This window comes from Strongylocentrotus purpuratus, unplaced genomic scaffold, assembly GCF_000002235.5.
Source record: "Strongylocentrotus purpuratus isolate Spur 01 unplaced genomic scaffold, Spur_5.0 spur5_scaffold_18, whole genome shotgun sequence".
NCBI classification, from domain to species: domain Eukaryota; kingdom Metazoa; phylum Echinodermata; class Echinoidea; order Camarodonta; family Strongylocentrotidae; genus Strongylocentrotus; species Strongylocentrotus purpuratus.
Window position 1 is genome coordinate 14425527 of NW_022145603.1, and position 72089 is coordinate 14497615.

Below are 72089 nucleotides of genomic sequence, written 5' to 3' on the forward strand. Positions count from 1 at the left end.
CCAAATGAGATATGAAATCATACCTCCGACTCATACTCTATCTAAATATGAAAAAAAAATTGGCAATCCCTATTCATCCCAATGGACTTTTCATAGGCATGTTTTTGCCCATATATGCAATGTATTACAAAAATCGCGCGTACGGACGGTTATCTTGAACGGACGCTCATTCCGTTTTTAATAGTGATAAAGAGCTAAACATGGTATCAAATTTTCCGGAAAAATATGAGGAATATTCGGTCAAGAGCTTTTGCGGAGAAATTATTTTTCGTTCGGCCGTGACGAACGAAAACGTGCAAAAATGCGTGTTTTGCGTGATTTTTTATGAAATGCTTAAAATGGCCTGAAACGTATGCAAAAAAAATTTAAGACGATTTTGAGCAATTTAAAATTTTACGCGCGCATTGACGCGCGCGCCTACGCGTACGCGCATTTTTGCGCGCATTTATTGACCTCATATTGATCCGACGGATATTGATCTTAATCTTGATAAATATGAATGTAAAATTACTTTCCGTTATGAAGATATGATCATAAGTTGATTTTTACAAAATGGCGCCTGGATGACGTCACGATGACTTTGAGTCTTTGAAAAGTCACGCAGTTCTAAGTTAGACTAAGATCTATCATCAGTGAAAGATTCATAACAATGGCTTTATTGAGTCTTGAGATATCCTGCGAACAAATTCGAGGAAGAATAAAATAAAAAAAAAAATAAATAAAAATCTTGACGAAATCAAAAGGTGATACGTTGACTTCGTTACGTATCACCTAATGATACGTATACTTGTACGCATCACCTAATGATTCCTTCAAAATTTGCAATTTCAACTTTCGATTGAAAATTTCGATATGATCCCAACATCTGATCGAAAAACAAAGTACACCGTTTTTATAGCCCATGGTCTCAGCTATAACATACCCCAATTTGGGAGAAAACAGAGCACACATAAGATAGATAGTGCTCATAGATGAATGCCATGTAGATTCATGATGTGAACGAAATTCACCTTCCATAGACATAACACGCAAATGACGAAAATTCTGACATGTGGCCTTTAATTGAATTTTGTACTATGATGACCTCATTAAAATGAAACTTAGTGAAAAGTGATCTTGTAGAGAATTGCCTTATCTACAACATATCGACATTTCAAAGAGAATCGATGAATATTGAGAGAAATACACTACATTTTCCATAAATACAATGACGTCATAATATGCAATTTTGTATTTTTGACTTCCAAGGCCATTATGATGCCGTCAAGATGTACTTAATGGCCAAATGAGATATGAAATCATACCTCCGACTCATACTCTATCTAAATATGAAAAAAAAATTGGCAATCCTATTCATCCCAATGGACTTTCATAGGCATGTTTTGCCCATATATGCAATGTATTACAAAAATCGCGCGTACGGACGGTTATCTTGAACGGACGCTCATTCCGTTTTTAATAGTGATAAAGAGCTAAACATGGTATCAAATTTTCCGGAAAAATATGAGGAATATTCGGTCAAGAGCTTTTGCGGAGAAATTATTTTTCGTTCGGCCGTGACGAACGAAAACGTGCAAAAATGCGTGTTTTGCGTGATTTTTTATGAAATGCTTAAAATGGCCTGAAACGTATGCAAAAAAAATTTAAGACGATTTTGAGCAATTTAAAATTTTACGCGCGCATTGACGCGCGCGCCTACGCGTACGCGCATTTTGCGCGCATTTATTGACCTCATATTGATCCGACGGATATTGATCTTAATCTTGATAAATATGAATGTAAAATTACTTTCCGTTATGAAGATATGATCATAAGTTGATTTTTACAAAATGGCGCCTGGATGACGTCACGATGACTTTGAGTCTTTGAAAAGTCACGCAGTTCTAAGTTAGACTAAGATCTATCATCAGTGAAAGATTCATAACAATGGCTTTATTGAGTCTTGAGATATCCTGCGAACAAATTCGAGGAAGAATAATAATAAAAAAAAAAATAATAAAAAATCTTGACGAAATCAAAAGGTGATACGTTGACTTCGTTACGTATCACCTAATGATACGTATACTTTGTACGCATCACCTAATGATTCCTTCAAAATTTGCAATTTCAACTTTCGATTGAAAATTTCGATATGATCCCAACATCTGATCGAAAAACAAAGTACACCGTTTTTATAGCCCATGGTCTCAGCTATAACATACCCCAATTTGGGAGAAAACAGAGCACACATAAGATAGATAGTGCTCATAGATGAATGCCATGTAGATTCATGATGTGAACGAAATTCACCTTCCATAGACATAACACGCAAATGACGAAAATTCTGACATGTGGCCTTTAATTGAATTTTGTACTATGATGACCTCATTAAAATGAAACTTAGTGAAAAGTGATCTTGTAGAGAATTGCCTTATCTACAACATATCGACATTTCAAAGAGAATCGATGAATATTGAGAGAAATACACTACATTTTCCATAAATACAATGACGTCATAATATGCAATTTTGTATTTTTGACTTCCAAGGCCATTATGATGCCGTCAAGATGTACTTAATGGCCAAATGAGATATGAAATCATACCTCCGACTCATACTCTATCTAAATATGAAAAAAAATTGGCAATCCCTATTCATCCCAATGGACTTTTCATAGGCATGTTTTTGCCCATATATGCAATGTATTACAAAAATCGCGCGTACGGACGGTTATCTTGAACGGACGCTCATTCCGTTTTTAATAGTGATAAAGAGCTAAACATGGTATCAAATTTTCCGGAAAAATATGAGGAATATTCGGTCAAGAGCTTTTGCGGAGAAATTATTTTTCGTTCGGCCGTGACGAACGAAAACGTGCAAAAATGCGTGTTTTGCGTGATTTTTTATGAAATGCTTAAAATGGCCTGAAACGTATGCAAAAAAAAATTTAAGACGATTTTGAGCAATTTAAAATTTTACGCGCGCATTGACGCGCGCGCCTACGCGTACGCGCATTTTTGCGCGCATTTATTGACCTCATATTGATCCGACGGATATTGATCTTAATCTTGATAAATATGAATGTAAAATTACTTTCCGTTATGAAGATATGATCATAAGTTGATTTTTACAAAATGGCGCCTGGATGACGTCACGATGACTTTGAGTCTTTGAAAAGTCACGCAGTTCTAAGTTAGACTAAGATCTATCATCAGTGAAAGATTCATAACAATGGCTTTATTGAGTCTTGAGATATCCTGCGAACAAATTCGAGGAAGAATAATAAATAAAAAAAAAATAAATAAAAATCTTGACGAAATCAAAAGGTGATACGTTGACTTCGTTACGTATCACCTAATGATACGTATACTTTGTACGCATCACCTAATGATTCCTTCAAAATTTGCAATTTCAACTTTCGATTGAAAATTTCGATATGATCCCAACATCTGATCGAAAAACAAAGTACACCGTTTTTATAGCCCATGGTCTCAGCTATAACATACCCCAATTTGGGAGAAAACAGAGCACACATAAGATAGATAGTGCTCATAGATGAATGCCATGCAGATTCATGATGTGAACGAAATTCACCTTCCATAGACATAACACGCAAATGACGAAAATTCTGACATGTGGCCTTTAATTGAATTTTGTACTATGATGACCTCATTAAAATGAAACTTAGTGAAAAGTGATCTTGTAGAGAATTGCCTTATCTACAACATATCGACATTTCAAAGAGAATCGATGAATATTGAGAGAAATACACTACATTTTCCATAAATACAATGACGTCATAATATGCAATTTTGTATTTTTGACTTCCAAGGCCATTATGATGCCGTCAAGATGTACTTAATGGCCAAATGAGATATGAAATCATACCTCCGACTCATACTCTATCTAAATATGAAAAAAAAATTGGCAATCCCTATTCATCCCAATGGACTTTTCATAGGCATGTTTTTGCCCATATATGCAATGTATTACAAAAATCGCGCGTACGGACGGTTATCTTGAACGGACGCTCATTCCGTTTTTAATAGTGATAAAGAGCTAAACATGGTATCAAATTTTCCGGAAAAATATGAGGAATATTCGGTCAAGAGCTTTTGCGGAGAAATTATTTTTCGTTCGGCCGTGACGAACGAAAACGTGCAAAAATGCGTGTTTTGCGTGATTTTTTATGAAATGCTTAAAAGCCTGAAACGTATGCAAAAAAAATTAAGACGATTTTGAGCAATTTAAAATTTTACGCGCGCATTGACGCGCGCGCCTACGCGTACGCGCATTTTTGCGCGCATTTATTGACCTCATATTGATCCGACGGATATTGATCTTAATCTTGATAAATATGAATGTAAAATTACTTTCCGTTATGAAGATATGATCATAAGTTGATTTTTACAAAATGGCGCCTGGATGACGTCACGATGACTTTGAGTCTTTGAAAAGTCACGCAGTTCTAAGTTAGACTAAGATCTATCATCAGTGAAAGATTCATAACAATGGCTTTATTGAGTCTTGAGATATCCTGCGAACAAATTCGAGGAAGAATAATAAATAAAAAAAAAATAAATAAAAATCTTGACGAAATCAAAAGGTGATACGTTGACTTCGTTACGTATCACCTAATGATACGTATACTTTGTACGCATCACCTAATGATTCCTTCAAAATTTGCAATTTCAACTTTCGATTGAAAATTTCGATATGATCCCAACATCTGATCGAAAAACAAAGTACACCGTTTTTATAGCCCATGGTCTCAGCTATAACATACCCCAATTTGGGAGAAAACAGAGCACACATAAGATAGATAGTGCTCATAGATGAATGCCATGCAGATTCATGATGTGAACGAAATTCACCTTCCATAGACATAACACGCAAATGACGAAAATTCTGACATGTGGCCTTTAATTGAATTTTGTACTATGATGACCTCATTAAAATGAAACTTAGTGAAAAGTGATCTTGTAGAGAATTGCCTTATCTACAACATATCGACATTTCAAAGAGAATCGATGAATATTGAGAGAAATACACTACATTTTCCATAAATACAATGACGTCATAATATGCAATTTTGTATTTTTGACTTCCAAGGCCATTATGATGCCGTCAAGATGTACTTAATGGCCAAATGAGATATGAAATCATACCTCCGACTCATACTCTATCTAAATATGAAAAAAAAATTGGCAATCCCTATTCATCCCAATGGACTTTTCATAGGCATGTTTTTGCCCATATATGCAATGTATTACAAAAATCGCGCGTACGGACGGTTATCTTGAACGGACGCTCATTCCGTTTTTAATAGTGATAAAGAGCTAAACATGGTATCAAATTTTCCGGAAAAATATGAGGAATATTCGGTCAAGAGCTTTTGCGGAGAAATTATTTTTCGTTCGGCCGTGACGAACGAAAACGTGCAAAAATGCGTGTTTTGCGTGATTTTTTATGAAATGCTTAAAATGGCCTGAAACGTATGCAAAAAAAATTTAAGACGATTTTGAGCAATTTAAAATTTTACGCGCGCATTGACGCGCGCGCCTACGCGTACGCGCATTTTTGCGCGCATTTATTGACCTCATATTGATCCGACGGATATTGATCTTAATCTTGATAAATATGAATGTAAAATTACTTTCCGTTATGAAGATATGATCATAAGTTGATTTTTACAAAATGGCGCCTGGATGACGTCACGATGACTTTGAGTCTTTGAAAAGTCACGCAGTTCTAAGTTAGACTAAGATCTATCATCAGTGAAAGATTCATAACAATGGCTTTATTGAGTCTTGAGATATCCTGCGAACAAATTCGAGGAAGAATAATAAATAAAAAAAAAAATAAAAAAAATCTTGACGAAATCAAAAGGTGATACGTTGACTTCGTTACGTATCACCTAATGATACGTATACTTTGTACGCATCACCTAATGATTCCTTCAAAATTTGCAATTTCAACTTTCGATTGAAAATTCGATATGATCCCAACATCTGATCGAAAAACAAAGTACACCGTTTTTATAGCCCATGGTCTCAGCTATAACATACCCCAATTTGGGAGAAAACAGAGCACACATAAGATAGATAGTGCTCATAGATGAATGCCATGCAGATTCATGATGTGAACGAAATTCACCTTCCATAGACATAACACGCAAATGACGAAAATTCTGACATGTGGCCTTTAATTGAATTTTGTACTATGATGACCTCATTAAAATGAAACTTAGTGAAAAGTGATCTTGTAGAGAATTGCCTTATCTACAACATATCGACATTTCAAAGAGAATCGATGAATATTGAGAGAAATACACTACATTTTCCATAAATACAATGACGTCATAATATGCAATTTTGTATTTTTGACTTCCAAGGCCATTATGATGCCGTCAAGATGTACTTAATGGCCAAATGAGATATGAAATCATACCTCCGACTCATACTCTATCTAAATATGAAAAAAAAATTGGCAATCCCTATTCATCCCAATGGACTTTTCATAGGCATGTTTTTGCCCATATATGCAATGTATTACAAAAATCGCGCGTACGGACGGTTATCTTGAACGGACGCTCATTCCGTTTTTAATAGTGATAAAGAGCTAAACATGGTATCAAATTTTCCGGAAAAATATGAGGAATATTCGGTCAAGAGCTTTTGCGGAGAAATTATTTTTCGTTCGGCCGTGACGAACGAAAACGTGCAAAAATGCGTGTTTTGCGTGATTTTTTATGAAATGCTTAAAATGGCCTGAAACGTATGCAAAAAAAATTTAAGACGATTTTGAGCAATTTAAAATTTTACGCGCGCATTGACGCGCGCGCCTACGCGTACGCGCATTTTTGCGCGCATTTATTGACCTCATATTGATCCGACGGATATTGATCTTAATCTTGATAAATATGAATGTAAAATTACTTTCCGTTATGAAGATATGATCATAAGTTGATTTTTACAAAATGGCGCCTGGATGACGTCACGATGACTTTGAGTCTTTGAAAAGTCACGCAGTTCTAAGTTAGACTAAGATCTATCATCAGTGAAAGATTCATAACAATGGCTTTATTGAGTCTTGAGATATCCTGCGAACAAATTCGAGGAAGAATAATAAATAAAAAAAAAATAAATAAAAATCTTGACGAAATCAAAAGGTGATACGTTGACTTCGTTACGTATCACCTAATGATACGTATACTTTGTACGCATCACCTAATGATTCCTTCAAAATTTGCAATTTCAACTTTCGATTGAAAATTTCGATATGATCCCAACATCTGATCGAAAAACAAAGTACACCGTTTTTATAGCCCATGGTCTCAGCTATAACATACCCCAATTTGGGAGAAAACAGAGCACACATAAGATAGATAGTGCTCATAGATGAATGCCATGCAGATTCATGATGTGAACGAAATTCACCTTCCATAGACATAACACGCAAATGACGAAAATTCTGACATGTGGCCTTTAATTGAATTTTGTACTATGATGACCTCATTAAAATGAAACTTAGTGAAAAGTGATCTTGTAGAGAATTGCCTTATCTACAACATATCGACATTTCAAAGAGAATCGATGAATATTGAGAGAAATACACTACATTTTCCATAAATACAATGACGTCATAATATGCAATTTTGTATTTTTGACTTCCAAGGCCATTATGATGCCGTCAAGATGTACTTAATGGCCAAATGAGATATGAAATCATACCTCCGACTCATACTCTATCTAAATATGAAAAAAAAATTGGCAATCCCTATTCATCCCAATGGACTTTTCATAGGCATGTTTTTGCCCATATATGCAATGTATTACAAAAATCGCGCGTACGGACGGTTATCTTGAACGGACGCTCATTCCGTTTTTAATAGTGATAAAGAGCTAAACATGGTATCAAATTTTCCGGAAAAATATGAGGAATATTCGGTCAAGAGCTTTTGCGGAGAAATTATTTTTCGTTCGGCCGTGACGAACGAAAACGTGCAAAAATGCGTGTTTTGCGTGATTTTTTATGAAATGCTTAAAATGGCCTGAAACGTATGCAAAAAAAATTTAAGACGATTTTGAGCAATTTAAAATTTTACGCGCGCATTGACGCGCGCGCCTACGCGTACGCGCATTTTTGCGCGCATTTATTGACCTCATATTGATCCGACGGATATTGATCTTAATCTTGATAAATATGAATGTAAAATTACTTTCCGTTATGAAGATATGATCATAAGTTGATTTTTACAAAATGGCGCCTGGATGACGTCACGATGACTTTGAGTCTTTGAAAAGTCACGCAGTTCTAAGTTAGACTAAGATCTATCATCAGTGAAAGATTCATAACAATGGCTTTATTGAGTCTTGAGATATCCTGCGAACAAATTCGAGGAAGAATAATAAATAAAAAAAAAAATAAATAAAAATCTTGACGAAATCAAAAGGTGATACGTTGACTTCGTTACGTATCACCTAATGATACGTATACTTTGTACGCATCACCTAATGATTCCTTCAAAATTTGCAATTTCAACTTTCGATTGAAAATTTCGATATGATCCCAACATCTGATCGAAAAAACAAAGTACACCGTTTTATAGCCCATGGTCTCAGCTATAACATACCCCAATTTGGGAGAAAACAGAGCACACATAAGATAGATAGTGCTCATAGATGAATGCCATGCAGATTCATGATGTGAACGAAATTCACCTTCCATAGACATAACACGCAAATGACGAAAATTCTGACATGTGGCCTTTAATTGAATTTTGTACTATGATGACCTCATTAAAATGAAACTTAGTGAAAAGTGATCTTGTAGAGAATTGCCTTATCTACAACATATCGACATTTCAAAGAGAATCGATGAATATTGAGAGAAATACACTACATTTTCCATAAATACAATGACGTCATAATATGCAATTTTGTATTTTTGACTTCCAAGGCCATTATGATGCCGTCAAGATGTACTTAATGGCCAAATGAGATATGAAATCATACCTCCGACTCATACTCTATCTAAATATGAAAAAAAAATTGGCAATCCCTATTCATCCCAATGGACTTTTCATAGGCATGTTTTTGCCCATATATGCAATGTATTACAAAAATCGCGCGTACGGACGGTTATCTTGAACGGACGCTCATTCCGTTTTTAATAGTGATAAAGAGCTAAACATGGTATCAAATTTTCCGGAAAAATATGAGGAATATTCGGTCAAGAGCTTTTGCGGAGAAATTATTTTTCGTTCGGCCGTGACGAACGAAAACGTGCAAAAATGCGTGTTTTGCGTGATTTTTTATGAAATGCTTAAATGGCCTGAAACGTATGCAAAAAAAATTTAAGACGATTTTGAGCAATTTAAAATTTTACGCGCGCATTGACGCGCGCGCCTACGCGTACGCGCATTTTTGCGCGCATTTATTGACCTCATATTGATCCGACGGATATTGATCTTAATCTTGATAAATATGAATGTAAAATTACTTTCCGTTATGAAGATATGATCATAAGTTGATTTTTACAAAATGGCGCCTGGATGACGTCACGATGACTTTGAGTCTTTGAAAAGTCACGCAGTTCTAAGTTAGACTAAGATCTATCATCAGTGAAAGATTCATAACAATGGCTTTATTGAGTCTTGAGATATCCTGCGAACAAATTCGAGGAAGAATAATAAATAAAAAAAAAAATAAATAAAAATCTTGACGAAATCAAAAGGTGATACGTTGACTTCGTTACGTATCACCTAATGATACGTATACTTTGTACGCATCACCTAATGATTCCTTCAAAATTTGCAATTTCAACTTTCGATTGAAAATTTCGATATGATCCCAACATCTGATCGAAAAACAAAGTACACCGTTTTTATAGCCCATGGTCTCAGCTATAACATACCCCAATTTGGGAGAAAACAGAGCACACATAAGATAGATAGTGCTCATAGATGAATGCCATGCAGATTCATGATGTGAACGAAATTCACCTTCCATAGACATAACACGCAAATGACGAAAATTCTGACATGTGGCCTTTAATTGAATTTTGTACTATGATGACCTCATTAAAATGAAACTTAGTGAAAAGTGATCTTGTAGAGAATTGCCTTATCTACAACATATCGACATTTCAAAGAGAATCGATGAATATTGAGAGAAATACACTACATTTTCCATAAATACAATGACGTCATAATATGCAATTTTGTATTTTTGACTTCCAAGGCCATTATGATGCCGTCAAGATGTACTTAATGGCCAAATGAGATATGAAATCATACCTCCGACTCATACTCTATCTAAATATGAAAAAAAAATTGGCAATCCCTATTCATCCCAATGGACTTTTCATAGGCATGTTTTTGCCCATATATGCAATGTATTACAAAAATCGCGCGTACGGACGGTTATCTTGAACGGACGCTCATTCCGTTTTTAATAGTGATAAAGAGCTAAACATGGTATCAAATTTTCCGGAAAAATATGAGGAATATTCGGTCAAGAGCTTTTGCGGAGAAATTATTTTTCGTTCGGCCGTGACGAACGAAAACGTGCAAAAATGCGTGTTTTGCGTGATTTTTTATGAAATGCTTAAAATGGCCTGAAACGTATGCAAAAAAAATTTAAGACGATTTTGAGCAATTTAAAATTTTACGCGCGCATTGACGCGCGCGCCTACGCGTACGCGCATTTTTGCGCGCATTTATTGACCTCATATTGATCCGACGGATATTGATCTTAATCTTGATAAATATGAATGTAAAATTACTTTCCGTTATGAAGATATGATCATAAGTTGATTTTTACAAAATGGCGCCTGGATGACGTCACGATGACTTTGAGTCTTTGAAAAGTCACGCAGTTCTAAGTTAGACTAAGATCTATCATCAGTGAAAGATTCATAACAATGGCTTTATTGAGTCTTGAGATATCCTGCGAACAAATTCGAGGAAGAATAATAAATAAAAAAAAAAATAAATAAAAATCTTGACGAAATCAAAAGGTGATACGTTGACTTCGTTACGTATCACCTAATGATACGTATACTTTGTACGCATCACCTAATGATTCCTTCAAAATTTGCAATTTCAACTTTCGATTGAAAATTTCGATATGATCCCAACATCTGATCGAAAAACAAAGTACACCGTTTTTATAGCCCATGGTCTCAGCTATAACATACCCCAATTTGGGAGAAAACAGAGCACACATAAGATAGATAGTGCTCATAGATGAATGCCATGCAGATTCATGATGTGAACGAAATTCACCTTCCATAGACATAACACGCAAATGACGAAAATTCTGACATGTGGCCTTTAATTGAATTTTGTACTATGATGACCTCATTAAAATGAAACTTAGTGAAAAGTGATCTTGTAGAGAATTGCCTTATCTACAACATATCGACATTTCAAAGAGAATCGATGAATATTGAGAGAAATACACTACATTTTCCATAAATACAATGACGTCATAATATGCAATTTTGTATTTTTGACTTCCAAGGCCATTATGATGCCGTCAAGATGTACTTAATGGCCAAATGAGATATGAAATCATACCTCCGACTCATACTCTATCTAAATATGAAAAAAAAATTGGCAATCCCTATTCATCCCAATGGACTTTTCATAGGCATGTTTTTGCCCATATATGCAATGTATTACAAAAATCGCGCGTACGGACGGTTATCTTGAACGGACGCTCATTCCGTTTTTAATAGTGATAAAGAGCTAAACATGGTATCAAATTTTCCGGAAAAATATGAGGAATATTCGGTCAAGAGCTTTTGCGGAGAAATTATTTTTCGTTCGGCCGTGACGAACGAAAACGTGCAAAAATGCGTGTTTTGCGTGATTTTTTATGAAATGCTTAAAATGGCCTGAAACGTATGCAAAAAAAATTTAAGACGATTTTGAGCAATTTAAAATTTTACGCGCGCATTGACGCGCGCGCCTACGCGTACGCGCATTTTTGCGCGCATTTATTGACCTCATATTGATCCGACGGATATTGATCTTAATCTTGATAAATATGAATGTAAAATTACTTTCCGTTATGAAGATATGATCATAAGTTGATTTTTACAAAATGGCGCCTGGATGACGTCACGATGACTTTGAGTCTTTGAAAAGTCACGCAGTTCTAAGTTAGACTAAGATCTATCATCAGTGAAAGATTCATAACAATGGCTTTATTGAGTCTTGAGATATCCTGCGAACAAATTCGAGGAAGAATAATAAATAAAAAAAAAAATAAATAAAAATCTTGACGAAATCAAAAGGTGATACGTTGACTTCGTTACGTATCACCTAATGATACGTATACTTTGTACGCATCACCTAATGATTCCTTCAAAATTTGCAATTTCAACTTTCGATTGAAAATTTCGATATGATCCCAACATCTGATCGAAAAACAAAGTACACCGTTTTTATAGCCCATGGTCTCAGCTATAACATACCCCAATTTGGGAGAAAACAGAGCACACATAAGATAGATAGTGCTCATAGATGAATGCCATGCAGATTCATGATGTGAACGAAATTCACCTTCCATAGACATAACACGCAAATGACGAAAATTCTGACATGTGGCCTTTAATTGAATTTTGTACTATGATGACCTCATTAAAATGAAACTTAGTGAAAAGTGATCTTGTAGAGAATTGCCTTATCTACAACATATCGACATTTCAAAGAGAATCGATGAATATTGAGAGAAATACACTACATTTTCCATAAATACAATGACGTCATAATATGCAATTTTGTATTTTTGACTTCCAAGGCCATTATGATGCCGTCAAGATGTACTTAATGGCCAAATGAGATATGAAATCATACCTCCGACTCATACTCTATCTAAATATGAAAAAAAAATTGGCAATCCCTATTCATCCCAATGGACTTTTCATAGGCATGTTTTTGCCCATATATGCAATGTATTACAAAAATCGCGCGTACGGACGGTTATCTTGAACGGACGCTCATTCCGTTTTTAATAGTGATAAAGAGCTAAACATGGTATCAAATTTTCCGGAAAAATATGAGGAATATTCGGTCAAGAGCTTTTGCGGAGAAATTATTTTTCGTTCGGCCGTGACGAACGAAAACGTGCAAAAATGCGTGTTTTGCGTGATTTTTTATGAAATGCTTAAAATGGCCTGAAACGTATGCAAAAAAAATTTAAGACGATTTTGAGCAATTTAAAATTTTACGCGCGCATTGACGCGCGCGCCTACGCGTACGCGCATTTTTGCGCGCATTTATTGACCTCATATTGATCCGACGGATATTGATCTTAATCTTGATAAATATGAATGTAAAATTACTTTCCGTTATGAAGATATGATCATAAGTTGATTTTTACAAAATGGCGCCTGGATGACGTCACGATGACTTTGAGTCTTTGAAAAGTCACGCAGTTCTAAGTTAGACTAAGATCTATCATCAGTGAAAGATTCATAACAATGGCTTTATTGAGTCTTGAGATATCCTGCGAACAAATTCGAGGAAGAATAATAAATAAAAAAAAAAAATAAATAAAAATCTTGACGAAATCAAAAGGTGATACGTTGACTTCGTTACGTATCACCTAATGATACGTATACTTTGTACGCATCACCTAATGATTCCTTCAAAATTTGCAATTTCAACTTTCGATTGAAAATTTCGATATGATCCCAACATCTGATCGAAAAACAAAGTACACCGTTTTTATAGCCCATGGTCTCAGCTATAACATACCCCAATTTGGGAGAAAACAGAGCACACATAAGATAGATAGTGCTCATAGATGAATGCCATGCAGATTCATGATGTGAACGAAATTCACCTTCCATAGACATAACACGCAAATGACGAAAATTCTGACATGTGGCCTTTAATTGAATTTTGTACTATGATGACCTCATTAAAATGAAACTTAGTGAAAAGTGATCTTGTAGAGAATTGCCTTATCTACAACATATCGACATTTCAAAGAGAATCGATGAATATTGAGAGAAATACACTACATTTTCCATAAATACAATGACGTCATAATATGCAATTTTGTATTTTTGACTTCCAAGGCCATTATGATGCCGTCAAGATGTACTTAATGGCCAAATGAGATATGAAATCATACCTCCGACTCATACTCTATCTAAATATGAAAAAAAAATTGGCAATCCCTATTCATCCCAATGGACTTTTCATAGGCATGTTTTTGCCCATATATGCAATGTATTACAAAAATCGCGCGTACGGACGGTTATCTTGAACGGACGCTCATTCCGTTTTTAATAGTGATAAAGAGCTAAACATGGTATCAAATTTTCCGGAAAAATATGAGGAATATTCGGTCAAGAGCTTTTGCGGAGAAATTATTTTTCGTTCGGCCGTGACGAACGAAAACGTGCAAAAATGCGTGTTTTGCGTGATTTTTTATGAAATGCTTAAAATGGCCTGAAACGTATGCAAAAAAAATTTAAGACGATTTTGAGCAATTTAAAATTTTACGCGCGCATTGACGCGCGCGCCTACGCGTACGCGCATTTTTGCGCGCATTTATTGACCTCATATTGATCCGACGGATATTGATCTTAATCTTGATAAATATGAATGTAAAATTACTTTCCGTTATGAAGATATGATCATAAGTTGATTTTTACAAAATGGCGCCTGGATGACGTCACGATGACTTTGAGTCTTTGAAAAGTCACGCAGTTCTAAGTTAGACTAAGATCTATCATCAGTGAAAGATTCATAACAATGGCTTTATTGAGTCTTGAGATATCCTGCGAACAAATTCGAGGAAGAATAATAATAAAAAAAAAAAATAAATAAAAATCTTGACGAAATCAAAAGGTGATACGTTGACTTCGTTACGTATCACCTAATGATACGTATACTTTGTACGCATCACCTAATGATTCCTTCAAAATTTGCAATTTCAACTTTCGATTGAAAATTTCGATATGATCCCAACATCTGATCGAAAAACAAAGTACACCGTTTTTATAGCCCATGGTCTCAGCTATAACATACCCCAATTTGGGAGAAAACAGAGCACACATAAGATAGATAGTGCTCATAGATGAATGCCATGCAGATTCATGATGTGAACGAAATTCACCTTCCATAGACATAACACGCAAATGACGAAAATTCTGACATGTGGCCTTTAATTGAATTTTGTACTATGATGACCTCATTAAAATGAAACTTAGTGAAAAGTGATCTTGTAGAGAATTGCCTTATCTACAACATATCGACATTTCAAAGAGAATCGATGAATATTGAGAGAAATACACTACATTTTCCATAAATACAATGACGTCATAATATGCAATTTTGTATTTTTGACTTCCAAGGCCATTATGATGCCGTCAAGATGTACTTAATGGCCAAATGAGATATGAAATCATACCTCCGACTCATACTCTATCTAAATATGAAAAAAAAATTGGCAATCCCTATTCATCCCAATGGACTTTTCATAGGCATGTTTTTGCCCATATATGCAATGTATTACAAAAATCGCGCGTACGGACGGTTATCTTGAACGGACGCTCATTCCGTTTTTAATAGTGATAAAGAGCTAAACATGGTATCAAATTTTCCGGAAAAATATGAGGAATATTCGGTCAAGAGCTTTTGCGGAGAAATTATTTTTCGTTCGGCCGTGACGAACGAAAACGTGCAAAAATGTGTTTTGCGTGATTTTTTATGAAATGCTTAAAATGGCCTGAAACGTATGCAAAAAAAATTTAAGACGATTTTGAGCAATTTAAAATTTTACGCGCGCATTGACGCGCGCGCCTACGCGTACGCGCATTTTTGCGCGCATTTATTGACCTCATATTGATCCGACGGATATTGATCTTAATCTTGATAAATATGAATGTAAAATTACTTTCCGTTATGAAGATATGATCATAAGTTGATTTTTACAAAATGGCGCCTGGATGACGTCACGATGACTTTGAGTCTTTGAAAAGTCACGCAGTTCTAAGTTAGACTAAGATCTATCATCAGTGAAAGATTCATAACAATGGCTTTATTGAGTCTTGAGATATCCTGCGAACAAATTCGAGGAAGAATAATAAATAAAAAAAAAAATAAATAAAAATCTTGACGAAATCAAAAGGTGATACGTTGACTTCGTTACGTATCACCTAATGATACGTATACTTTGTACGCATCACCTAATGATTCCTTCAAAATTTGCAATTTCAACTTTCGATTGAAAATTTCGATATGATCCCAACATCTGATCGAAAAACAAAGTACACCGTTTTTTATAGCCCATGGTCTCAGCTATAACATACCCCAATTTGGGAGAAAACAGAGCACACATAAGATAGATAGTGCTCATAGATGAATGCCATGCAGATTCATGATGTGAACGAAATTCACCTTCCATAGACATAACACGCAAATGACGAAAATTCTGACATGTGGCCTTTAATTGAATTTTGTACTATGATGACCTCATTAAAATGAAACTTAGTGAAAAGTGATCTTGTAGAGAATTGCCTTATCTACAACATATCGACATTTCAAAGAGAATCGATGAATATTGAGAGAAATACACTACATTTTCCATAAATACAATGACGTCATAATATGCAATTTTGTATTTTTGACTTCCAAGGCCATTATGATGCCGTCAAGATGTACTTAATGGCCAAATGAGATATGAAATCATACCTCCGACTCATACTCTATCTAAATATGAAAAAAAAATTGGCAATCCCTATTCATCCCAATGGACTTTTCATAGGCATGTTTTTGCCCATATATGCAATGTATTACAAAAATCGCGCGTACGGACGGTTATCTTGAACGGACGCTCATTCCGTTTTTAATAGTGATAAAGAGCTAAACATGGTATCAAATTTCCGGAAAAATATGAGGAATATTCGGTCAAGAGCTTTTGCGGAGAAATTATTTTTCGTTCGGCCGTGACGAACGAAAACGTGCAAAAATGCGTGTTTTGCGTGATTTTTTATGAAATGCTTAAAATGGCCTGAAACGTATGCAAAAAAAATTTAAGACGATTTTGAGCAATTTAAAATTTTACGCGCGCATTGACGCGCGCGCCTACGCGTACGCGCATTTTTGCGCGCATTTATTGACCTCATATTGATCCGACGGATATTGATCTTAATCTTGATAAATATGAATGTAAAATTACTTTCCGTTATGAAGATATGATCATAAGTTGATTTTTACAAAATGGCGCCTGGATGACGTCACGATGACTTTGAGTCTTTGAAAAGTCACGCAGTTCTAAGTTAGACTAAGATCTATCATCAGTGAAAGATTCATAACAATGGCTTTATTGAGTCTTGAGATATCCTGCGAACAAATTCGAGGAAGAATAATAAATAAAAAAAAATAAATAAAAATCTTGACGAAATCAAAAGGTGATACGTTGACTTCGTTACGTATCACCTAATGATACGTATACTTTGTACGCATCACCTAATGATTCCTTCAAAATTTGCAATTTCAACTTTCGATTGAAAATTTCGATATGATCCCAACATCTGATCGAAAAACAAAGTACACCGTTTTTATAGCCCATGGTCTCAGCTATAACATACCCCAATTTGGGAGAAAACAGAGCACACATAAGATAGATAGTGCTCATAGATGAATGCCATGCAGATTCATGATGTGAACGAAATTCACCTTCCATAGACATAACACGCAAATGACGAAAATTCTGACATGTGGCCTTTAATTGAATTTTGTACTATGATGACCTCATTAAAATGAAACTTAGTGAAAAGTGATCTTGTAGAGAATTGCCTTATCTACAACATATCGACATTTCAAAGAGAATCGATGAATATTGAGAGAAATACACTACATTTTCCATAAATACAATGACGTCATAATATGCAATTTTGTATTTTTGACTTCCAAGGCCATTATGATGCCGTCAAGATGTACTTAATGGCCAAATGAGATATGAAATCATACCTCCGACTCATACTCTATCTAAATATGAAAAAAAAATTGGCAATCCCTATTCATCCCAATGGACTTTTCATAGGCATGTTTTTGCCCATATATGCAATGTATTACAAAAATCGCGCGTACGGACGGTTATCTTGAACGGACGCTCATTCCGTTTTTAATAGTGATAAAGAGCTAAACATGGTATCAAATTTTCCGGAAAAATATGAGGAATATTCGGTCAAGAGCTTTTGCGGAGAAAATTTTTCGTTCGGCCGTGACGAACGAAAACGTGCAAAAATGCGTGTTTTGCGTGATTTTTTATGAAATGCTTAAAATGGCCTGAAACGTATGCAAAAAAAATTTAAGACGATTTTGAGCAATTTAAAATTTTACGCGCGCATTGACGCGCGCGCCTACGCGTACGCGCATTTTTGCGCGCATTTATTGACCTCATATTGATCCGACGGATATTGATCTTAATCTTGATAAATATGAATGTAAAATTACTTTCCGTTATGAAGATATGATCATAAGTTGATTTTTACAAAATGGCGCCTGGATGACGTCACGATGACTTTGAGTCTTTGAAAAGTCACGCAGTTCTAAGTTAGACTAAGATCTATCATCAGTGAAAGATTCATAACAATGGCTTTATTGAGTCTTGAGATATCCTGCGAACAAATTCGAGGAAGAATAATAAATAAAAAAAAAATAAATAAAAATCTTGACGAAATCAAAAGGTGATACGTTGACTTCGTTACGTATCACCTAATGATACGTATACTTTGTACGCATCACCTAATGATTCCTTCAAAATTTGCAATTTCAACTTTCGATTGAAAATTTCGATATGATCCCAACATCTGATCGAAAAACAAAGTACACCGTTTTTATAGCCCATGGTCTCAGCTATAACATACCCCAATTTGGGAGAAAACAGAGCACACATAAGATAGATAGTGCTCATAGATGAATGCCATGCAGATTCATGATGTGAACGAAATTCACCTTCCATAGACATAACACGCAAATGACGAAAATTCTGACATGTGGCCTTTAATTGAATTTTGTACTATGATGACCTCATTAAAATGAAACTTAGTGAAAAGTGATCTTGTAGAGAATTGCCTTATCTACAACATATCGACATTTCAAAGAGAATCGATGAATATTGAGAGAAATACACTACATTTTCCATAAATACAATGACGTCATAATATGCAATTTTGTATTTTTGACTTCCAAGGCCATTATGATGCCGTCAAGATGTACTTAATGGCCAAATGAGATATGAAATCATACCTCCGACTCATACTCTATCTAAATATGAAAAAAAAATTGGCAATCCCTATTCATCCCAATGGACTTTTCATAGGCATGTTTTTGCCCATATATGCAATGTATTACAAAAATCGCGCGTACGGACGGTTATCTTGAACGGACGCTCATTCCGTTTTTAATAGTGATAAAGAGCTAAACATGGTATCAAATTTTCCGGAAAAATATGAGGAATATTCGGTCAAGAGCTTTTGCGGAGAAATTATTTTTCGTTCGGCCGTGACGAACGAAAACGTGCAAAAATGCGTGTTTTGCGTGATTTTTTATGAAATGCTTAAAATGGCCTGAAACGTATGCAAAAAAAATTTAAGACGATTTTGAGCAATTTAAAATTTTACGCGCGCATTGACGCGCGCGCCTACGCGTACGCGCATTTTTGCGCGCATTTATTGACCTCATATTGATCCGACGGATATTGATCTTAATCTTGATAAATATGAATGTAAAATTACTTTCCGTTATGAAGATATGATCATAAGTTGATTTTTACAAAATGGCGCCTGGATGACGTCACGATGACTTTGAGTCTTTGAAAAGTCACGCAGTTCTAAGTTAGACTAAGATCTATCATCAGTGAAAGATTCATAACAATGGCTTTATTGAGTCTTGAGATATCCTGCGAACAAATTCGAGGAAGAATAATAAATAAAAAAAAAAATAAATAAAAATCTTGACGAAATCAAAAGGTGATACGTTGACTTCGTTACGTATCACCTAATGATACGTATACTTTGTACGCATCACCTAATGATTCCTTCAAAATTTGCAATTTCAACTTTCGATTGAAAATTTCGATATGATCCCAACATCTGATCGAAAAACAAAGTACACCGTTTTTATAGCCCATGGTCTCAGCTATAACATACCCCAATTTGGGAGAAAACAGAGCACACATAAGATAGATAGTGCTCATAGATGAATGCCATGCAGATTCATGATGTGAACGAAATTCACCTTCCATAGACATAACACGCAAATGACGAAAATTCTGACATGTGGCCTTTAATTGAATTTTGTACTATGATGACCTCATTAAAATGAAACTTAGTGAAAAGTGATCTTGTAGAGAATTGCCTTATCTACAACATATCGACATTTCAAAGAGAATCGATGAATATTGAGAGAAATACACTACATTTTCCATAAATACAATGACGTCATAATATGCAATTTTGTATTTTTGACTTCCAAGGCCATTATGATGCCGTCAAGATGTACTTAATGGCCAAATGAGATATGAAATCATACCTCCGACTCATACTCTATCTAAATATGAAAAAAAAATTGGCAATCCCTATTCATCCCAATGGACTTTTCATAGGCATGTTTTTGCCCATATATGCAATGTATTACAAAAATCGCGCGTACGGACGGTTATCTTGAACGGACGCTCATTCCGTTTTTAATAGTGATAAAGAGCTAAACATGGTATCAAATTTTCCGGAAAAATATGAGGAATATTCGGTCAAGAGCTTTTGCGGAGAAATTATTTTTCGTTCGGCCGTGACGAACGAAAACGTGCAAAAATGCGTGTTTTGCGTGATTTTTTATGAAATGCTTAAAATGGCCTGAAACGTATGCAAAAAAAATTTAAGACGATTTTGAGCAATTTAAAATTTTACGCGCGCATTGACGCGCGCGCCTACGCGTACGCGCATTTTTGCGCGCATTTATTGACCTCATATTGATCCGACGGATATTGATCTTAATCTTGATAAATATGAATGTAAAATTACTTTCCGTTATGAAGATATGATCATAAGTTGATTTTTACAAAATGGCGCCTGGATGACGTCACGATGACTTTGAGTCTTTGAAAAGTCACGCAGTTCTAAGTTAGACTAAGATCTATCATCAGTGAAAGATTCATAACAATGGCTTTATTGAGTCTTGAGATATCCTGCGAACAAATTCGAGGAAGAATAATAAATAAAAAAAAAAATAAATAAAAATCTTGACGAAATCAAAAGGTGATACGTTGACTTCGTTACGTATCACCTAATGATACGTATACTTTGTACGCATCACCTAATGATTCCTTCAAAATTTGCAATTTCAACTTTCGATTGAAAATTTCGATATGATCCCAACATCTGATCGAAAAACAAAGTACACCGTTTTTATAGCCCATGGTCTCAGCTATAACATACCCCAATTTGGGAGAAAACAGAGCACACATAAGATAGATAGTGCTCATAGATGAATGCCATGCAGATTCATGATGTGAACGAAATTCACCTTCCATAGACATAACACGCAAATGACGAAAATTCTGACATGTGGCCTTTAATTGAATTTTGTACTATGATGACCTCATTAAAATGAAACTTAGTGAAAAGTGATCTTGTAGAGAATTGCCTTATCTACAACATATCGACATTTCAAAGAGAATCGATGAATATTGAGAGAAATACACTACATTTTCCATAAATACAATGACGTCATAATATGCAATTTTGTATTTTTGACTTCCAAGGCCATTATGATGCCGTCAAGATGTACTTAATGGCCAAATGAGATATGAAATCATACCTCCGACTCATACTCTATCTAAATATGAAAAAAAAATTGGCAATCCCTATTCATCCCAATGGACTTTTCATAGGCATGTTTTTGCCCATATATGCAATGTATTACAAAAATCGCGCGTACGGACGGTTATCTTGAACGGACGCTCATTCCGTTTTTAATAGTGATAAAGAGCTAAACATGGTATCAAATTTTCCGGAAAAATATGAGGAATATTCGGTCAAGAGCTTTTGCGGAGAAATTATTTTTCGTTCGGCCGTGACGAACGAAAACGTGCAAAAATGCGTGTTTTGCGTGATTTTTTATGAAATGCTTAAATGGCCTGAAACGTATGCAAAAAAAATTTAAGACGATTTTGAGCAATTTAAAATTTTACGCGCGCATTGACGCGCGCGCCTACGCGTACGCGCATTTTTGCGCGCATTTATTGACCTCATATTGATCCGACGGATATTGATCTTAATCTTGATAAATATGAATGTAAAATTACTTTCCGTTATGAAGATATGATCATAAGTTGATTTTTACAAAATGGCGCCTGGATGACGTCACGATGACTTTGAGTCTTTGAAAAGTCACGCAGTTCTAAGTTAGACTAAGATCTATCATCAGTGAAAGATTCATAACAATGGCTTTATTGAGTCTTGAGATATCCTGCGAACAAATTCGAGGAAGAATAATAAATAAAAAAAAAAATAAATAAAAATCTTGACGAAATCAAAAGGTGATACGTTGACTTCGTTACGTATCACCTAATGATACGTATACTTTGTACGCATCACCTAATGATTCCTTCAAAATTTGCAATTTCAACTTTCGATTGAAAATTTCGATATGATCCCAACATCTGATCGAAAAACAAAGTACACCGTTTTTATAGCCCATGGTCTCAGCTATAACATACCCCAATTTGGGAGAAAACAGAGCACACATAAGATAGATAGTGCTCATAGATGAATGCCATGCAGATTCATGATGTGAACGAAATTCACCTTCCATAGACATAACACGCAAATGACGAAAATTCTGACATGTGGCCTTTAATTGAATTTTGTACTATGATGACCTCATTAAAATGAAACTTAGTGAAAAGTGATCTTGTAGAGAATTGCCTTATCTACAACATATCGACATTTCAAAGAGAATCGATGAATATTGAGAGAAATACACTACATTTTCCATAAATACAATGACGTCATAATATGCAATTTTGTATTTTTGACTTCCAAGGCCATTATGATGCCGTCAAGATGTACTTAATGGCCAAATGAGATATGAAATCATACCTCCGACTCATACTCTATCTAAATATGAAAAAAAAATTGGCAATCCCTATTCATCCCAATGGACTTTTCATAGGCATGTTTTTGCCCATATATGCAATGTATTACAAAAATCGCGCGTACGGACGGTTATCTTGAACGGACGCTCATTCCGTTTTTAATAGTGATAAAGAGCTAAACATGGTATCAAATTTTCCGGAAAAATATGAGGAATATTCGGTCAAGAGCTTTTGCGGAGAAATTATTTTTCGTTCGGCCGTGACGAACGAAAACGTGCAAAAATGCGTGTTTTGCGTGATTTTTTATGAAATGCTTAAAATGGCCTGAAACGTATGCAAAAAAAATTTAAGACGATTTTGAGCAATTTAAAATTTTACGCGCGCATTGACGCGCGCGCCTACGCGTACGCGCATTTTTGCGCGCATTTATTGACCTCATATTGATCCGACGGATATTGATCTTAATCTTGATAAATATGAATGTAAAATTACTTTCCGTTATGAAGATATGATCATAAGTTGATTTTTACAAAATGGCGCCTGGATGACGTCACGATGACTTTGAGTCTTTGAAAAGTCACGCAGTTCTAAGTTAGACTAAGATCTATCATCAGTGAAAGATTCATAACAATGGCTTTATTGAGTCTTGAGATATCCTGCGAACAAATTCGAGGAAGAATAATAAATAAAAAAAAAAATAAATAAAAATCTTGACGAAATCAAAAGGTGATACGTTGACTTCGTTACGTATCACCTAATGATACGTATACTTTGTACGCATCACCTAATGATTCCTTCAAAATTTGCAATTTCAACTTTCGATTGAAAATTTCGATATGATCCCAACATCTGATCGAAAAACAAAGTACACCGTTTTTATAGCCCATGGTCTCAGCTATAACATACCCCAATTTGGGAGAAAACAGAGCACACATAAGATAGATAGTGCTCATAGATGAATGCCATGCAGATTCATGATGTGAACGAAATTCACCTTCCATAGACATAACACGCAAATGACGAAAATTCTGACATGTGGCCTTTAATTGAATTTTGTACTATGATGACCTCATTAAAATGAAACTTAGTGAAAAGTGATCTTGTAGAGAATTGCCTTATCTACAACATATCGACATTTCAAAGAGAATCGATGAATATTGAGAGAAATACACTACATTTTCCATAAATACAATGACGTCATAATATGCAATTTTGTATTTTTGACTTCCAAGGCCATTATGATGCCGTCAAGATGTACTTAATGGCCAAATGAGATATGAAATCATACCTCCGACTCATACTCTATCTAAATATGAAAAAAAATTGGCAATCCCTATTCATCCCAATGGACTTTTCATAGGCATGTTTTTGCCCATATATGCAATGTATTACAAAAATCGCGCGTACGGACGGTTATCTTGAACGGACGCTCATTCCGTTTTTAATAGTGATAAAGAGCTAAACATGGTATCAAATTTTCCGGAAAAATATGAGGAATATTCGGTCAAGAGCTTTTGCGGAGAAATTATTTTTCGTTCGGCCGTGACGAACGAAAACGTGCAAAAATGCGTGTTTTGCGTGATTTTTTATGAAATGCTTAAAATGGCCTGAAACGTATGCAAAAAAAATTTAAGACGATTTTGAGCAATTTAAAATTTTACGCGCGCATTGACGCGCGCGCCTACGCGTACGCGCATTTTTGCGCGCATTTATTGACCTCATATTGATCCGACGGATATTGATCTTAATCTTGATAAATATGAATGTAAAATTACTTTCCGTTATGAAGATATGATCATAAGTTGATTTTTACAAAATGGCGCCTGGATGACGTCACGATGACTTTGAGTCTTTGAAAAGTCACGCAGTTCTAAGTTAGACTAAGATCTATCATCAGTGAAAGATTCATAACAATGGCTTTATTGAGTCTTGAGATATCCTGCGAACAAATTCGAGGAAGAATAATAAATAAAAAAAAAAAATAAATAAAAATCTTGACGAAATCAAAAGGTGATACGTTGACTTCGTTACGTATCACCTAATGATACGTATACTTTGTACGCATCACCTAATGATTCCTTCAAAATTTGCAATTTCAACTTTCGATTGAAAATTTCGATATGATCCCAACATCTGATCGAAAAACAAAGTACACCGTTTTTATAGCCCATGGTCTCAGCTATAACATACCCCAATTTGGGAGAAAACAGAGCACACATAAGATAGATAGTGCTCATAGATGAATGCCATGCAGATTCATGATGTGAACGAAATTCACCTTCCATAGACATAACACGCAAATGACGAAAATTCTGACATGTGGCCTTTAATTGAATTTTGTACTATGATGACCTCATTAAAATGAAACTTAGTGAAAAGTGATCTTGTAGAGAATTGCCTTATCTACAACATATCGACATTTCAAAGAGAATCGATGAATATTGAGAGAAATACACTACATTTTCCATAAATACAATGACGTCATAATATGCAATTTTGTATTTTTGACTTCCAAGGCCATTATGATGCCGTCAAGATGTACTTAATGGCCAAATGAGATATGAAATCATACCTCCGACTCATACTCTATCTAAATATGAAAAAAAATTGGCAATCCCTATTCATCCCAATGGACTTTTCATAGGCATGTTTTTGCCCATATATGCAATGTATTACAAAAATCGCGCGTACGGACGGTTATCTTGAACGGACGCTCATTCCGTTTTTAATAGTGATAAAGAGCTAAACATGGTATCAAATTTTCCGGAAAAATATGAGGAATATTCGGTCAAGAGCTTTTGCGGAGAAATTATTTTTCGTTCGGCCGTGACGAACGAAAACGTGCAAAAATGCGTGTTTTGCGTGATTTTTTATGAAATGCTTAAAATGGCCTGAAACGTATGCAAAAAAAATTTAAGACGATTTTGAGCAATTTAAAATTTTACGCGCGCATTGACGCGCGCGCCTACGCGTACGCGCATTTTTGCGCGCATTTATTGACCTCATATTGATCCGACGGATATTGATCTTAATCTTGATAAATATGAATGTAAAATTACTTTCCGTTATGAAGATATGATCATAAGTTGATTTTTACAAAATGGCGCCTGGATGACGTCACGATGACTTTGAGTCTTTGAAAAGTCACGCAGTTCTAAGTTAGACTAAGATCTATCATCAGTGAAAGATTCATAACAATGGCTTTATTGAGTCTTGAGATATCCTGCGAACAAATTCGAGGAAGAATAATAAATAAAAAAAAAAATAAATAAAAATCTTGACGAAATCAAAAGGTGATACGTTGACTTCGTTACGTATCACCTAATGATACGTATACTTTGTACGCATCACCTAATGATTCCTTCAAAATTTGCAATTTCAACTTTCGATTGAAAATTTCGATATGATCCCAACATCTGATCGAAAAACAAAGTACACCGTTTTTATAGCCCATGGTCTCAGCTATAACATACCCCAATTTGGGAGAAAACAGAGCACACATAAGATAGATAGTGCTCATAGATGAATGCCATGCAGATTCATGATGTGAACGAAATTCACCTTCCATAGACATAACACGCAAATGACGAAAATTCTGACATGTGGCCTTTAATTGAATTTTGTACTATGATGACCTCATTAAAATGAAACTTAGTGAAAAGTGATCTTGTAGAGAATTGCCTTATCTACAACATATCGACATTTCAAAGAGAATCGATGAATATTGAGAGAAATACACTACATTTTCCATAAATACAATGACGTCATAATATGCAATTTTGTATTTTTGACTTCCAAGGCCATTATGATGCCGTCAAGATGTACTTAATGGCCAAATGAGATATGAAATCATACCTCCGACTCATACTCTATCTAAATATGAAAAAAAATTGGCAATCCCTATTCATCCCAATGGACTTTTCATAGGCATGTTTTTGCCCATATATGCAATGTATTACAAAAATCGCGCGTACGGACGGTTATCTTGAACGGACGCTCATTCCGTTTTTAATAGTGATAAAGAGCTAAACATGGTATCAAATTTTCCGGAAAAATATGAGGAATATTCGGTCAAGAGCTTTTGCGGAGAAATTATTTTTCGTTCGGCCGTGACGAACGAAAACGTGCAAAAATGCGTGTTTTGCGTGATTTTTTATGAAATGCTTAAAATGGCCTGAAACGTATGCAAAAAAAATTTAAGACGATTTTGAGCAATTTAAAATTTTACGCGCGCATTGACGCGCGCGCCTACGCGTACGCGCATTTTTGCGCGCATTTATTGACCTCATATTGATCCGACGGATATTGATCTTAATCTTGATAAATATGAATGTAAAATTACTTTCCGTTATGAAGATATGATCATAAGTTGATTTTTACAAAATGGCGCCTGGATGACGTCACGATGACTTTGAGTCTTTGAAAAGTCACGCAGTTCTAAGTTAGACTAAGATCTATCATCAGTGAAAGATTCATAACAATGGCTTTATTGAGTCTTGAGATATCCTGCGAACAAATTCGAGGAAGAATAATAAATAAAAAAAAAATAAATAAAAATCTTGACGAAATCAAAAGGTGATACGTTGACTTCGTTACGTATCACCTAATGATACGTATACTTTGTACGCATCACCTAATGATTCCTTCAAAATTTGCAATTTCAACTTTCGATTGAAAATTTCGATATGATCCCAACATCTGATCGAAAAACAAAGTACACCGTTTTTTATAGCCCATGGTCTCAGCTATAACATACCCCAATTTGGGAGAAAACAGAGCACACATAAGATAGATAGTGCTCATAGATGAATGCCATGCAGATTCATGATGTGAACGAAATTCACCTTCCATAGACATAACACGCAAATGACGAAAATTCTGACATGTGGCCTTTAATTGAATTTTGTACTATGATGACCTCATTAAAATGAAACTTAGTGAAAAGTGATCTTGTAGAGAATTGCCTTATCTACAACATATCGACATTTCAAAGAGAATCGATGAATATTGAGAGAAATACACTACATTTTCCATAAATACAATGACGTCATAATATGCAATTTTGTATTTTTGACTTCCAAGGCCATTATGATGCCGTCAAGATGTACTTAATGGCCAAATGAGATATGAAATCATACCTCCGACTCATACTCTATCTAAATATGAAAAAAAAATTGGCAATCCCTATTCATCCCAATGGACTTTTCATAGGCATGTTTTTGCCCATATATGCAATGTATTACAAAAATCGCGCGTACGGACGGTTATCTTGAACGGACGCTCATTCCGTTTTTAATAGTGATAAAGAGCTAAACATGGTATCAAATTTTCCGGAAAAATATGAGGAATATTCGGTCAAGAGCTTTTGCGGAGAAATTATTTTTCGTTCGGCCGTGACGAACGAAAACGTGCAAAAATGCGTGTTTTGCGTGATTTTTTATGAAATGCTTAAAATGGCCTGAAACGTATGCAAAAAAAATTTAAGACGATTTTGAGCAATTTAAAATTTTACGCGCGCATTGACGCGCGCGCCTACGCGTACGCGCATTTTTGCGCGCATTTATTGACCTCATATTGATCCGACGGATATTGATCTTAATCTTGATAAATATGAATGTAAAATTACTTTCCGTTATGAAGATATGATCATAAGTTGATTTTTACAAAATGGCGCCTGGATGACGTCACGATGACTTTGAGTCTTTGAAAAGTCACGCAGTTCTAAGTTAGACTAAGATCTATCATCAGTGAAAGATTCATAACAATGGCTTTATTGAGTCTTGAGATATCCTGCGAACAAATTCGAGGAAGAATAATAAATAAAAAAAAAATAAATAAAAATCTTGACGAAATCAAAAGGTGATACGTTGACTTCGTTACGTATCACCTAATGATACGTATACTTTGTACGCATCACCTAATGATTCCTTCAAAATTTGCAATTTCAACTTTCGATTGAAAATTTCGATATGATCCCAACATCTGATCGAAAAACAAAGTACACCGTTTTTATAGCCCATGGTCTCAGCTATAACATACCCCAATTTGGGAGAAAACAGAGCACACATAAGATAGATAGTGCTCATAGATGAATGCCATGCAGATTCATGATGTGAACGAAATTCACCTTCCATAGACATAACACGCAAATGACGAAAATTCTGACATGTGGCCTTTAATTGAATTTTGTACTATGATGACCTCATTAAAATGAAACTTAGTGAAAAGTGATCTTGTAGAGAATTGCCTTATCTACAACATATCGACATTTCAAAGAGAATCGATGAATATTGAGAGAAATACACTACATTTTCCATAAATACAATGACGTCATAATATGCAATTTTGTATTTTTGACTTCCAAGGCCATTATGATGCCGTCAAGATGTACTTAATGGCCAAATGAGATATGAAATCATACCTCCGACTCATACTCTATCTAAATATGAAAAAAAAATTGGCAATCCCTATTCATCCCAATGGACTTTTCATAGGCATGTTTTTGCCCATATATGCAATGTATTACAAAAATCGCGCGTACGGACGGTTATCTTGAACGGACGCTCATTCCGTTTTTAATAGTGATAAAGAGCTAAACATGGTATCAAATTTTCCGGAAAAATATGAGGAATATTCGGTCAAGAGCTTTTGCGGAGAAATTATTTTTTCGTTCGGCCGTGACGAACGAAAACGTGCAAAAATGCGTGTTTTGCGTGATTTTTTATGAAATGCTTAAAATGGCCTGAAACGTATGCAAAAAAAATTTAAGACGATTTTGAGCAATTTAAAATTTTACGCGCGCATTGACGCGCGCGCCTACGCGTACGCGCATTTTTGCGCGCATTTATTGACCTCATATTGATCCGACGGATATTGATCTTAATCTTGATAAATATGAATGTAAAATTACTTTCCGTTATGAAGATATGATCATAAGTTGATTTTTACAAAATGGCGCCTGGATGACGTCACGATGACTTTGAGTCTTTGAAAAGTCACGCAGTTCTAAGTTAGACTAAGATCTATCATCAGTGAAAGATTCATAACAATGGCTTTATTGAGTCTTGAGATATCCTGCGAACAAATTCGAGGAAGAATAATAAATAAAAAAAAAAATAAATAAAAATCTTGACGAAATCAAAAGGTGATACGTTGACTTCGTTACGTATCACCTAATAATAAATAACAATCTTGACGAAATCAATAGGTGATACGTAGACTTCGTTACGTATCACCTAATTAAGAGACCTAGTAATAAAATAGAACAAAATGAAATGGATTGAACATTTTTAACTTGAAGTGCATTTCTTGCTGTAATATATTAACAAATATAAACAGTTCTTCAATCCTACCTAATAATTTTCTCCTCTTATACTCTGTGTATGCGGAATAGTTAATAGTAAACCAAAAATGTGTATCTGTTCTTGAGGTAACGATTGCATTTATTGTTGAAAGAAATTATCCTAATATCAAAATATTCAAATAGTTTTCAATGAGAAATCAAATGCCTTCAAAATTCTTCAAGAATAGAGTCCAGATAAAATTAACTAATGAATAATTAGAGAACAAACTTACCCTGTCAGCTCCAGGATTTGTAGAAATTCCCTGCACGGTGTGAAAGATCGTGCCATCAGTACTACAAGCAAGCTTGTAGCTTGTAACCCACTGGCTAAAATCTTCTCGCCCTTGAGTCGCAACTGAAATGACACGGTAACGGTCCAAAAGATCCACCTTGTAGAAAGAAAAGAATGGGACGAAGAATTCTTGATGTTTATCCTCATATTCATCTAATTTGTCTATCTCCATGAGAAAACTTTTAACCAATGATCATGCACCTATCAATGAATTTACCTTGCTTTCATTCAGTTCAGCTCATCAATAATGTAACTATGGCAATCTTATAGTAGCTTTACCTAAAGAGAGGAGAAATAAATCTACGAACCCATAAGTCACCTCAAAAATTGGCGGGAAGAAAACAAATTTGTACGGTGTCAGTGACTTTTTCATTACTGACATGGTGGCAGCGGTGGGATATGAATCCATGGTATAGAACTGACTGGTGACTCTTTCATTAATGACCTGGTGGTAGCGGTGGGATATGAATACATGGTATAGAAATGACTGGTGACTTTTTCATTACTGACATGGTGGCAGCGGTGGGATATGAATCCATGGTATAGAACTGACTGGTGACTCTTATTACAGAATTATGGCAGTGTATGGATACAAATTAAACTATGGCATCAAAATTGACTGTCGACCCTTTTCATTACTGATACGGTGGCAGCAGTGGGACACGAACCGATGCCATAGAAATAAGGGTTGTCTAAATGTTTCGTGTCTGAATTGGCCTAAAAAAAACCTTTCGTACCTGGATCCACTGGTTGGCATTGTTTGTACGTGCAGACCAGGCTCCACGCAGGTTACCGACTTTGGCCAGGTTAAGACGACCTCTCTTTGCACCATGGTCAGCATTATACTCACTGGAAGCTGTCAGACTTGAATCTGGGATGACATAACTCTCAAGTCCCAGAGGGCCAGGGTCATTCAAGTTGGCTGTAAGTTATTAAAAGCGTGACAAAATGAAGAAAAACAATTGTTGGAGACACCCGGACTCGAACCAGGGATCTCGAGCTTGGAAGTCAAGTGCATTACCGATATACCAAAACATTTCCCATGGCGATTACACGTAAACGGGAAATGGAATTCTCAAATCCTACTTTGCAAGTGAAATATTAGCATGATCCCGGCATCTGATTGAAAAACAAAAGACACATTAGTGATAGCTGATTGTCTCAGCTACAACATACCCGTTAAACAAAGGAGATATTGCTCACGAAAGACAGGAATGTAGAATCCAGTTTTGAGAAAAAGTCATGTCCCATAGAGAATACACGCAAAATGTGAAAAATTTACATGCCTCCTTTAATCGCAAAAATACGCCATGATGCCTTTGTCTAAATGAACAATTGTGAATACTACCCAGGGGCAAGACAGGTTTTTGAGACATGGAATGTTGTAAAAGGTTGTTGGGTATCAACCTGTTCAGAGGAACTCCCTTAACAATTTCCAGGTGGACTACCTCGAAAATATGTTGCTGGAAAAAATGGCGGCCATTTTTTCAAAATGGCCGCCATAAAAAAATATTTTTTAATAATATAACGATAAGTTTTGAACAGAACCTCATTTTACCTTGTGTTTGGTATCATATGAAAGGTAATTCAATTTCCTACAAGATGATACTACATTTATATTGATTGATGTCATAATACTTTAACAAAATTGCCCGAAATGTGATTTTTTAACATTTTTTCTCACAAAAAAAATTTTGCTTAAATACATATTTCCTATATCTCAATACAAATTAAAAATGAAGAATCGATAAATTGCTGAAAACTGTCCCAACATCAGTTTAATATGACCTGAAAAGTACAGCTTTATTGCTTTCCTAACAAAAAAGATATAGCGCTCCAAAGTTCACATATTGATGTTCACTAATACAACGTTTTTTTACAATACGCACAGGCTATAGTATTTATGCTATTCACGCACAATATGCGCACATGTGTTGCCATCTTGCTGTAGGGTTTGAAGGTTGTTTGCAACTGAAACATTAATTTTGAGCATTCTATCTCTTTCTTTAGATTTGTTTCCCATTTCTACATAATAACTGTGCAATCATTATTTGCAGGAGTTGCGAATCGGGCCGGTAGGGGAAGGGTGGGGGGGGGGCGGTCCCCCAGTTTATTTTTTTTGGTGGTTTGTTCCCCTCTGGAAAGTTTGAAATTGTTAAATAAATGAATAGAAAAGACAAAATAAACAAATTTTACTACTTCAAATTTAGAAATATATTCGCTACACACAGGGCGCTACACTACTGAGCGTAGTAAACTTTGATTTAAAACAGATATGAAATGGTATAGGCCTATAAGATGTCTGAACTGCTTAAGTTAGTGTGACATCGATCTTGTCTTTTAGGTGTTCGATAATGTAAACTCCAAAACATTGGCTAAACTTCAAAATGCAGGGTCAGTAATTGATAGGGGACGTGGGGGGGGGGTGGAAAAGTTTCTCCCCCACACTAAACTTTAGGGGGAAATGTAGAATTATTATAAAAAATTATGGTTTCCAGGCTACCTATACGAATTTACAGACACAACAATTTGTATAGAAATCAATATCACGTCCTGATATTCGTTTTTGATTGAAAGTGCTGTCACTATGCAACGTCCCAATTATATTTACACAAGGGCGTTGCAAAATGTTCTCAAATGCAAAATGCAAAGTCTTAGTGGGGGAGGGTGCGATATTTTAGGTAGCTCGGCAACTGAAGGGGGAAGGATCTATTAAGGTTAACCCCCCCCCCCTTCCCGCCATTACAAGATATTGCTGCCCCTGAATGTTTTGTTCAAGGATCAGTAACTATAACAAGCTACAGGGTGCAAACTTCACGTACATGTATTGAATGGATAATGCATAGTGGAAATCAAAACTTGGAGATATACATGTTTAGTGTTCAAATGATCTATCAATAAGGTTTTTAACACCAAGTCTTTAAATGTATTTAATGTTCACTTAACCTCTTTCCAATTATACTGTTATAGCGGTTTTGGCTAAAATTACAGTGCACATACCTGATTAAATGTAAATAAAAATGTTAATAATGATGATAATATCTAACTGAAAAGGGAATTAAGATGAAAATAAAAGTCGTTAATGTTATTCAATTTGTGAACATATTTCAATACCCCGGTATATCGTAGTTGCATTTAAAGCGACTATTCTTCATTTCCGACATCACTGTTTTTCTTTCTTAAATCACTGTCTGAGTCGCTGCTACTGTCACTGATATTCGCTGCTCCGATGTCAAATTCGATCTCCTGCACCCTGCTACATTTGCTTGATAGTCCTTGGCAACGGCACCCTATGTAGCATGGTATTTCCGTCTTGGCACATGAGCAGTTCTTCTTGCACCCTTTAGTACATCCGCATGATATAGCCTTCTTCATCGAAACGGGCCAGGCTTCATGGGTACTTGGAATAGGAAGCACGTGCTGACCATCCAGATTCCACCCAAATTCTGTCCAGGCAGGGATTTGAGGCTTGGCAATGTGTGCTGTCTTATCTATCATCGTTGCAAGGGCAGCTCTCTTTACATGTAGAAGAAATGCGTCCTCTGTGGGGGGCAGGAGCCTTAGGAGAGTAGATCTGTTGTTCAAAAACTTGTATGCCCTGATTTTGCCTAGATCAGACTCATTGAAGTCATCACTTGCTGAGGTGTAAACAGCAGTCGTGATGGCCCTTGCCTCCTTGATTAGGTCTCCAGATACAACGTCAGCTGGATTCTCACCAAACTGTTCAATCGTGGGTATGTCAAGACTCAAGCTGCGCTTGAACCATGCCTTCTTGCCGGTGAAGAATGGATAACTTGTTGTATCTCTGCCACTCAGGCTATGGATGAAGGGCATTGCACGACACGGTGAAGCTCCCAGTGCTACCACCATTTCATGGATCGGCAAGTATGAGTCTTTGGCTGTCCTTATCCATAGTTCTGGTAGATCTTTCAGGTATGTCGCTCCATAGTGTAGACACGTGATAATAATATCTGTGTCATTGGCATGGATGACTACCCTTTCAACTTTGTCATTTTGGACACTGTACAGGGTGTGCAGAATTACCCTTGTATCAGCCTCCTTCTGAGTCGATTCAAGAGCTGGAACATCCATAACAGACTCTCTTGTGATCAATACAGTCTTAGTCTCTTCTGTGAATCCACCGCCCAGATAGAGATGGGTTGGGCCTACATTGTCATCCAGATGCTTATTCTCACACCATTTCTCGCATAGATAGTTTTGGAGATTAGCCTTGTTTGCAGCCACTGCAAAGAATTCCTGTGGGTCAGGAGCTGTGTAATGGTCACTGACTTCATATTCCCGGGCGGGTTTAGATCGGGCATACCTGTGCTCTTGCTCAGCAGACTTCAAGCTTGGTCCGCTGTACCTGTCACAGCAGAAGTGTATGAACTCCGTACCAGCAGGCACATCATTCAGTAGCAGGTATTTGTATCGTTCAGCAATGGTTCCAAATCGTTCGCCTTTGTTGAAAGACCAATGTCGGATGGCACACATGGCATCAATGACTACTGCTGTCTTTCTGACATGTTGGGGCAGATCAGGCGTGCTGGTAACTTTGGTCACCTCTTTCAGGGTTTTCACGAGGCTTGATTTGGTACCTTTTCTCATTCTGCCATCATCTTGAAAGAGAGACGGTGGGTATTCATTGCATTCGTGGTTCCCTATGAAGTCAACAATGTCTAGTTCTCCACCACTAGCAACGATCTGTGTCATTCGCAGAAGAGCAGTTACTTCATTACTCTTCCCCGATTTAGCTGTTTGGGGCGCAGACTTCTTTTGTTTCTTGTTTTGTGTGTGGAACGTGTTCAGCTTCACAATACTTGTCTTCTTCTGAAGACTGGACAGTGACTTAGAGAGTGCATCCAGGCCTATTTGTTTAACACTGGTCAAGTTGTCCTTAACTTTGCAATCAGCACATTGCCCAGTTGCCACATTTATCAGGGATGTCGTGGTTGCACTGAATGGATTCGTCTCGACTGCTGCCATTACCTTGATGACCATCTCTGCATCCCTTGTTACTCGACATGCACCAGATTCATGATGAGGGCTGGTTGAATGAAGATGTAGCATTGATTTCAACTGTGCAGAGACAGATGCAGTGATGGGTTTAGTGTAAACCCATTTCATCCGTGCGGCAGGGTTTAGTGTAATTCCGTCAAGACCGCTAGCTTCCTTGGCATCGGCATTGTAAGTCTGTTCAAGAAGCATGTCAGGAGAAACACAATTGTGCTTGCCGTCTGCTCTCCTTCCAACAAATGCACCCGCCAGAAGTGCTTCATGTACATCAGGGGCTGTTTCAGGAAGTTTCTTCATCTCATCAAGATAGAGTGGGAGAGACTGCTGCCCATATTTGTAATGCCCTGCTGCTGTGAGGTAAGGTAGCATTCGATATGATTCACAGAGGTGTCCTACCCAGTCAGCTTCTCGCTGGTAGTAGATAAATCTATGGAGAACATCTGACATAATCAGGAAGGTGGACCATAGGATTGCTGTTGGCTGCTCAACCATTGATTCTTGGAAAAGCATCATCTGTTCCCGCAGGGCTGATAACTGTTCATGGGAATTCCGAAGCATTTGCAACTTTTCAGTGGCAGGGATGTCTTTTTCAAAGAGCATCTTCAAGACAGATTCCACCTGAGGCTGCCAGTGATCTGTTGCTCTGTCTGCTGCCCATGTCTCAAATGCTTCCCAGTAGAGGCGCCACATAGCTTCGCTTAGGATTCTCAGGGCATGTATGGTCTGGTAGTAGTCAGCTTTCTCACCAAACATCTTCTTGGCAGTCCCTTCCTGGCATAGACCAGCTGCAACGAGAAGATCTTCTGCACCTGCCTCCCTGGTGATCTTGCAAACTGCTTTCATGTAGTTGTGAGCTTGATGAAAGCCACCCAGCAGTAAGACCACATTGCTGAACTCATTACGATGCTTGTCTCTGATGGCTACGGCGAGCTCATATGTTGCCTGATCTCCAGTGATAATTGTGTATTTGTCGCCAAGTGCACGTGATGTCTTGACAAGTCGAATCATCATTTCCTTTAGTATAGTAGGGTTGGTTGGAGAGGATGGGATCAGAGGAAGGTAGCCAATGATGCTCGCCTGTCTATGTGGGTGGAGGTCAGCACAGAACGCAGAAAAGCCTGGAAGTCCTGCTCCTAAATCTGTAGGAGCATCCAACAGTTGCGAAGTAGTAATCATTCTACCGAGGCGCCACATAAGCAAAACATCCTCAGCCTGGCCATCTGAAGAAGTCATCAGACTCTCCAGTTTCTCTATGCATTGAAGTGACCTAGATGTCTGCCTGTCTCTAGCTGAGATATGGCATGTAGAAGGAGGTGGGTCTTCAACATCAAAGAGAGTTTTTCTTCTGTCTGACGTGGAAGTACGCAGTCTAGTGCCTTCCTGGGCCCTCTCCAACTCCTGGTTTTCAATGACGATTGCAGTAGTAGCATTGAAACTTCCACCTTCAAGTGTTTTCTTCTTCCAGTCCAGATTGTCCATGGCAAACACATGGGGAATTTCACTGTTTTTTGCCATTGTCTCTGGGATGTAAACACCATCAGTTTCAACCTGCTGCATGGCCTTCACACTCTGTGCTGTCAGTTGCCGATGAAGACGTTCATAACTGATCCCCAAGCCAGTTCGGTTGTTCATCACTACTTGTGATTTGCTTCGTGTCTGATTGAATATGTAGTATGCAGTGGAAATTCCTAGAGGTGTGGGTATGCCAAATACATGCTGTAGGACATACTGTGACATGATGATAGCCTTTTCCGCTGTTGCCTGGTCTACATGAACTTTACCTCCTTCACTCAATTCTGGTACATGGTCTTTGAGCAGCATTGCTGAGAAGTTGAAAAGCGAGTATGGAACCATGTTGTATGCAGATGTGAAGGAAATCTCAGTTGAATTTTTCTCACGAGTCTCTTTCTTACACTTTTCACAATCTGCTCTAAGAATCTTTGATGCTTGCAGAAGTGTATGGTGTTTTTCGTCTCCTTCTAGGCGCCTCAGTTTATCCAGTGCGTCACCAAGTGGTACTGTGGAAGCACATATAAATCCCGAACCTTTTGTTTGATTGAGGACTGAAATACGTGACCCATAGTGATCCTGTAACTTCTGTTTCAAGACAGTCGCCCGGTATTGATTTCCTTTATCGACACCAAGATCCATAAGAATGTCTCGGTACCTATCGCGGAGTGATTCTACGAGGAATCCGGACGGATCATGGAAAAGAGGAGCTTCCAGCTCATCTACTAGTCGGCTGAATGCAACATCATAAGGGTTTAATTTTGGCTGACCAGAATGAATGCGAAGAGCCTTGAATTTGTTCATACATGTTGAATGATAGGTTATATCATTGGCAATCATATCATGTCCCTGCCCAATCAGCCTCTGTAATATGTCATCTCTGCCCAGCTTCCTTGCCCTCTCCTCAATCGACATTTGACTGCTCTTTGTTGATACCTTACACACTGGCCCCTTTCCCTTCAACTTCCACTTCTTATCGCAAATTATACATGTCTTCTTTGCTTCAAAACTCTCAGTGTTCTGACGGGTTAACTTGACAGGTTGCTTTGACTGCGATGAGCTGCATCCTGCATGAGACTCACCTTCTGTACTCGGGTTATCAGCAAGACGTTTCTTTTCAGCACACTGGTAGCCTTTCTCATGTATGTACCAGTTACGACATTTTGCATGCCACCTTGGTGCATTTTCCTCCAACCAGGTTTCTGATGCTGACTCGGTGTGAATTCTGTTAAACACTTCATCTTGTCGAGCGAACATGGCTTGTATAAGCTTTGAATATGTTGTTAACTGGATGAAGTATAGACTCATCAAAGACTCTTGTTGGCATATGATGCATTTTGTGTAATCAGTGCTCATATCTTTGGAAGACTTCTTAGCAGGCACATGCTTCAGGGACATGGCACTATCTGCCACACGTTTGCTTGGCTGCTTACTCATCTTGCTGTAGGAACCTACAATATAGAGGGGGAGGGGTATCGTTTTAATAATAGTTACACTGTTTTCATATTTGATATAAATCTAACTTTAAAATGTTACTTAAAGGTATTATGTCCCATTTGCATGCCAAACTAATGAAAAGGTTAAATTCCAACGGGATTTGAAAGATAATACTAATTTAGAAATTCCCTCAAAAACGAAGGGCTTAAAATGTCTTTAAGTTGAAAGAAAAAAATGACCATTAGTTGTCGAATCGACTTTAGTGATTGCAATCACCAAGGTAATATTCTGATTTTCAAACCCTTGTACCGACTCGTTGTACGTTTGGTGCTGCGCAGAGATTCAATCCGTTTAATTTTGGCCATTACAAGAAGTGGGTTGTTGATGTAGGCAAATGCTCATGTACCCTTTACAGCTCATTTTATGTATGTTTTTTTTTCTCTTTAATATTTATGTATGTTATTACCAAAGAAAACAGTCAGAGAGTCACTCAATAGTGTCTGACAGTGAAGTCTAGCAAGTAAACGGGTTTCCTTGCATAATTTGAATAGAAGTGAGGAATTTGACCAAAGTAAAAAATATAATTATGCCTTGAATTCAGATTATAACTACAATGTATAGCTATTGTTAGAAAACTTGTATAAAGTACATTTAACTGTGTGGCATACAAATAATATTAGATGAATCTAAATGATACTAAAATAGAAAGATACCTCAAATCACTAAAAACTTGGTCCTTTGAATATTAATTTTGCAAAAAGTAATGTGAATGATGTTTTAATTATAATGTGTACATTATTACAGTGTGACAATTAAAGGTGAAAAAAAAAAATCAATGTCCCATTTGCTGTAAAACACATACCAATTAAATGATATTGTCGCATGCAGATATTAGAAAGCTTGTTTGTTAATCGCTTACCATTATGTACTAGGTGCTTAAGCGGGATATCATCATCAGGATCACTGACATCATTTTGCACTGAGGCAAAGGAGGCATCCATGTTGTCCCAATCAGCATCCCCTAAAAAGAAAAAATTCATATTACATACTCGTTTTTAGTGACTAGCGATTGCAGAGTGGAGACAAATGGATAGATGGGAATTTTTTTTTTTTTCAGCATTCAATCATATGAAATGTATTTAATGTAAGATTAATGTTTTTATTCATAATATTTACAATGACTGATATTTTCTACAACTCAAAATATAATACACCTCCAGATATTGTAAAGAATGTTTGTTAATCGCTTACCATTATGGACTAGGTGCTTTAGAGGCATATCATCGGGATCCATGACATCATTTTGCACTGAGGCAAAGGAGGGAACTGTGTTGACACTATCAGCATCGTCTAAAAAGAGAAAATGTATATAAAGTAAGATTAATCTTTTGATGGCTAACATTTACAATGACTGATATTTTCTATGATTTAAAAATATAATGTACACCTCCAGATATTGTAAAGAATGTTTGTTAATTGCTTACCATTATGGACTAGGTGCTTTAGAGGCATATCATCGGGATCCATGACATCATTTTGCACTGAGGCAAAGGAGGGAACTGTACGTGTTGACACTATCAGCATCGTCTAAAAAGAGAAAATGTATATAAAGTAAGATTAATCTTTTGATGGCTAACATTTACAATGACTGATATTTTCTATGATTAAAAATATAATGTACACCTCCAGATATTGTAAAGAATGTTTGTTAATTGCTTACCATTATGGACTAGGTGCTTTAGAGGCATATCATCGGGATCCATGACATCATTTTGCACTGAGGCAAAGGAGGGAACTGTGTTGACACTATCAGCATCCCCTAAAAAGAGAGAATTCATATTCAATACTTGTTTTGCTGACTAGCCATTGCATAGTTGAGAAAGAGAGGAATGGATGGGAAATGTTTTCTTTTCCTCATTCAATCATATGAAATTTTATTTTATGTAAGATTGATGTTTTAATGGCTAACATTTTGAATGACTGATATTTTCTACAACTCAAAATAAATGATATATAAGTTACCTGATGAGGTACGATGAATCACTTGAAGTACCTTCCCTGCCCACCAACGCCCACGTTCATCTTTCATCTTCACGTTGGTCCCTTTCCTTAATGGATTCTTCTTAAAGAACCAAACATCTCTCGAATCAACGTAGTGCCTGGATCCATCCTTCTTCCATTGGATGAGGAGGTCTATACCATTTGTTTCAGCTGTAAACAAAAAATAACAGCAGTCAATTTAACAAATTTGAATTGTTCAGCTATGTGGTGTTGAAAAGATTTGAAATCTACATTCCAAGTACCCTAGTCTGCGCACCAAGACTTTTCATACAAAAATGAAAAATGTTAAACATGAATCTAAAACTAAATACCTGCGTGACTTGTTCAAAAATTATTCGGAAGATTGATGAAAAAAATCTAAACAACTAACTCACATTTAACACCTCTCCGCTTGGCTAGAACATTGATGTGCACTTAAGTATGTGCACCCCATTCAATTTTATGTACATCCAATTTGCAGCCATTAATTGTGAGATTTATAAAAACTACAAAAGTTGCATTAACTCTGACATTGATTATAACATGACATGGAATGGCGAATTCGTTTCTTAGAAAACTGTCGGTTGCGTCTTTTCTTCCATCGCAATCACACATTAATTAATGCAGTTTAATAATGATAACAAAATAATTATTATAGAGTCTAGGGTCTAGATCTACTTAGATTTAGTCAAGAATCTAGATCTTTAGATGTCTATAATATATAGTACAGACTAGATCGATCTAGACTAGAATATATTTAATGAAACAAAATTATGCACATGCACCTCATATTATTTCACCTTTAATCATAACCATATGATTTTTGTACATAGATCTAAGCGAATAAAGATGTTCATAATCATAGCTACATGTTTGGATTTAATGAAACAAAATGATGGACATGCACCTCATATTAATTCACCTTTAATCATAACCATATGATTTTTGTTATATAAGCGAATAAAGATGTTCATAGCTACATGTTTGTGTGCCAAAGGTCGCCATAGACCCGACACTTATATTGTAGATCTAAGTGACTAAGCCGTATTCGCCATAACAAGACACGATATACAGTACGTGGGACAGGTGTACTAAATTTGTTCATCACCAGACACTCTTCAGTACCGTATACCAACAATAAAATAATTTAATACGTATATCGGCACTTAAATACTTTCAACAACCATAAAGCCATAAGTAACTGATATAAATGACTTATCTGCACATTACAATTTGTTTATTTAATTGCTTACGTAGACTGGAATCCCCGGCAGACGACATGTTGTTGTTGTTGTTGGGTAATTGTTTATTGGCGTTCATTCAATGTTGAATATATACGCCATAATTATTTTTAATTTTATAGGTCTAAGGAAAATCAGTTATAAATAAGAAAACTGAGGATAAAGATTTGTAATGATATAATTAAAAAGTAACGCAATTTTTTAGGAGTCTCTGGATGGTTTGCAACTTCGTGTTTCTGCTCTTTTTTTTAAAGTTTAATCTGGTCAGCCCGGTTTCGATGGCATGGAAAACTAGCTTTGCCCGATGTGAAACAGGCTTCTCGGCTACTCGGCGTGCGTGCGCAGTGATCTTTTAATTTTATAACGCACGGTGCATGCCTAGACCACTCAGAAACACAGAAACACTATAAATTGAGACACATCGTACAGGGGCGCTCCTGAAACCGAATTTCCAATCCATTCAAGTAAATTGATATACAAATCTTATCACATTATCACTATTTGTAAGCAAACATTTAAGTGGGCTCTTTGTTAGTATCAATGCATAAAAATAGAACAATTGAAAAATTAACGTCTTTATTTAATATTATATATGGCCTATATAGGCCTATATATTACATACCTACATACATTATATTTCTTTATTTATTCCTCCTTTTATTCTCTTTATGAGAATCTCCTAAAGAAGCGATAGGGGAAAGAAGTACTTTTGGCTTATTTTACTTTACTTGTAGGTAAACTTATTAGGTCTCTTGTTTTATTTGAAGCGACCTGTTCTATGGATATATAGTAGGATGGCATATTGAGCCTTCTGTGAAAACTTGAAAAGTATTCTTTTTGTTTCTTCTATTGTTTTGGTGTCTAAATCTGAGAAAAGCATTGCTCGTTCAATGATATACTTATTACAATAAAATATAAAATGTTCTTCTGTTTCACTGATGTTACAATAATCACAATATTCTGTTTCACTTAAACCCACTTTAGCCTTTTGTTGGTTCAGTTGAAGAACACCCATTCTCAATCTATGTAATATTACTTCACTGTATCTGTTTACCTTGATTGATATACATGAATGATTCTCAAATCGTTTTAAAGGTGATTCTATCGTTTTCCATCTTTCTTCCCCAATTTCTCGTACTCTTTTACTCAGTATTGATTTCAGTTCTTGTACATTAAGATCATTGTTAATTTCTATGTTTTTCTTTAATGCTCTCTTAGCAAAACTATCTACTACTTCATTCCCTACTAGTCCACAGTGAGATGGGATCCATTCTAGCGTTATGTTTATACCTCTATAATGAAGATGTGTTATTTTTATCAGTATTTCTATTACGAAATTTTCTTTTATCTGCGATTCTATTGCATTTATTGTACTCAGAGAGTCTGAAAGAATAACTATACCAACATAAATATTCAAGTTTTCAATCCAATCTAATGCCATAATAATGGCTACTTGTTCTGCCCTGTATGACGATGTGTCATTGTGTAATCGTTTCTGTTCATGAATTTTCATCGCTGGTACGTAGAAGCCTGCTGCTGCGTTGCCTCTTTTAGGATCTTTAGATCCGTCTGTGTATATATGTAGGTGTGTTTTATATCTAGTGTTTATTACTTCTAAAGATTTGGCTTTTTGATAGTGTGGGTTGTCATTCTTGCTGATTAAAGTATGTAATTCAGTGGAGATGGTGGGTGGAATGTAATGCCATGGTGGAAATGGTATTGGTCTGTTTTCTTCAACTTCATCCGATTCTTGAACTATTTTCTCGTTTAGAATTCTAAAACCAAAGGGCTTTTTTCCTTTCTTTTTTTTAAGATTTTCATACTGCCAACAGTTGATTGTACATTTTCGGACTGGGTGTTCGGGAGTAGATTTCACTTTAAAATAATATCTATTCGTCAGCATTTTTCTCCTTATATCTAGTGGTTCTTCTCCTGTTTCTTTAAGCAGGGATTGTAATGAAGTTCCAATAGGGCCACCAGTTATAATTTTTAAAGCCTGATATTGTACTGAGTTCAACGTATTCTTTACTAAGTTTGAAGCTGAATCGTATGCTTCACATCCATAGTCAAATAGTGAACGTATTAATGCTTTATATACAATAAGCATAGAGTGGGAGTCATTTCCCCATGATATACCAGTTATTTTCTTCAAAATATTCAATTTTATTTTACATCTTTTTACTATATCCTGAATATGTGGTCTCCAACTTAATTTTTTATCAAACATTAAGCCTAGGAATTTGTGCTCCTGTACAAAAGGCAAGGGTACTCCTTCAAGATTCAGTTCACATTTTTTATTACTATTTGTAAATAGAAGCGAAACTGTTTTTTCATGAGATATTGAAATTCCCCAGTATTTAAACCATTCATTTAACCGATGTAGGTATGTTTGAACTTTGTCTTGAACAAACGTTTCATTTTTACCTGATTTCCATATAGCACAGTCATCTGCAAATAATGATAAATTCACTTCCTTTTCCAATGGTATATCATGCATCATAATGTTGAATAAAATTGGGCTAAGGGCACTTCCTTGTGGTAATCCATTGGCTAGGGTAGATATTTTAGATAATGTCTGTCCATTCCTCACTTGGAAGGTTCTTTTCTGTAGTAAGTTCTGAATAAATGTATACATGTTTCCTTTCACTCCTAATTTGAGTAATTTATATAATAAACCATTGTACCACAACTTATCGTATGCCTTTGTTACATCTATAAAGCAGACTAGAGTATGTTCATGGTTCCCTAAGCTTTGCTGAATACTATTTTCAAGTAGTATAATATTATCTGTAGAGCTTCTTCCTTTTCTGAATCCGCTCTGTATGCTCGGAAAAATACTTTTATTTTCTAAATACCAATCTAGTCTTCTATAAACCATCTTTTCCAATATCTTTATAAAGATGGGAGTTAATGTTATTGGTCTATACGATGATGGTTTTTGTGGATCTTTACCTGCTTTTAGTATCGGTATCAAGATTCCGTGTTTACACTGTTGGGGGATGTTTCCACTTTCCCAAATCTTATTCATAATTTTTAACATTTTATTTTTAATCTGTACTGGTAACTTCTTGTAGATTTCATATCCAATTTTATCTTTTCCTGGTGCTGTATCTTTTTGATTTTTCAGGACTTGATTGAATTCTTGCATAGTAAATTTTTGATTCAAAGACTGATTTCTACGTTGTTCTTGATCGTCATTTACATTTTCTTGCATAATATATTCTTTAACTATATTTTCGGCTTCATTGTTTATTATTGTACTCTCACTAATATTTTCAAAATGATTAGCCATCACATTTACAACCTCTTGAGGATTTATTATTTCTTTCTCTTCGTATATTATCGATTTAATGTTTTTATTTTTCTTATTAGTCTTACTATTTTCTATTTTACGTATCATATTCCAAATGTCTGTCATTGATGTGAAACGAGTCATTTCCTTACAATAGGTGATCCAATAGTCTCGTTTTGCTTGTCTTTTGATCTTTTGTGCTTCTGCTTTCTTTATCAGGTAATCTTCTACATACTCTCCAGTTTTTCTTTTCTCTGCTAGATATCTTAGGTGATTTCTTTCTTTTATACTTTGTGAACATTCCTTGTTCCACCAGGGAACAGGATTTTGTCTTCTTTTTGATTTCACTTTTCCTAGACGTATCATTATGTTATTCAAAGTTTCTACAAATATAATGTAAGCTTCTTCTACATTATGTTCGTCTATATTTATCATCTCTTCTTCACATGCTTGTTGGAATGTTTCCCAATTAATATTAGCAAGTGACCAATTTATTTCTTCCGGATCAATCTTTGGAAGATCATTTTGATTTCCTATTTCTATCAATATAGGAAAATGATCACTTCCTAAAGTGGTAGATTCTACGCTCCAAGAAATCTTATGGGAAATATTAGGAGATGAAAAGCATAAATCTAATGCTGAACGCTTTGTCGTTCTATGGTCAATTCTTGTACCTTCCCCAAGGTTACAAATCGTAAAATCATGTTTCAACATGTATTTTTCGATTATTTTTCCATTTCCGTCGGTCTTGTCACTACCCCATAAAGTATTATGTGCGTTAAAGTCTCCTAATATAATTTTTCTTTTAGCTTCTTTTGCATTTTTTGTTATATTATCCAATATCTGTGGTGTTATCTTTTTACATGGGTTATAAAAGTTCACCACTGTGTATATACATTGATTGAAATATATATTCACCGTTTGACATTCTATGTCTTCATGTTCTGTAACTTTGTTATGTCCTAACGAATTATGGAAGTATATAGCACATCCACCTCGTATGCCTGTTTTTCTATTTCTATAAACTCCTTCATAATTATTTATATCAAAATTTTCGTTTTCTAATAGCCAAGTTTCTTGCACGCAAATTAAATGAATTATTTCTTGTCTATTATTAATGTGAAGTCTCAGTTCGTCTCCGTGACCATTTATGCCCTGCGCATTCCATTGCAGTATATTTAGGGTCACGGAGGCGAACAGACTAAAATACCAGGTCAATAACATTTTGTTCATTTAACATTTCTTTAGTGAGATTGAAAAATTTGAGAGCTGCTCCTACAATCAGGCTTATTGGATTATCTTTCTTTTGATTAAAATTTGCAAGAATATATACAATAAATGAAATTATTTCTTCATTACTGGCATTGACAACGAAGTTTTTCTCATTTTTACAAACTTCTCCTCCTTCATGAACATACTGCGTGGTTCCAGAATAATCTTGGTGTGCAGTATTTTCTTTCGTATTTCTGTTTTGTTGTCTGCCTTCGCTTTGTTTTAGTTGTTTGGGATAAGTTTTAATTTCCTTCTCAGATTCTTTTATCTGGGGTGTTTGTTTGTTTATCTGTACCGGAAAGTCTACCGCTTGTCTTTCTTGTGAAAGAGGAGCGTGTTGGATTTGGTTTGTATCCATTGCTTGATCTTGATCATTCTTCCAAACTTTGGCAGCTTGAGCATAGCTTACTTTTTTTTCTATTTTGATTCTTTGCACTTCTTTTGCTTTTTGGGCTTCTTGACATCCCAAATATGCCGCAGAGTGTTCGCCTCCACAATTAACACATTTTGGCGTTTCTTTGTGGGGACATTCGTCGAAGGAGTGCGTCTCCCCACAGCGAACACATCTGGGGTTGGATTGACATTGTGCTATTCCGTGGCCGAAACGTTGGCATTTGAAACATCTGAGTGTGGGTGGAAAGAATTGTTTAACCTTAAATAATTGGTAACAAAACGTTATTTCAGAGGGGAGGTTGGTGCGGTCAAATGATAGAATGATATTCCTAGTGGGAATTGGTTCTTTTATTTTGTCTTCTCTTCCTTGAGAACCATTTTCTTTCTTGTCATTTCTTCTACTCATCATTCTTTTAACCCCCACAACTTTCTGTTTAGTCAGTTCATTTTGGATTTCTCGTTCTGTCATTTCGATGGGGATACCATATATCACTCCTTTCACCCAATTTCTCAACTCTTCCGCCTTCACGGGGATATTTCCGATGTTTTCAATTTCTTTCACACTTCTCATTTGCTTGGAGTTTTTACACTTTACCATGATTCCATTCCTTACATGCTTCACGAATTCCACTGGATTATTGCCCACCACTGCATGTATAGCTTTAGCTATCACTAGGATATTCAGATTGTTTAGATTTTTCGTTTTGTCTATTGGGACTAAAAAGCATTTTAAGTCAGGTGGTTTGGGGGTTGAGAAAGTATCATTTTCTTTATCCGAATTCGAAGTATCGTGCATTTTAAGTGTTTCCACTTCTCTACTTTCTTTTCTTCGTCTTTTTGCTGATTGTTTTTTCCCTGGACTGACAGTCATAAAATTATCTTCTGTTTCGTTGCCTAATTGCTCCGGAGCGGAGGCCGCCATGGTTGCAGTGACGTGGCGCCACTACAAAAAGGCGGGAGTTTCAAAAAGATTCGATAGTTTTTAACAGTGTTAGTATAAACAATTTGCCCACAAAATGTCTGCTTACCTTTGTGATTCCTTCTTGCGATGTAGGTGTTCACTAAATATTCCAAATAATATGTGATATAAAGGAGATTTTCTATTGTAAATCCTGATATTTCCTAAGTGTAACAAATTTGCGTCCACGCCCTATCGCGAGCGCCCTAAAGTGTTAATGCGCATGTTGATCGGCAGGGCGTTCTTGCACAAACAATTTTGTACCGCGAAGTCCGCGCTAAAACGCCTCTAGTACGGGAGGGCGTGTACTGCGCTGAACGTAAACCGTGATGACGACCAAGGGCCTATTTGTATTGCTCATAACTCATCAGAAACTTCGAAATAGACAACAAAAAATATATTTCTGGAATTCTTGTGTCATGTAGATTCCATTTCTGTGAAAATCTCAAAAAGGCTCAAAATCGTCAAAAATAGCAGACGACACAATATTTGGAGCTAACTGGGCGTTCTTGCTCCGACGCGACGAATTTATTACAAATTCCAGGCGGATATTTTCATCCCAGAAGAATTTCAGATGGGGTGGGGGGGGGGGTTATTCCCCTTGTGCCTCCCCCGTCACCCAGCCCAACCCTTCCCTGTTCACTATCCCTTCAATCATCAAGAAAAAGATAGAATGCAAGATGGGAATTCGCGTTCCAGTTGCAAGGGACTTGAAATCCTGTCACATATGCCATGCCGCATTGCCGACGCACGTTAAGCGTAATATGGAACTGACCTATGCATATTGTCCAAAATGCAAAATATCAAAGTGTGAACTTTGCTACGCTATAACTTTTTGTGCATGACAGCAATAACCCTGTAATTTTCAGATCATATTAAGCTAATATCCGACAAGTTTTCTGGGTATTTTTAAGTCTTCAGTTACAAAAGTTTTTGAATTGTTGAGAAATATGTATTTTAGCGCAATTCATATTTTTGGAAAAAATGTTAAAAAAATCACATTTTTGGCCAAAAATTGATATTTAAAGTAAATTCAATCATCATAATTGTGGTACCATCTTGTAGATAATTTAATTCCTTTTCATATGATACCACATACGTGATAAAATAATGTTCTGTTCTAAGATTATCATCCAATTATTGAAAATTGTTTTTTCATGGCGGCCATTTTGAAAAAATGGCCGCCATTTTTTTCCAGCAAAATATTGTCAAGGTAGTCCACCTAGAAATTGTGCAGGAAGGTCTCCTGAATACGTTCATACCAACCGACCTTTTACAACATCCCATGTCTATCTCAAAACCCTCCAAATCAGGGTTTTGCCCCCTGGGTATACTGCGTTTGTAGAAAATTGTCTCAGCTAGAACATATTAAAATGTTGAAGAAAAACAATAAATATCTCTAGAGATACAATCAATTTTCCAAAAATATGCTGACGTCATAATATGCAAATTTAAATTTTGAGTTTGGAGGCCATTATGATGACGTCATAAGTTATTTAAGGGTCAAATGAGACATTAAATCATATCTCCAACTCATAATCGATACAAATATGAAAGAATATAGGGAGTTTCTATCTATTCTGAAGAGTTACAATGAATTTTGTATTGGCATGTTTTTGCCCATGTATTGTGGGTAAAGATAACGCAGGCCCGCGCGCGCTGTCAACTTTGACGGACGCTCATTGTGTTATTAAAAGGTGAACAAGTTATCAAAATGCTTTGAAAAATGTGCCAAATATGATGACAGAAAAAAATCGGCGATTCTATGTTGCAAAATGCCAGTACGCGCGAAAACGCGCGCGCATGCGCATGTGCGTAATTTTTTTATCAAATGCTCCATATGGCCTGAAACGTATGTAAAAAAAATTTGGGATGATTTGGAGCATTTTAAAAAATTTCACGCGCGTAAACGCGCGGACAAAAGCGTACGCGCATTTTTTGACCTGAAATTGACCGGACGGATATTGATCTTAATCATGGTAAATATGAATGAAAAATTACATTCCGTTATGAAGATATGATCATAAGTTGATTTTCACAAAATGGCGCCTGGATGACGTCACGATGATCTTGAGTCTCTGAAAAGTCACGCAGTTCTAAGTTAGACTAATATCTATCATCATTACAAGTTTCATGATAATAGCTTTATTCATTCTTGAGATATCTTGCGAACAAATTCGAGGAAGAATAATAACTAGAAATTTAATTCGTCATGGGGACGAATTAGGTGGTCTGTTTTCAATTTTATGATCATTGAAAAGTCAAAAAAAAAAAAAAAGTGAAGAAAAAAAAATTGTTGGAGACGCCCGGATTCGAACCAGGGACCTCGAGGTCGGAAGTCGAGTGCGTTACCGATATACCAAAACATATCCCATAGAGATTACACGTAAACGGAAAATAGATTTCACAAATCCCACTTTGTAAGTGAAATATGAGCATGATCCCGGCATCTGATCGAAAAATAAAGGGCAAACTTATGATAGCTTATTGTCTTAGCTACAACATACTCAAAGCTCAGCGAAAACAAAGCTAAAACGACGGAGATATTGCTCGCAAAAGACAGGATGTAGAATCCAGTTTTGAGAAAAAGTCATGTCCCATAGAGAATACACGCAAAATGTGAAAAATTGACATGCCACCTTTAATCGCAAAAATACGCCATGATACCTTTGTCAAAATGAAATATTGTGGTTACTGCATTTGTAGAGAATTGTCTCAGGTAGATCATATCAAAATTTGGAAGAATATCGATCAATATTTACAGAGATACAGTCAATTTTCCAGAAATATGCTGACGTCATAATATGCAAATTGAAATTTTGAGTTGGGAGGCCATTATGATGACGTCATGAGTTAATTGAGGGTCAAATGAGACATGAAATCATATCTCCAATTCATACTCTATCAAAATATGGAAAAAAATTGGGTTCACCTTCCATCCTAAAGCACTACAATGGATTTTGTATAGGCATGTTTTTTGCCCATGTATGCTATGTATTACAAGAGCTCGCACACACGGAAATTATCTTAAACGGACGCTCATTCCGTTATTAATGGTCAGAAAAAGGTGAACAAGGTATCAAAATGCTTGAAAAAATGTGCAATATATGATGCCAGAGAAAAATTGGCGATTCTATGTTGAAAAATACCAGTACGCGCGAAAACGCGCGCGCATGCGCGTGTGCGCGTTTTTTTGCAAAATGCTTAAAATGGCCTGAAACGTATGCAAAATTAATTTGATATGATTTTGAGCATTTTGAAATTTTGCGCGCGGGCTGACGCGCGGACGTACGCATGCGCGCGCGTTTTTTGACCAGAAATTGACCGGACGGATATTGACCTTAATCATGATGAATATGAATGAGAAATGCCTTTCCGTTATGAAGATATGATCATGAGTAAAAAGTACCAAAAAAAACACAAAATGGCGCCTGGATGACGTCATGAAAATTTGATGACCTTGAAAATGTTACTGTCACGTCTCATGACAATGGCCTATGACTGTGCCAAAATTGAAGGAAATTGATTGAACCGATCTTGAGTTATCCTGTGAACAAAAAAGTGTGAAGAAATAAATAAAAATAAAGAATAATAATAAATAAATAAATAAAGAAAGAAAATTCTGACGAAAACAATAGGTGATCTGTCGTTGACAGACCACCTAATAAAAATAAATAATAATAATAAATAATAAAGAAAAATCTTGACGAAATCAAAAGGTGATACGTCTACGTACGTATCACCTAATAATAAATAATAAAGAAAAATCTTGACGAAATCAAAAGGTGATACGTCTACGTACGTATCACCTAATAAGTTTGATTATTCTGAAGGTTCGTAATTCAGAAAATTAGTACAGGGTTCTATTTATCGGAATTACGAACTTCTTTTCCTTTCTGGAGTGATTTTCTAACCTTCTAAAAAACACCAAATAACCAATTATATTCTCTCTCCTTTCTTTGAACAGTGAAATAAACACCTTTTACAATTAATAGCGTCACTTATCCAAAAAATAAAAAAAATAAAAAATAAACAAAAAGAAATCATAGCATAACAAAGCAATGGCAAGAGAAAAGGAAAATAATTGTAACTCATACCCATGGCACCTGCAGCGAGGAGGGAGAGGAACAAAACTGAAGTGCAGACTTCCATTGTTTCGCAAGAAATTTACACCAGGAGCTGATCTGTTGAGGTCTCGCCGAAAAATGTTGGTAATTGTGAGAGTGAGCGCCTTTATATTACACCATAGGACCACCATAGGACCTTGTTGAAGATTATTCCTCCTTCCTGGATACTTGTCAGGTAATCTCAGTGGCGAATTGTAAGTACATCCATTGAGGGGGTACATGAAGGGGGCACCAACTTTTCAAAGCTACTGATTAGAATGAGGGGGGAGGTGGTCCATATGCTTTTTTCTTTTCTCATTTTAACCCATAAAGCTACGCCACTGGATTACCTCGGCCATTAAAAAAGCTGTAACAAAAGCTAGGAGTCAGATAGGTATTCATGCATGTAGAAAAAAATAACAAACAAATAAACAGGGTGATTTGGTTATTAAATCCTTCAGAATGATATAGAAATATGCAAAGCTGGGACCTTCATGTCTAGACGATGCATCTCATGATTTATTTATTTGAGCCTATTTCGTTGTTTGTTTGTTTTTATCAAGGAGATAAACAAGGTGGTCTAGCATATCTCGAGATATTTCAAGAAGTGATACTTTTCGTGGAATGATAATGAGATATTTAGGGTGAAACATTTCGGAAAATACATTAAGAAAAGTAGAAGGTAACGATTTGGGAAAGGAAGGCGAATGAGAGATGATGTATGGACAATAATAGGAGACATTTTCATTCAAACTTGGATAACTTAAGTAGATTATGATTATTTTGGGCGCAAAAAAGACATACACACTTTGAAAATATCCTGATTTTTTGTCTTCTTCGCAATTAGCCAGTGCTTACTCAAGTATAAAATATTGTCAATACTTTAAGTGCCATCTTATTCAACATACCTTCACCAATTTTTTAATAAGAAAAATCATGCAGATATCGTGACATATTTATTTTTGAGGATATTTCCAAAGAGTGTACCTTTTTTTAAACCGTTTTTTGGAGAGAGAGAAAATGTATTAATGCATAAATATCAGCCCAAAGAGGGAGTAAAACAAACAAAAAAGATTTCCGACCGACCGACCCATGTTTTGGCACCTGAAGGGCAATACAACATCTGTTTTTTTTAAAGGCCTAATGGTGATTTATTTATATTTTTAAAGATCATTTAATCCATTCCATTAGTCATCTCCATTATATTTTAAGCGAGGTCGTTATTTGCGGAATGCTTTGATTTGTCTGTCCACTGTCTGATTCGCTTTCTTTACTTTCCAGTGTATACAATAACAACAGCAGCATTAAGCTAAAATTTCAATTGTTTGGTAGAAATCTTTTCTCTCCATTATCTCTTTACGTAATGCGATCTCTTCACTGTCTCGTTCTCTTTTTTGTCTCGATATAAGTCACATGCTCTTTTCTCTCCTTTAATCTCCTCCACTCTATTTATCTGCTTTTCAGTTCTCTCCCTCTTTCTCTATCTCTCTCTCTCTCTCTCTATCTCTCTCTCACACACACATACACACACACACACACTCACACGCGCACAGGCATACAGGACTTTCGTAGTCTCTGATGACATTTGAAACCCTTTCCACTATGTTCAATTACATTGGAAATAGAGTTGGCGAAACGAGATTTTGCAAGACCTGCTCGACGTACACTGTTGGTCATAATGGTGGAATAATTATTTTTACCCCAATTTATTGAATGATTTTGACAATGATTTATTCCTTATAGATCTAGATAATAGTATAAATTCTCAGATTTTATTGAATGACAATTGGGGAGTGTTTGTTTTGCGTGACTGCTAAAGCATGTATGTGCTACTATGCTAATCAACTAGGGGACCTACGTCCTTAATTCATAACTGACAGTAATGGGGATTAATGCCTCATAAAAGGGCACTAATATAGCACATTGACACGGTTTTGATCCTGGGGGCTCACAGTTACGAGGCTATTGCTTAGTCAATGAATCATGACTGTACGTCGCAGCGGGCGCTAGAGCACGTCGATGCCTCCACAAAAAAAACCAAAAAAAATGCAATAAATTTTCAATAATTCATTGCATTCCACTCCCCCCCCCCCCCGACCACCAACATAAGCAAATCTTCTATGTGGGCATGCCTTGAACCATAATGCATGGCCCTACAGAGGAATTTTTTCTGTTGGGGACTGGGGGGAAATGCAATAAATTATTTAAAATTTATTGCATTTTCTTTGTTTTTTTTCTTTTTGTGGGGGCGTCGACGTACCCTAGCGCCCGCTGCGTACAGTCATGATTCATTGGCTAAGCAATAGTCTCATTACTGTAAGCCCCCAGGATCAAAACCGTGTCGATGTGCTATATTACTGCCCTTTTATGAGGCATAATTCCCAATACTGCTAGTTATAAATTAAGGACGTAGGTCCCCTAGTTGATTAGCATAGTAGCACACACATGCTTTAGCAGTCACGCAAAACAAACACTCCCCAATTGTCATTCAATAAAATCTGAGAATTTATACTATTATCTAGATCTATTAGAAATAAATCATTGTCAAAATCATTCAATAAATTGGGGTAAAAATAATTAATCCACCATTATGACCAACAGTGTACATAAATGTACGCATTCATGGCAAGAATCAAGTACTAGTTACAGGCTGTTACTACATGTTCGAGGAAACGAATTGATGTAATAATAATGATAACAGCGGAGTCTTTACTAGCGCTTATGTTTGACACATACTCATGGCCCTCCATTATTATTAAACCTGCTTTAGCACGGCTGCAAACTACAGCGCTCGAGCATTTTAAGGAATATATTCCTGCCGGGTATCTATTTACCTCACCTGGGTAGAGTGTGGCAAATGTAGATCAATGTCTTGCCAAAGGACATCAGTGCTGTGGTTCACAGTCCGGAGACTTATCCAACATGTCCTCTGGACCACAACACCTCTACATAGGAATGTAACACCCTGAGGACGAGGACCTATCCTTTTAATGCAAACCGAGAAACTAAAATAAGTTACTTCTCAGTTCAGTTTGGTTCAATTTACTCATTCTTCTCAAGCATAAAAACAATATTATAAGATATACAAAATGGCAAATAATATATGAGAAAAAACGGAAATTACTATTTAAAAAAAAGGGTATAACAACTTGTACAGAGTAGTTCCCAGTAAAGGGAAAGTCATGGTATAAACAATAGCAATAACCAAATACAAAATTATACAGATTACCTATAGGTAATCCTAGTAACACAATACACCAACACCGGCAATCATACAGGGAGGGTGGGGGTTAATGGTGATTGTAAATTAAATGGGGAAAAAATATTTAAATAATCATCAATATAATTATACTCTTTTCAACTTTGCTTTGACTGAAGTTATATTTGTTGAACTCTTAACTTCCTCTGAAAAATTATTTCACACGCGTGGACCACTGTGTCTCAATGTTTCGAGGGCCCCTTTAAAAAAAATAGTGCTTACTTCCCCCCCCCCAAATGTTTTCTCACGAATTGGGCCCCCTCTCCTGCCGCCTGCTGGATCCGCTCCCTCTGTGTGTGTGTGTGTGTGTGAGGGTGCGTGTGCGTGTGTGTGCGTGTGCGTGCGTGCGCGTGTGTGTGTGTGTGTGTGCGTGTTTGTGTGTGTGTGAGATTGTTCCAGTAAAATTACCTCCACATTTGTTTAAGTTTTTTTTTTTTTGTATATAAATGAATAACATTTACAATTGACATATTATGTTTAGGTACTTATACGTTTACTTTGTTGCTAAGTTATATATACTGCAAATAAGTTTGTGTGTAATTATGTTTATGTAAAAGCATCAATATTGAACACGTTTATTTTATTCAATTGTATGTTATGGTTTGTATTGCACATTTGGAGAAATAAAACAAAATTGTTTTTGAAAAAAGTGAGAGAGAGAGAGAGAGAAAGAGAGAGAAAGAGGGGAGGGAGAGAGACAGAGACAGAGAAAGGAAAAGCGAAAAATAGAGTGGAGGATGACATTAACGGAGATAAAAGAGCATGTGACTTTATATTGAAAGAATAAGAACGAGACAGTGAACAGATCGCATTCCGTAAACATCGCGACCTTGCATTTATTTGTATCATAATTTGAGTAAGGAAATCCTTTGAAATTGAACAGATCGCATTCCGTAAACATCGCGACCTTGCATTTATTTGTATCATAATTTGAGTAAGGAAATCCTTTGAAATTTAAAAACTTTTAGGTTTTTGCACGGCTTGGGCTGACAACATTTGCACGTGTCATTCGTTTTGAATAAGTTGTTTGAAATCTCGAAATGAAATATAAAAACTCAAAATAGTTCCTGAAAGAGGATGGCACTATATGAGTACGTTATACAGCAGTACAGTACTATTAGTGTAAATTACAAGCGGTATGGCCTCTTGCATTCAAATGTTTAAAGTATTTTTTCTCTGATCCGTATATAGGACAAGGCCCTGGGGCAGCTAGCCATACTCCGAATTTTCGTTTTCCGATCAGAACTAGCCCTAACTGTCATTCCAGGATTTTTTGTTTCAGAACCTAAAGCGAAGTTACCCAATCCCTTTAAGTTTAAAAAAGTAGACTTCATTGAACTGTAATTAGGCTTAGGAACCGGGGGAGGGGGATTGGGGGACACAGCCCCCCCCAAAAAAAAAATATTGGGGGGGGGGGCTCAGAGATCATTGAGCCCCCCCCCCTCCCCCCCTCAGAGATCATTGAGCCCCCCCCCCCCCAATATTTTTGGCGGGGCTTATAGATATCATTAATTGAACCCCTCAATCTTTTGGTGGGGCTTATATATCATTGAGTCCTTAGGGGCTAAGATACCATTAAGCCCCCAATATTTTAAGTGGGGCTCAGATATCATTGAGCCGCCCTCCTCCCCAATGATTATATTCTAGGCATGAAACTCGTGTATACCTATAATCTACAGACGTACCATTCAAATATAAACATTTTATAAATATTTACTTAGGGAGGAGGGAGGGGGGCTCAGACATCGGATCTCGCATATCATTGACCCAAAAAATATATTTGGTGGATCTCGGATATCATTTAAACCCCCAAATATTTTGGAGGGACTCTGATATCATTGAGGCCCCCCCCCCCTCAAGTGATTTTGGGTGGGGCTCAGATAACATTACGGAGCCCCCCGATATTTGTGTGGGGCTCAGATAACATCACGGAGCCCCCCAATATTTTTGAGGGGCACGGATATCATTGAGCCACCCCCCCCCCCCCCCCCCCAAAAAAAAAAAAAAAAAAAAAAAATCGGCCGGGCTCGATTATCATGAGCCCACTCCCCAATATTTTGTTCGTGCTGATGAGTTGAGGGAAGTGTATACCGGAGATATTGACTTTGTAGCATTAACTCGGCAGCTAACAAGCCTCCAAGACGTGTGTGACGATGAGAGTAAACCTATCAAATATACATTAAAACAATCTGTGAGATTTTCAACAACAGTCCATAACAGTCTATAAGAGATCATTCTCAGAGGTGCACATCCTTCTTCTCATTTACCTTACAATCCCGGTTACAACGGCAAATTGCGAGAGAACATTCTCTGTCTTGAAACGGATCAAAACTTCTCTGATAAGTACAATGACCCAAAGAAAGCTCAACCAAAGCTTAATAATACACATATATATATCTCGTAAAGATAAACTGAACTTCAAAACTACTACCCAAACTTTGTTTCCAGGAACACAAGAAGACAAAACTTCTTTGGCACATTTGTCTGAGGATGCATGAAAAGAAGAAAAGTCTGAAATTTTTCGCCGCGATGACATAGACGAGGAACAAAGAATTTATTTTCAGGTGCAAATTAAAGACAAAGAAGGATCTCAGAATTATATTTTTGGGTGGTGCCACATTTCAGTTTTTAAATATGTCCGATTATAGGCATGTGTGACAATAAAAGTTTTGTTTTTCACGTTCCTGGGGTATTATTTTTTCCAAAGGTGTTAAATGTGTGTTTTGTCATACTTAATAAAATAAACTGAATATCTTATAATTCAACGATTTCTTTAAGTAGACCTACTTTTATTAATTTCTTCAACTGCTTAAAAGTAAGTCTACAAATACTTGTTTGCTGTGTGTGTGAGATTGTTCCAGTAAAATTACCTCCAGATTTGTTTAAGTTTTTTTTTTTTGTATATAAGTGAATAACATTTACAATTGACATATTATGTTTAGGTACTTATACGTTTACTTTGTTGCTAAGTTATATATATACTGCAAATAAGTTTGTGTGTAATTATGTTTATGTAAAAGCATCAATATTGAACACGTTTATTTTATTCAATTGTATGTTATGGTTTGTATTTGCACATTTGGAGAAATAAAACAAAATTGTTTTTAAAAAAAGTGAGAGAGAGAGAGAGAGAGAGAGAGAGAAAAGAGGGGAGGGAGAGAGACAGAAACAGAGAAAGGAAAGCGGAAAATAGAGTGGAGGATGACATTAACGGAGATAAAAGAGCATGTGACTTTATATTGAAAGAATAAGAACGAGACAGTGAACAGATCGCATTCCGTAAACATCGCGACCTTGCATTTATTTGTATCATAATTTGAGTAAGGAAATCCTTTGAAATTGAACAGATCGCATTCCGTAAACATCGCGACCTTGCATTTATTTGTATCATAATTTGAGTAAGGAAATCCTTTGAAATTTAAAAACTTTTAGGTTTTTGCACGCCTTGGGCTGACAACATTTGCACGTGTCATTCGTTTTGAATAAGTTGTTTGAAATCTCGAAATGAAATATAAAAACTCAAAATAGTTCCTGAAAGAGGATGGCACTATATGAGTACGTTATACAGCAGTACAGTACTATTAGTGTAAATTACAAGCGGTATGGCCTCTTGCATTCAAATGTTTAAAGTATTTTTTCTCTGATCCGTATATAGGACAAGGCCCTGGGGCAGCTAGCCATACTCCGAATTTTCGTTTTCCGATCAGAACTAGCCCTAACTGTCATTCCAGGATTTTTTGTTTCAGAACCTAAAGCGAAGTTACCCAATCCCTTTAAGTTTAAAAAAGTAGACTTCATTGAACTGTAATTAGGCTTAGGAACCGTGGGAGGGGGATTGGGGGACACAGCCCCCCCCCCAAAAAAAAAATATTGGGGGGGGGGGGGCTCAGAGATCATTGAGCCCCCCCCCCCTCCCCCCCCCCCCAATATTTTTGGCGGGGCTTATAGATATCATTAATTGAACCCCTCAATCTTTTGGTGGGGCTTATATATCATTGAGTCCTTAGGGGCTAAGATACCATTAAGCCCCCAATATTTTAAGTGGGGCTCAGATATCATTGAGCCGCCCTCCTCCCCAATGATTATATTCTAGGCATGAAACTCGTGTATACCTATAATCTACAGACGTACCATTCAAATATAAACATTTTATAAATATTTACTTAGGGAGGAGGGAGGGGGGCTCAGACATCGGATCTCGCATATCATTGACCCAAAAAATATATTTGGTGGATCTCGGATATCATTTAAACCCCCAAATATTTTGGAGGGACTCTGATATCATTGAGCCCCCCCCCCCCCCTCAAGTGATTTTGGGTGGGGCTCAGATAACATTACGGAGCCCCCCGATATTTGTGTGGGGCTCAGATAACATCACGGAGCCCCCCAATATTTTTGAGGGGCACGGATATCATTGAGCCACCCCCCCCCCCCCCCAAAAAAAAAAAAAAAAAAAAAAAAAAAAAAATCGGCCGGGCTCGATTATCATGAGCCCACTCCCCAATATTTTGTTCGTGCTGATGAGTTGAGGGAAGTGTATACCGGAGATATTGACTTTGTAGCATTAACTCGGCAGCTAACAAGCCTCCAAGACGTGTGTGACGATGAGAGTAAACCTATCAAATATACATTAAAACAATCTGTGAGATTTTCAACAACAGTCCATAACAGTCTATAAGAGATCATTCTCAGAGGTGCACATCCTTCTTCTCATTTACCTTACAATCCCGGTTACAACGGCAAATTGCGAGAGAACATTCTCTGTCTTGAAACGGATCAAAACTTCTCTGATAAGTACAATGACCCAAAGAAAGCTCAACCAAAGCTTAATAATACACATATATATATCTCGTAAAGATAAACTGAACTTCAAAACTACTACCCAAACTTTGTTTCCAGGAACACAAGAAGACAAAACTTCTTTGGCACATTTGTCTGAGGATGCATGAAAAGAAGAAAAGTCTGAAATTTTTCGCCGCGATGACATAGACGAGGAACAAAGAATTTATTTTCAGGTGCAAATTAAAGACAAAGAAGGATCTCAGAATTATATTTTTGGGTGGTGCCACATTTCAGTTTTTAAATATGTCCGATTATAGGCATGTGTGACAATAAAAGTTTTGTTTTTCACGTTCCTGGGGTATTATTTTTTCCAAAGGTGTTAAATGTGTGTTTTGTCATACTTAATAAAATAAACTGAATATCTTATAATTCAACGATTTCTTTAAGTAGACCTACTTTTATTAATTTCTTCAACTGCTTAAAAGTAAGTCTACAAATACTTGTTTGCTGTGTGTGTGAGATTGTTCCAGTAAAATTACCTCCAGATTTGTTTAAGTTTTTTTTTTTTGTATATAAGTGAATAACATTTACAATTGACATATTATGTTTAGGTACTTATACGTTTACTTTGTTGCTAAGTTATATATATACTGCAAATAAGTTTGTGTGTAATTATGTTTATGTAAAAGCATCAATATTGAACACGTTTATTTTATTCAATTGTATGTTATGGTTTGTATTTGCACATTTGGAGAAATAAAACAAAATTGTTTTTAAAAAAAGTGAGAGAGAGAGAGAGAGAGAGAGAGAAAGAGGGGAGGGAGAGAGAGACAGAAACAGAGAAAGGAAAGCGGAAAATAGAGTGGAGGATGACATTAACGGAGATAAAAGAGCATGTGACTTTATATTGAAAGAATAAGAACGAGACAGTGAACAGATCGCATTCCGTAAACATCGCGACCTTGCATTTATTTGTATCATAATTTGAGTAAGGAAATCCTTTGAAATTGAACAGATCGCATTCCGTAAACATCGCGACCTTGCATTTATTTGTATCATAATTTGAGTAAGGAAATCCTTTGAAATTTAAAAACTTTTAGGGTTTTGCACGCCTTGGGCTGACAACATTTGCACGTGTCATTCGTTTTGAATAAGTTGTTTGAAATCTCGAAATGAAATATAAAAACTCAAAATAGTTCCTGAAAGAGGATGGCACTATATGAGTACGTTATACAGCAGTACAGTACTATTAGTGTAAATTACAAGCGGTATGGCCTCTTGCATTCAAATGTTTAAAGTATTTTTTCTCTGATCCGTATATAGGACAAGGCCCTGGGGCAGCTAGCCATACTCCGAATTTTCGTTTTCCGATCAGAACTAGCCCTAACTGTCATTCCAGGATTTTTTGTTTCAGAACCTAAAGCGAAGTTACCCAATCCCTTTAAGTTTAAAAAAGTAGACTTCATTGAACTGTAATTAGGCTTAGGAACCGGGGGAGGGGGATTGGGGGACACAGCCCCCCCCCCAAAAAAAAAATATTGGGGGGGGGGGGCTCAGAGATCATTGAGCCCCCCCCCCTCCCCCCCCCCCCAATATTTTTGGCGGGGCTTATAGATATCATTAATTGAACCCCTCAATCTTTTGGTGGGGCTTATATATCATTGAGTCCTTAGGGGCTAAGATACCATTAAGCCCCCAATATTTTAAGTGGGGCTCAGATATCATTGAGCCGCCCTCCTCCCCAATGATTATATTCTAGGCATGAAACTCGTGTATACCTATAATCTACAGACGTACCATTCAAATATAAACATTTTATAAATATTTACTTAGGGAGGAGGGAGGGGGGCTCAGACATCGCATCTCGCATATCATTGACCCAAAAAATATATTTGGTGGATCTCGGATATCATTTAAACCCCCAAATATTTTGGAGGGACTCTGATATCATTGAGGCCCCCCCCCCCTCAAGTGATTTTGGGTGGGGCTCAGATAACATTACGGAGCCCCCCGATATTTGTGTGGGGCTCAGATAACATCACGGAGCCCCCCAATATTTTTGAGGGGCACGGATATCATTGAGCCACCCCCCCCCCCCAAAAAAAAAAAAAAAAAAAAAAAAAAATCGGCCGGGCTCGATTATCATGAGCCCACTCCCCAATATTTTGTTCGTGCTGATGAGTTGAGGGAAGTGTATACCGGAGATATTGACTTTGTAGCATTAACTCGGCAGCTAACAAGCCTCCAAGACGTGTGTGACGATGAGAGTAAACCTATCAAATATACATTAAAACAATCTGTGAGATTTTCAACAACAGTCCATAACAGTCTATAAGAGATCATTCTCAGAGGTGCACATCCTTCTTCTCATTTACCTTACAATCCCGGTTACAACGGCAAATTGCGAGAGAACATTCTCTGTCTTGAAACGGATCAAAACTTCTCTGATAAGTACAATGACCCAAAGAAAGCTCAACCAAAGCTTAATAATACACATATATATATCTCGTAAAGATAAACTGAACTTCAAAACTACTACCCAAACTTTGTTTCCAGGAACACAAGAAGACAAAACTTCTTTGGCACATTTGTCTGAGGATGCATGAAAAGAAGAAAAGTCTGAAATTTTTCGCCGCGATGACATAGACGAGGAACAAAGAATTTATTTTCAGGTGCAAATTAAAGACAAAGAAGGATCTCAGAATTATATTTTTGGGTGGTGCCACATTTCAGTTTTTAAATATGTCCGATTATAGGCATGTGTGACAATAAAAGTTTTGTTTTTCACGTTCCTGGGGTATTATTTTTTCCAAAGGTGTTAAATGTGTGTTTTGTCATACTTAATAAAATAAACTGAATATCTTATAATTCAACGATTTCTTTAAGTAGACCTACTTTTATTAATTTCTTCAACTGCTTAAAAGTAAGTCTACAAATACTTGTTTGCTGTGTGTGTGAGATTGTTCCAGTAAAATTACCTCCAGATTTGTTTAAGTTTTTTTTTTTTGTATATAAGTGAATAACATTTACAATTGACATATTATGTTTAGGTACTTATACGTTTACTTTGTTGCTAAGTTATATATATACTGCAAATAAGTTTGTGTGTAATTATGTTTATGTAAAAGCATCAATATTGAACACGTTTATTTTATTCAATTGTATGTTATGGTTTGTATTTGCACATTTGGAGAAATAAAACAAAATTGTTTTTAAAAAAAGTGAGAGAGAGAGAGAGAGAGAGAGAGAGAGAAAGAGGGGAGGGAGAGAGAGACAGAAACAGAGAAAGGAAAGCGGAAAATAGAGTGGAGGATGACATTAACGGAGATAAAAGAGCATGTGACTTTATATTGAAAGAATAAGAACGAGACAGTGAACAGATCGCATTCCGTAAACATCGCGACCTTGCATTTATTTGTATCATAATTTGAGTAAGGAAATCCTTTGAAATTGAACAGGTCGCATTCCGTAAACATCGCGACCTTGCATTTATTTGTATCATAATTTGAGTAAGGAAATCCTTTGAAATTTAAAAACTTTTAGGGTTTTGCACGCCTTGGGCTGACAACATTTGCACGTGTCATTCGTTTTGAATAAGTTGTTTGAAATCTCGAAATGAAATATAAAAACTCAAAATAGTTCCTGAAAGAGGATGGCACTATATGAGTACGTTATACAGCAGTACAGTACTATTAGTGTAAATTACAAGCGGTATGGCCTCTTGCATTCAAATGTTTAAAGTATTTTTTCTCTGATCCGTATATAGGACAAGGCCCTGGGGCAGCTAGCCATACTCCGAATTTTCGTTTTCCGATCAGAACTAGCCCTAACTGTCATTCCAGGATTTTTTGTTTCAGAACCTAAAGCGAAGTTACCCAATCCCTTTAAGTTTAAAAAAGTAGACTTCATTGAACTGTAATTAGGCTTAGGAACCGGGGGAGGGGGATTGGGGGACACAGCCCCCCCCCCCCCAAAAAAAAAAAAATATTGGGGGGGGGGCTCAGAGATCATTGAGCCCCCCCCCCTCCCCCCCCCCCAATATTTTTGGCGGGGCTTATAGATATCATTAATTGAACCCCTCAATCTTTTGGTGGGGCTTATATATCATTGAGTCCTTAGGGGCTAAGATACCATTAAGCCCCCAATATTTTAAGTGGGGCTCAGATATCATTGAGCCGCCCTCCTCCCCAATGATTATATTCTAGGCATGAAACTCGTGTATACCTATAATCTACAGACGTACCATTCAAATATAAACATTTTATAAATATTTACTTAGGGAGGAGGGAGGGGGGCTCAGACATCGCATCTCGCATATCATTGACCCAAAAAATATATTTGGTGGATCTCGGATATCATTTAAACCCCCAAATATTTTGGAGGGACTCTGATATCATTGAGGCCCCCCCCCCTCAAGTGATTTTGGGTGGGGCTCAGATAACATTACGGAGCCCCCCGATATTTGTGTGGGGCTCAGATAACATCACGGAGCCCCCCAATATTTTTGAGGGGCACGGATATCATTGAGCCACCCCCCCCCCCCCCCAAAAAAAAAAAAAAAAAAAAAAAAAAATCGGCCGGGCTCGATTATCATGAGCCCACTCCCCAATATTTTGTTCGTGCTGATGAGTTGAGGGAAGTGTATACCGGAGATATTGACTTTGTAGCATTAACTCGGCAGCTAACAAGCCTCCAAGACGTGTGTGACGATGAGAGTAAACCTATCAAATATACATTAAAACAATCTGTGAGATTTTCAACAACAGTCCATAACAGTCTATAAGAGATCATTCTCAGAGGTGCACATCCTTCTTCTCATTTACCTTACAATCCCGGTTACAACGGCAAATTGCGAGAGAACATTCTCTGTCTTGAAACGGATCAAAACTTCTCTGATAAGTACAATGACCCAAAGAAAGCTCAACCAAAGCTTAATAATACACATATATATATCTCGTAAAGATAAACTGAACTTCAAAACTACTACCCAAACTTTGTTTCCAGGAACACAAGAAGACAAAACTTCTTTGGCACATTTGTCTGAGGATGCATGAAAAGAAGAAAAGTCTGAAATTTTTCGCCGCGATGACATAGACGAGGAACAAAGAATTTATTTTCAGGTGCAAATTAAAGACAAAGAAGGATCTCAGAATTATATTTTTGGGTGGTGCCACATTTCAGTTTTTAAATATGTCCGATTATAGGCATGTGTGACAATAAAAGTTTTGTTTTTCACGTTCCTGGGGTATTATTTTTTCCAAAGGTGTTAAATGTGTGTTTTGTCATACTTAATAAAATAAACTGAATATCTTATAATTCAACGATTTCTTTAAGTAGACCTACTTTTATTAATTTCTTCAACTGCTTAAAAGTAAGTCTACAAATACTTGTTTGCTGTGTGTGTGAGATTGTTCCAGTAAAATTACCTCCAGATTTGTTTAAGTTTTTTTTTTTTGTATATAAGTGAATAACATTTACAATTGACATATTATGTTTAGGTACTTATACGTTTACTTTGTTGCTAAGTTATATATATACTGCAAATAAGTTTGTGTGTAATTATGTTTATGTAAAAGCATCAATATTGAACACGTTTATTTTATTCAATTGTATGTTATGGTTTGTATTTGCACATTTGGAGAAATAAAACAAAATTGTTTTTAAAAAAAGTGAGAGAGAGAGAGAGAGAGAGAGAGAGAAAGAGGGGAGGGAGAGAGACAGAAACAGAGAAAGGAAAGCGGAAAATAGAGTGGAGGATGACATTAACGGAGATAAAAGAGCATGTGACTTTATATTGAAAGAATAAGAACGAGACAGTGAACAGATCGCATTCCGTAAACATCGCGACCTTGCATTTATTTGTATCATAATTTGAGTAAGGAAATCCTTTGAAATTGAACAGATCGCATTCCGTAAACATCGCGACCTTGCATTTATTTGTATCATAATTTGAGTAAGGAAATCCTTTGAAATTTAAAAACTTTTAGGGTTTTGCACGCCTTGGGCTGATAACATTTGCACGTGTCATTCGTTATGAATAAGTTGTTTGAAATCTCGAAATGAAATATAAAAACTCAAAATAGTTCCTGAAAGAGGATGGCACTATATGAGTACGTTATACAGCAGTACAGTACTATTAGTGTAAATTACAAGCGGTATGGCCTCTTGCATTCAAATGTTTAAAGTATTTTTTCTCTGATCCGTATATAGGACAAGGCCCTGGGGCAGCTAGCCATACTCCGAATTTTCGTTTTCCGATCAGAACTAGCCCTAACTGTCATTCCAGGATTTTTTGTTTCAGGACCTAAAGCGAAGTTACCCAATCCCTTTAAGTTTAAAAAAGTAGACTTCATTGAACTGTAATTAGGCTTAGGAACCGGGGGGAGGGGGATTGGGGGACACAGCCCCCCCCCCCAAAAAAAATATTGGGGGGGGGGGCTCAGAGATCATTGAGCCCCCCCCCCCCCCCCAATATTTTTGGCGGGGCTTATAGATATCATTAATTGAACCCCTCAATCTTTTGGTGGGGCTTATATATCATTGAGTCCTTAGGGGCTAAGATACCATTAAGCCCCCAATATTTTAAGTGGGGCTCAGATATCATTGAGCCGCCCTCCTCCCCAATGATTATATTCTAGGCATGAAACTCATGTATACCTATAATCTACAGACGTACCATTCAAATATAAACATTTTATAAATATTTACTTAGGGAGGAGGGAGGGGGGCTCAGACATCGGATCTCGCATATCATTGACCCAAAAAATATATTTGGTGGATCTCGGATATCATTTAAACCCCCAAATATTTTGGAGGGACTCTGATATCATTGAGCCCCCCCCCCCTCAAGTGTTTTTGGTGAGGCTCGGATAACATTACGGAGCCCCCGATATTTGTGTGGGGCTCAGATAACATTACGGAGCCCCCCAATATTTTTGAGGGGCACGGATATCATTGGGCCACCCCCCCCCCCGCCCCCCCCCCCCCCCCCCAAAAAAAAAAAAAAAAAAAAATTCGGCCGGGCTCGATTATCATGAGCCCCCTCCCCAATATTTTGTTCGTGCTGATGAGTTGAGGGAAGTGTATACCGGAGATATCGACTTTGTAGCATTAACTCGGCAGCTAACAAGCCTCCAAGACGTGTGTGACGATGAGAGTAAACCTATCAAATATACATTAAAACAATCTGTGAGATCTTCAACAACAGTCCATAACAGTCTATGAGGCTGTTCACACCGCAATGAGATAGCGCGGTCTATCGTAGCACCCCCTTTTTTCTAGCGCGCGCTAGACCGCGCTATCTCTCGTGGACCACCCCCAAGAGGTGCTCCAGTGGCACGCAGTTTTGGCTCACCGTGGCTCGCTGTTGGGCGGACCAAAACGACGTTGTACCTTCCACACCGCAGAGATAGCGCGGTCTAACGCGCGCTATCTCTACCGGTGTGAACAGCCTCTATAAGAGATCATTCTCAGAGGTGCACATCCTTCTTCTCATTTACCTTACAATCCCGGTTACAACGGCAAATTGCGAGAGAACATTCTCTGTCTTGAAACGGATCAAAACTTCTCTGATAAGTACAATGACCCAAAGAAAGCTCAACCAAAGCTTAATATTACACATATATAAATCTCGTAAAGATAAACTGAACTTGAAAACTACTACCCAAACTTTGTTTCCAGGAACACAAGAAGACAAAACGTCTTTGGCATATTTGTCTGAGGATGCATGAAAAGAAGAAAAGTCTGAAATTTTTCGCCGCGATGACATAGACGAGGAACAAAGAATTTATTTTCAGGTGCAAATTAAAGACAAAGAAGGATCTCAGAATTATATTTTTGGGTGGTGCCACATTTCAGTTTTTAAATATGTCCGATTATAGGCATGTGCGACAATAAAAGTTTTGTTTTTCACGTTCCTGGGGTATTATTTTTTCCAAAGGTGTTAAAAGTTTTTTGTCATACTTAATAAAATAAACTGAATATCTTATAATTCAACGATTTCTTTAAGTAGACCTACTTTTATTACTTTCTTCAACTGCTTAAAAGTAAGTCTACAAATACTTTGTTATTGTAGAGCTGTAGTGTGAACAGGCTACTTAGTAATTCACATTTATAGATTGGTGCACATCATTATGCTTGATCATCCTCTCCTATCTGTTTGTTTTCATTCCTCTGTTAGTCATCCTTTATTTGCTACCTATGATATTTGAATATTCATTATTTCCTTTTATTATATAAATGATCATGTAAATCCCTATATATGCAAAATAAACCCTGGATGTTAAAAGCCCATGGCAGTTCAACACACGCAATCATTAAATAAGGGTGTCTTCATCGAAGTGTCTCTGTAAGTTTAAAACCACGCCCTGTGCCTACCCGCTCAGGCCACTCTACATTCAGGGGCGTCGCTAAGGGGGGGGGGGGGGGGTGGGGGTTGAAGTCGGTGGTATTTTTTATGTCGGTCGGCCAGCAATTTTTTACCCTTAGAAATGTGACTTTTTATCGGACAAAGAAACATTTTTGAAAATTCAGACAATGATTTCGAGTCGGTTCAATGAATCGTCTTCTTTTTCTAATAATTTAATTAAACGTCTCCTCCCCCACCTAGGGAGCGCTTTAAGTGATTCGCTTGCTCAATACCGCCCCTCCCTAGAATAAGATCCTAGCTATGCGCCTGCATTAAAATATATAGCTATGATGCTTACTAAGTTGACGAAATAATTTGTATATTTATGTCGTCGACGAAAATGATCATTTGCGCATAACAATTTAGCCTTTGGCCCCGGATTTATAGGATTAAAATTGTAGATTTTGGAACATCTAATTTTGTCGGTAATTAATTGGTGGCTTGTTTTGTCGGGAATCGTTGGCCTCTATACCCCCCCCCCCTCCCCCACTGAAAAAGGACTAGCGACGTCACTGACGACACATCAGGCCTATACTTGCGTTTTGTGAGAGGCTCAAGTATCCGGGCCAGCTATTTATAGTTGAGTAAGTTTTGAAGAAAAACAAAAACGAGTACTCGCTCTCCAATCGTATTGGTTATTGGGGAATTTCGAATGTCATCAAATATGTTTTTTTCCTTTTAACATAATAATTATTTTGCGACTCAATTCAGGCCTGACTAAATATAAACTTTTTCGTAAGGCAACAGACAAGTAATTAAGTCATATACCTGATTAACATTTGAAGATTTCCTACACTAATGCCTGGCCGTGCGTGTTCCATATTTGAACACTAAGTTGCACCTGAAATTGCAACATGTGCATTATAAGCTCCAAACGCTTTCCCCAAAGCTTGAATGCATACTATTTCACAAGATGTAATTAAACAATATGAATTATATTAATGATAAACTAAACTTACATGTACATGGAAATGCATGATCATTTTTGCGCTTCTTGCTCCCAGAAAGATAGTTTCCTCCTACATTTAATTTTGTTGCTGTTATGAGTTTATGAGTTTATATTCATATTTTTGTTATCAAACAGGAATAAATAAATGAATATATAAATACATTTGTACAATGATAATTGTAAAATGATGATAGAAGAACCAATGAAAATCGCAATTGATCTTCCCTAATTCCTTTTCTTTTCTGCCTCTTTGTTTTCTGTCCCTTTCTCTCCTCTTTCCCTTTCACTTCCCTTACTCTCTCTCTCTCTCTCTCTCTCTCTCTCTCTCTCTCTCTCATTTAAGTTTGCTGAGGGTGGCAGGGGCCCTCCGCCCCCTCCCCCCCCCCGATCCACGCGACTTTGGTGGGATTAATCGCAACTGATCTATGCTTCTTTTCACCCTTTTCTTTTCTTCTTCCTCTTTTGTGTTCCATTTTAGCTCTCCTCTTTCCCTTTCCCTTCTTTCTCTCTTTTTTTGGCGGGGAGGTGGTGGGGTGGTCGGGGGGGGGGGGGGGGGGCAGAGACAAAGGCCTTTCCCCGCGATCCACATCTTGTTTGCAGAAAAATTGCAACTGATATCCCTTCTTTTCTTTTCTTCTTTTGTTTCTTACCCTTTCCTTCCTTCTCTCTTGTTTTGCGGGGGGGGGGGGGGGTGACGCAACAGCATGGGCGGCAAGGCCCTTCCGGCTCCCGATCTCCTTCTTTTCCCCTTTTTCTTTTCTTCTTCCTTTCCTCTTCTCTCTTCTTTCCCTTTCCCTTCTTTTCCTTCCTTCTCTCTCTCTCTCTTTTTGTTTGCCAGGGGAGGGCAGGCGAAGGCCTTTCGTCCCCGATCCACACCGCGTTGGTGGGAAAAATCACAATTGATCTCCCGTACCTTTCTATTCTTTCCCTTTCCCTTCTCTTCCTTTCTCTCTCTTTTAAGTTTGCTGTAGAAGGGGGGGGGGGGGACACAAGGGCCATTTGCCCACCCCCCCCCCCCGATCCCCAACTTGTTGGCGGGAAAACTGCAACTGATATCCCCCTTCTTTTCTTTCTTTCCCTTTTTTCTTTACCTTCTCTTCCTTCTCTCCTTCTTTTTGCTTGGGGGGGGGGGTGGGGGGAGGCGCAACAGCCTGGGAGGCAAAGCCCTTTCGGCGGCCCCCGATCTCCTTCTTTCCCCTTTTCTTTTCTTCTTCCTTTCCCTTTGTCTCTTCTTTCCCTTTCCCTTATTTTTCCTTCCTTCTTTTTTTCTCTCTCTCTCTCTCTATCTCTCTTTTGCTGAGGGGAGGGGGGAGGGGGTGGCGAAGGCCTTTCGCCCCCGATCTCCTTCTTTTCCCCCTTTTCTTTTCTTCTTTCTCTTCTTCCTTTCCCTTACTCTCCGCTTTACCTGCTCTCTCTCTCTCTCTCTGACTCTTTCTCTCTCTCTCTCTCTCTCTTCATTTTTTGTTGGCGTTTTGGGGTCAAGACCCTCTCGCCCCCCCCCCCCCCCCCTCCCCCATGGACCCGCGGCGGGAAGACCTTTAGTGTGGTCCCTAGCTAGCTGGCAAAGCTGAATATGGGTTATCCAGTCGTTTCATTCATTAAGTATAATTATACTTGTATTAGTGGGGGCTGTTAGGGATATATTGGTGCAGATTCTTCTAATAGCACCAAATTTGCCCCAGAGGTACATTATTACCATACTATTACGATTTCTGCCGGACGCCAAGAAGGGCGCTCTCTGGGACTGCCATATTGGGCAAATCCAAAATGGCCGCCATCTGAGTTAAAGGTTAAGCGTAGTTCCAAAAGGAAAAGCGCTTGTGTGATTATAGTTTATATATTTATAGGGTTTTGGGGTCAGAGAATCTGAGTTTGATGTTCTTTCATTGATTTGAGGTCTTGTATAGTTATGAAAGGAAATGGGCTAGTATGATAAAAGTTGATGATTTCATTGGGTTTCCGGGGTTGGATAATCTGATTATGATGTTCTTTTAACAATAAGCGAGTTCGTAATTGCACATTCCGCATGCGCCAAAATCGGGAACGAACTTTTACAAAGGTCACATGAACATAAAGAGAGCAGAGAGAGGAACTGTATTTTTTGTGTGTGCTGGCCTTTCCTTTGTGAATGATCACATCTGACACATCAGTCACCGAAAATCATTTCTGAATGTCGGAATTGGTTCTTTATAGTAAACTTTACTTGAAATCTGGTCATCGGTAAAGTATTATCGACATTATCGTGATCCAAGTCCCAAGGGACTCGACCTTTATGTCTAGACGTTGCATAATGCAATTCGTATTGGTATTTTATTCCATCTCAGAGTGATTATAGACGTTATTTTTTAAGGATAATACAGATAAAGCTGTCTGGGTTTTTAAAGATAATGCTTCAAAACAAATCGAACAAGCTGTTTATTTTTTTATTCATGGTTTGTTTCTACTGTTTATCCATTTTAATTGCCAACCATCGAAAACGAATTTATTATGCATTTCACAGAGAAAGTTTGCATAGGAGAACTATGCTTTCTAATGGATCCGTAAAATATGGCACAGCTTTATGGGCCTGGGAGAGCCCCCACCGGGGGTTCCGGGGCGGAGCCCCAGGATGCTCTCGAGTTAATTTGACTTTAAAGAGCAAGTGTCTCTAAGATATAAAGAGAGATTATTTCTTCAGTGAAGTGAAA

At 36.8% G+C, this 72089-nt stretch overlaps 1 protein-coding gene across 1 annotated transcript; it reads right to left on the bottom strand.

Moving 5' to 3' along the window:
* Positions 1 to 31551: 31551 nt before the first annotated feature.
* On the bottom strand, positions 31552 to 42024 carry LOC115925214. Its single transcript, XM_030988795.1, has 5 exons — positions 41997 to 42024; positions 40726 to 40914; positions 39955 to 40053; positions 33856 to 38717; positions 31552 to 31663 (listed from the first exon to the last, which is right to left on the bottom strand). Exons 1-4 carry the CDS (start codon positions 42022 to 42024, stop codon positions 33886 to 33888), a joined length of 5148 nt encoding a protein of 1715 aa, XP_030844655.1. The 3' UTR covers positions 31552 to 31663; positions 33856 to 33885.
* Positions 42025 to 72089: the final 30065 nt, after the last annotated feature.

Bases quoted from the DNA above. Each gene is read 5' to 3' on its own strand.
- LOC115925214 (XM_030988795.1), bottom strand. From the start codon at position 42,024: ATGTCGTCTGCCGGGGATTCCAGTCTAC. The intron at 40,915-41,996 runs GTAAGCAATTAA...TTTTGTTTACAG, and splicing joins TGCCGGGGATTCCAGTCTAC to CTGAAACAAATGGTATAGAC. The intron at 38,718-39,954 runs GTAAGCGATTAA...TCTATATTGTAG, and splicing joins AAAGCACCTAGTCCATAATG to GTTCCTACAGCAAGATGAGT.